Genomic DNA, 72,089 nt, shown 5'->3' on the forward strand with positions numbered 1-72,089 from the left:
ACGTTAGACTTAGACAGAAACGTTACTACATTCTAATTTGGCATTTTGTACAATTTTTCTAGCAATGCTTGTTATACTGATTGTTTGAACAGCGGTTAAAAACCTGTATATATAGTTTAGAGTATGAATGCCGAGTCGATTATAATCATTACGTTATCAGCCTATCAAAATCTCGCTGTAAAGAAATCTTCATTTCATTATCATTAAGTTGGCACCTCCTAAATCAAAGAAACATTAGATTGATCTTGGTGAATTCACATTTGCACAAACTCAGAAATTATTTCTATATAATTTGCCCATTGAGAAAAATGAAAGCAAGAGATTTGTCTTCTGAAATGTAATGCCAATTTAAGAACGAGCAATCATTAGTGAAATTTACGTGGCTTTTGAAATTCTGCAACCGAAAAGGGGATTTACATTAAAGACAATAATTGTCTTCTCTTTATACCTTAAATACGAAACACTACAGCATGATGACAAGAATCATGGTGAAAAGAAAAGGAAGGGAAAACCTTCGAAATGACCCAATACAACGTCTATCAAAATCAACACAAGAAACGAAAGAACTTTGTACGTTCTATCATCAACGGACGCGTATCTGTACAAGGCGAACATTCGCAACTCGAATGATTCTGCAGACATCGTTCAACAATTTCCCCTGCATGAAGTCGAGTTGGAGCACGTAGGCCTATACTTACCACCAGCATCTGTGGTCGCCGGTCTCTCTGTCTGGGTCTGCATTACACCTGTCATTGGAAAGAGCAAAAGGGAATATTCATGATTGATCATGTTTATTCTCAGAATACAAATTCCAATAGTAGACAGATATAGACCCCCCCCCCAAAAAAAAAAAAAAAAAAAATGTACGCGAAGTAGAGTAGATGGACAGATAAACAGATGCTTATAGATATAAACAGAAAACTAATAGATAATACGTCAGCTTTGAGAGATGTTAAGGGTGTTATATAGCGTTCTAGATTATAGATTGCAGTCGTACACGAAGCAGTCTCTGTTTTGTTGATGGCGGGAATATTAGATTAAGAAGGAAAAAAAAAAAATCTGCAACTATACCAGTCTCTAGGATACACTTGAAACAAGAGGAGCCAATATGACTACCACGTGGTTCTTGGACGTGGTAATTCTGACGCTATGTTGGCAGAAAATAATGTGTATGATTTTTTTTTTTTTTTTTTTTTTTGGGGGGGGGGGGGGAAGGGGGGGGGGGGATGGGGTGTTCATTTTTTTTCCCCAAAGTGAGTCACCATTTCTTCGCCGAAGCCCGAGTTGGATCACACAGTACCTATACCACTGCCTGTGGTCGACGGTTTCGCAGTTCCCTTCACAAACAGTTAATTTGTGTTTATATAACTCTCATGGATCCAGCTTTAGGGAGACATTGTGTAGATAAGTATAATGTCAGCAGTAAAGCTTGCATGTGATTATATGGGATATGATATTTTTCAAAACGCTATAAGGGGACACAAATTGTTTTCTTAAAGTCTTGTGTCTTTCCTTGATAAAGCCAATTCTGAGCATACGGTGAAATAAAATATCTCCCCTAAGCTTGATCCATATAGTTATATCATAATTTGTAATTTCTGTTTTATTTCATGACATTGTGCACTGCGTATACATTAATCCCAGTGATCTGGTGATGACTCGATGTGTGTCGAACTCGTGGAACTTGTTTGCCTGCAATAGTATCGGACACATGACTCTGTTTTGAGTATATAGTGTGGGACACGCGGGCCTTGTTTACCTAGTTAGTTTTGTCCATAGCTCAAGGGCTGTATGACTCGCGGGCTGTATGATCGTATGATTCGTATAGGTATCTAACTCGTGATCGTGACGTGCACCCGAAACTATACCCATCCTCCAAAGATATAGCCCCTAGACCACTCTCTGTTTCTCTTTTTAAACCCCTGCATTTGACGTGAAAGACAGCCGATACATATGATATCAATGGACGTGGTCATTCTTACGATATGTCACCAGAAAATGCTACACAGTATCATTGTCTATTGTTTGTTTGTTTATTTCTTTTTTTGGAAAAGCGTGTCACGATTTCGTCTGAGTGAAGCCGAGTTGTACGATGACAGAGTACCCACCACTCTCTGTGGTCGACGGTTTCGCTGTCTGAGTCTGTGTTATATCTGTCACTGCATGGATCATAGGAAAAGAGAGAGTCTTCGTAACTATTCGTTGAAAACAAAACTATGCTATGATGGATAGCCGTCCAGTTATAGGAAACATGTAGAAGATTGGATGGACCGACAAAAAATTATATGTATTGATAGAAACATGGAACTTTGGTGGTATGAAAGCATCAAAAGATGAATTTGTGAAAATGTGTCTATAGGGCTTTTTACACTTGTGTTTCTTAACCCCGGACTTTCTCTGACCCAGGACTATCGTTAGTCCCGTACCAATTTTTTCAGCTTTTTACACTCGCCAATTAGTCCCGTACTATCTCTTGTCCGGGGCTAAGGAGAAAACTGACCTTTTTACACTCGTATTTCTTAGCCCCGGACTTTCCAAACCACATGAATATTCATAATTACGCTGTGTACTGTACACGTACACGCACGCACCGGCAGCACTTGATTACCTCGTTTCTGATTGGTCAGTGAGGGTCGGACTTCGTCTCCGTCGCTTAGCCCAGGATTATTTTTTCGTTCTGTTTACACTCACTTGCTTGGCACCGCAATTGCGGTGCTAGCACCGCAATTACGGTGCTAACCCCTGCTATTTTGCAGGGCCAGATAGTACCGTACTATCGGTGGGGCTAGCCCACTTTGGCAAAAACGAGTGTAAACAGAAAGTGGGCTAAGGATAGTCCCGTACCAACGGTGGGGCTAAGGCCCCCCCCTTAGCCCCACCGTTGGTCCGGGGCTAAGCAAAAATTTACAAGTGTAAAAAGCCCTTATCAGGGATTGCAGATAATCAGTTCATGGTATGATCAAAACAAAACAAAACAAAAACAATTGTGACAGCAAGAAATATAGCAATAACAACAGCAATCCCTGAACCTAGGGCTACAAGGAATGACAATTGGTCACTTCTCATTGTCTGTGTAGATAGACACTAACCATCCTCCTCCTCTGTTGTCCTATTTAGACTGACACAAAGAATGACAATAATTTTGTCTCGTTTCATTATTTACATATAGACACTAACCATTACCCGAAGGCATCGTTGCCATACTCTATCATACACTATATCTTATAGACCACTCAACGATTTTGTTTATTTCTTTGTTTTGTTGCTGTTGTTGGTGTTGTTGACATAGGAAAACGGTCAATACTATAATGTACGGACGTGGTATTAACCCTATAGCCCATAAGAGGGGGGGGGGGGGTACATTGTGCCCCCTACCAGATTTTCCTTTACCACTCCTTCGCCCTTAATCCAATTTCAACCAAATTTGGTGACTTTTCCTAGAATCTTATTGCAAACATTTTGATATATAGTTTAGTTATATTTGATGTTGCTGGTTGCCATGGCAACCACAAACTGACAAACATGTCAGTCAGATTTTGCATCTTTTTTCTGTTCCCGTTTCATTTAACAGCATTACAGTGTATGAAATGGGTATTTCTTGGCTGAAATTTGCTGAAGGAGCAAAATTATAAGTAATTATGGTCCTGGAAAGTTTTTCTTATTATTTCCTTTGTTTTTATGTGACAAAAGCATAAAACAATAGATATAATAGAGATAATTGAAAACAATAATATTTTCTAAAGATTGCCCTTCTATTTCGTGTTATTTTGATTCCTTCACCCAAGTTATGCCTCTAATATCATTAGTTTATCATATTATCAATTTGCAATCTCAAAGTTCCACTATTATGCAAATATGAAATGTCATAACTATACGCGTACCAATCCCAAACATTTCATCTCAGGTCTCATTATGTATTTCTTTATGTTGATATGAATAGCGCCCCCACGTGGTGACCTTGAGAAATTTCAATCATAACAAATAAAAAGATTCCACTTGCTTATCATTTGTGGCAAATATGAAAATGATTGATCTATAATAAGACATATATAATGGGGATAAAGAAATTATACAGAAAATCATGTTTTAAGCATATTTCCTATGTATTTCTTTATATTTTGGTAAATAGCGCCCTCCATGGGTGACCTTGAGAAAATTCAAATGTACGGTCATGTAGAGTATGAGTTAATCTACCCATGTGCCAAATATGACGATGATATATCAAATAATTAAAAAAAGTTATATGGGGGGCACAATGTGCCCACCCCCCTCCCAACCTTGGGCTTGCCAGGGGTCAAAATAGCTTGGGCTTAATAGGGTTAATATTATCATGATGGCATGTCGCCAGAAAATACTACACAGTATAACTGCTAATTGTTTGGTTCTTTAAATTTTTGGCACGTGTGTCGCGATTTCGACTGAGCAAAGCCAAGAATGACAGAGTACCCACCACTATCTGTGGTCGACGGTGATGTTGCTGTCTGAGTCTGAATCATATCTGCCAGTGGATCATATAAGAAAAGGGGAAGTCCTTATCATTATTCGATTATATCCAGTTAGACGCAAAGATTCTATAGATGACATCATCCGATGGTATGTAGATGGACATGCAGATATTGACAGAATGATGTACAGTTCGACCTCGATTATCCGGCCTCCTTTTATCCAGAAATCTCTATTATCCGGACGCGTTCACGCAGTGAAGAACTTTTTTTTTTTCATCCAAAAATTGAGAAAAAAACACTGACTTTAACATCGTTTCATGGATCTATTTCACTAATTTCATAAGATGTGTATGATAGGTTCTCAATGAGGTAAAACATGTATATGATTTTCTCGGATAAAGATATACTTTATTTTTGTGAAGAAGGGACTACAATTTTGCGCAGGCTAGCATGGATTACACCACCATTGCGGGGTACGCTATATACCTGCCTAGCAGCTGCCAGTGCACTGGGACGGCAGCTTGGACGGCAGCTATATATACATTGTACATTAACATTGTGTCTCCAATATCCGGCCAATTCGCTTATCCGGATGAGCGCCGGTCCCGACATGGCCAGATAATCGAGGTCCAACTGTGACTTTGGTGTGTGTATATAGGTACAGAGCGTCGGAAGGTAACTGCGTGTCTATTATGTCTATCGATGATCGCGGAACATCAGATTATGGTATGGTAAAAAAAAAAAAAACAATAGTTATAGCAAGAAAAAGAGTAATAACAACAGCAATAACCCCTAGCTGCTTACATATGATGACAAAGAGCGACAATTTCTTTCTTTTCATTGTCTGTAACAATGATATAGATACGATAGCCATCCTCCTCGTGATCCGCCATTCATGCACTCACATCTAGACTACTTTATGGCTGTTTGTTTGTTTTTGTTTTCTTTTCTTTTCTTTTGGGGGGATATGGATACGACTGACTCGTGATATACTCAGTGAAACAAACCCCAATACCCTGGCGGAGATTCCCGTCAAGTTTTGTTAAAAAGAAATGTACAGTATACGCTTGTATAATTTCAAGAAGGACAGAGAGAACATTATGCCTTTCTCATTAAACCTTTTGGTTCCATTCTTTTGAAACTTCTGAGAATCAAGCTGTCGTTGTTGTTGTTGTTGTTGTTATTATTATTATTGTTTTTGGCATCAGTAGTTATATCCTCCACCAGTGCCCTACTATAGACTATATCATTCAAATTATGTATAATCGAAGAGGTATTCTGAAAGGGCTAATTGTTTTGATATTGTTTATGTTATTATTATTATCATTATCATTATTATTATTATTATTATTATTATTATTATTATCATTGTTATTACCATTGTTGTTATTATAAATTATCATAATTATTATTATTATTATTATCATTATTATTATTATTATTATTACCATTGTTGTTATTATACATTATCATAATTATTATTATATTGATGATGTGATGATGATGATGATGATGATGATTATGATTATGAAGTTCCTCGGTCTTTATACATTCAATTTGATTAAGATTATATCTGTTTTCATAAATGTATACAGTCTGTATTATCATCACTTCACAATAGTCTTTTACGTAATCATCACGGAGAAGGTTTCTGATGTAACGTATCTTTGATAACATTTCCTTGATTGATAACATTTCCAATGAAATAATTTTGAGAATTTTCATAGGGATATATAATATATTATATAATATATAAATTTCCCACAACCTGGTGTGTCTCTATAAAACGCAACAGCAAGTGTGATAGTGCAACCACTTATGGACTGTACTGTTGCCATGGAAACGATTAAGTCAGTAATTATTTCCAAATCATGTCGCATTAAAAGGCAACACATAAGCGATCGACAACCATGGTGCACTCAAAGTTTATTGACCATAAAGACAGTACAGTGAAGCCTTGGGTAGAATAATATCTTTTTAGGCCTATATTATAGGGCTTGCTTCTGCCGTCTGCGTTGTTCAGGTATAGTTAATCCACACCGATATATGGCAGTTTTTTGTTTGCACTATCATCCGTGACCGGCTATTAAGAGAAGTAGCAATTTAGTAGCTACTTGAGACAGGCATTAATAAAGTTATCTTTCTTCCTTTTTGCAAGTAAGTGCTACAGGCGAAGACTCGGCAGTTAGTTCAAAAGTTCATCTTGGGATAAAATCACTATACTCTGATGGATGTTAATAACACACATGAGACCATGGGAACTGTTTGAGTATAAAGCGAGCGCATGAAGAATATACTCTACCATGAAGGAAAGAGAAGAGAGGATAGAAAGGGGAAAATGAGATACGGAAGAGAAAGAGATAAAGAGAGAGAAAGAAAGAGAGAGAAATGATTATAAAGAAGGTGAAAAGAAGGTTACATAGCGGTGATGTGGGAGAAAATGAATATGAACATGCATGTGTGTCATCAAAATCATTCTTTGGACAGCTTTGCAGGGCACTGATTTTTGTCAGGTTTTGTTTTCCCCTTTTTCTTCTTTCGCTGGTTTTCTATTTGTCAAATTGAAATCATCAACTCTCAAGGCATATTATATCATGATGGAAATAGGTTTTTCTACAAATGCCAAAATCATCACAGAATTCAATAAAACCAGAATTTGGGAATGGACAATTTCACCAGCAAGACCACGACAATTGACATAATGTGGCGAATAACTCTGTATGGGGCTGGTGTCATACAATACATCAATGAAACAATAAACTGCTCTAATCATTCACATTACACTCTCCACAGTGCAATGTGCACAAGAAATTTGTCTGTCCATAATCACGAATATTTCGTCTATGATTCTCCTTTGCGAATGCTTTCTCTTATTGTGTTTAACAATGATTGTACTGCTGCATACAGTTATCTCGATAATGTCGGAGCTATCGTCGGGCAGCAAATTAATAGAGAAAACTTGATGACCATGACAGCAGGTAACTTGCACCTTACTTCAACGAGTTATGAGTATCAGGATGATCCTTTTCAACGGTACAGAAAAGCCATGATAACAAACTCTTAAAGGGTACGTAAACCCAAACAGCAATGTGGATTGAGTGAAAGCAGCAACATCAGTAGAACACGCCGGTGAAAGTTTGAGGAAAATCGGACGATCGATGCAAAAGTTATGAATTTTTGACATTTTGGTGTTGGAACAGCTGGATGAGGAGACTACTAGAGGTTATAACGTATGAGCGGACAACAACAAAAAGAAAATATAAAGAAAATTCAACAAAAATTCACTTTTCTAGCATTATGAAAGAGCACTTGACTAACCGCTTTTAAAAAGCAATGGGGATAATTGCTACCATTCAAGTTGATGGAATTTGTAATTTTCATGAAAAATGAATTTTTGTGGAATTTGTTTTTATATTTTCTTTATGTTGTTGTCCACTCATACGTCATAACCTCTAGTAGTCTCCTCATCTAGCGGTTCCAACATCAAAACTTAAAAATTCATAACTTCTGCATCGATTGTCCGATTTTCCTCAAACTTCACTGAAATGTTCTACTAATGTTGCTGCTTTCACTCAATCCACATTGCTCTTTAGTCGTTCCCTTTAATGCTCAAATCCAGCCTATGTCCCATTAATACGATACATATATTACCTGTTGTGTTACCACCCGCGGAGCCGGATGAAATCTCATCGGAATAGAGATCTGTCCAGTATTTGTCGCTACTTGGCCCTTGTACTATCGTAGCTCTAAAGAAAACAAGGAAAAGTAGAAATTACGCGGTGCGTAAAATATGTCCCCGCCGGAAGTAGCATTTAGTAGCAAAATGTACAATATCGGTAAATAATCAAGGTCAAAGGTCAAAGAAGTCAAAGGTCAAAATTCTGTGTAGAAGTTTTGAAGCCCTCACCTAGAGCCATCACATAAAGAAAACGGAATCAAAATCGGGTTAGAAATGGCGAAGGAGTAGCATTTTGTAGCCAATGTACAATATAAGGTCAAAAATCAAGGTCAAAGGTCAAAGAAGTCAAGGGTCAAAATTCTGCGTAAAAGTTTTGAAGCCCTCACCTAGTGCCATCACATAAAGCAATCGGAAGTGAAATCGGGTTAGAAATGGCGAAGGAGTAGCATTTTGTAGCAAAATGTACAATGCAGGTCAAAAATCAAGGTCAAAGGTCAAAGAAGTCAAAAGTCAAAATTCTGTGTAGAAGTTTTGAAGCCCTCACCTAGTGCCATCACATAAAGCAAACGGAATCGAAATCGGGTTAGAAATGGCGAAGGAGTAGCATTTTGTAGCAAAATGTACAATATAGGTAAAAAATTAAGGTCAAAGGTCAAAAAAGTCAAAGGTCAAAATTCTGTGTAGAAGTTTTGAAGCCCTCACCTAGTGCCATCACATAAAGCAAACGGAATCGAAATCGGGTTAGAAATGGCGAAGGAGTAGCATTTTGTAGCCAATGTACAATATAGGTCAAAAATCAATGTCAAAGGTCAAAGAAGTCAAAGGTCAAAATTCTGTGTAGAAGTTTTGAAGCCCTCACCTAGTGCCATCACATAAAGCAAACGGAATCGAAATCGGGTTAGAAATGGCGAAGGAGTAGCATTTTGAAGCAAAATGTACAATATAGGTCAAAGGTCAAGGTCAAAGGTCACAACTGAAATTCTGTGTAGAAGTTTCAAAGCTCCCATGTAGTGCTATCATATAAAGCAAACAGAATCAAAATTGGCTCATAAATGACAGAGAAGTAGCAAATTGAACATTTTGATCACACACGGACGCACAGACAGACGGACGGACGGACAGACGGACAGACGGACACACACACGTACGGAGCCCGTTTCATAGTCCCCTGCTCGAACTCGTTCGGCGGGGACAAAAAAAAAAAACATGAAAGAAGGACATAATCATGTAACAATTTGGACAATGGTTTTATAATAAAACAAACTATGATACATTTACAAAATAATGCATTAGTGTACAACGCATTCATTACGCTTATGATCTTAAACACAGACTGACAGATGAAGTAGGCCTATACTGTATATAACAGCCGTTTGTTTCATTTCTCAACCTCATTATCCGTTAGAAGTCTCCGGCTGAAATTACTAAAACTATACCAGCTGTTTATTTTAATCCATGCTGCTTTTATTTTATTTTGCCTATATATACGTGCCAGTGTTATTTTGAATTTGTTTCATTCTCAACTGCTTGATGGATGTTGAACTATTTTATTGTTAAAAATGGTCCGTGCAAAATCTACATAACAAAAGCATGAAGATGAAACACAGAAACCAAAATGTACAATGATCGCTGGAAACGTCGGTATGAAGACCGGTGTAAACTTCCGCCATGATATCGCATTATTTTCCCAATAAGGCTTTGCAGCAGAATACATCCCGGGCCTCTTGACACTGTAAGGCGACAGTTTCATGACTGGAGAGAAATTGAAATGACATATTTGAAAGTTTGATAGCACATCCCCGAATGTGCTGAGTGTAAGTGCAATCCTTGATCCAATTTTCATATGGATGGTTGAATCGTATTGTTTCAGAGAGCAAATATTCGGGAATTTCAGCATTTTTTACTTGACTTTTGACGCGTGCCCTTTGACCCCATTGCCACAACTTTCTTCAAATTATCTCTAACTGGCATACATCCAATATTCACAACAATACTTTGAGCTATTTCCAAACTATGGGAAAATAGTGACACTTTAAAGGGACTGTACAGTACTGGTTTAGGTGGGGATTCATGTTTTGAACATTTCTGAGTGAGATAATGAGAAACTTCTTATGAAATATGAAAGAGCATGTAATTCTTGAATTAGGATTCAATGTTTATTTAATGAAAATTGGTTTTCAAATGACTGAGATATCCCCCCAAAAAAGTGATAATAATAAAAGACTATACAGGCCACGCCTTTAATGAGGATCTTTTTGTTTCACCTTGTTTTTGGATATCTCAGCCATTTCAAAACCGATTTTCATCAAATAAACTTTTGATGCCCCTTAGAATTGCATGCTCTTTGACATCTCAAAAATAGAGTGGTTTCTGAATATCTCGCAAAACGTTAAAAGCTAAATCCTCATCTTGACCAGAACTGTACACACCCTTTAACATCATCACTTGAACTTTGAACCCATGACATAAAAATTATCAAGAGAATAATTGTCAGGCAGTGCATACCTAATAATAGAAAGATTATTGGAGCCATTTCCGAGATATTGAGAAAGTAGCTTGACACTTAAAGCATTTTTACTTGACCTCATGGCCCAAAACCCTCCCCTAGAGAATCTTTACATGGAAATACATGTCAGGTAAAAGTAGAAAGCAACTGAGTTTCATGAAAATAACTTGGTAATAATAATGCTAATTTCAGAATTTGACCTTGACCTTTGACCCTGATTGGGTGCACCCAAATTTGATAGCCACAACTTCGTTCACACACATACAATATGCCAAGTTTCATTTTTGGATACCTGAAACCGGTTCTTAGGTTACGCTGTCCACGAAATCGACGACGGACGGAACGAAGGACGGACAAGCCGAAAATGTATGCCTCAGTTAGTCTGGCGACACTTCGTCGTGGAGGCATATAAAAAAAGATAAAAATAAATATAGGCAACAAGAACAGTATAGGCCCCCAACAGTACTATTCGTACCTGAAAGCAATGGTGCCCTCATCGTCAGGAGTTGTCCAGGTTGCTGTAACGCTGGATTTTAAGGCGTTGCTCCTGTGTGACCACGCGCTCTGTCAAATCGAAAAAAAAAATCATCCAAGACAAACGACCGAATATCATTTTGTAACAGTATTATAACTTTACACCAGAGTGATCAGTCGTGACTAATATGAAATGATAATGTATGTTATATTCTTCTCATAGTTTGCTTCTTGATTTTGTTGTCTTCAATAATCCCGTCATTTCAGTATAGATCTTCAAACATTAGTACTGTTTGAATATCTACGGAAATTTGTAAATTGTACAAATACTGTGAAAGGATTAAACAGTCAGCATCACTTTTTGTTTCGTGATCCTAAATCTCACTTCTTAATCCTAAGATTAAACGTAGAGTTCTCTTCCTTAAAAGTCATGTTTCCAAAACTTGAAGACGCAAGTTTACAAGCTGAACTATTTTTCGATTTCTTCCTAAAAGCGTCCATCAGTATGGGGAGCTTTTTTTTTTGGGGGGGGGGGGTGGGGTTGCTGCTTATATATTTTCGTAAATAATGTTCTGTGTAATAATTCAAAGATTCGAAATATTATAAAAGGAAATCAACCTTTCGAATCTCATTAGGCCAGGATAAGATTAAAGCAGAGAAGAAATCTACAAAAAAACATGCACACAAATCACACATCACACACACACACACACACGCGCGCGCGCGCGCGTACACACATACACACAAACACACACCGGAAACAATACAACAAATTTAATAGGTGTTTTTTAAATGAACGAATTTATAAAACACATGTCTCACCGCCGCGTTTCCACCACAGGCGATCACTTTGGTTCTGGTGGTGTCTATTGAGCTAAATGAGCCCACCGCTGTGGAGCTGTCGGCGCCGCTGTCCCTCCGGCGTGCTTGCAAGAAGAATCCGATGAAGTTCCCTCCAGAGATGGTGACTGTGGTGATGGAAAGACAAGTACAAGAAAAATAACACTTATGTAGCTGTATATCAGTCTTTGATTTCAACGTCTTTCCTTTGTGCAGAGCCATTTATTATGGCACTTTTTTATGATCATTATAGATGCATGGTTTCTCCTGAAACATTTTCGAGCACACACAAACTTACACCTACGTTATTATGTACTATGATTACACTATTATAAGGGCAAACAAAAAGTCTGCGGTTATTATTATGTTTCATATGTTGTGTGTATAATGTGTGTGTGTATGTGTGTGTGTGTGTGTGTGTGTGTGTGTGTAATAAGACAGTTTTCACTCATATCATATTCAACAGCATATTCAACATCTGCATTACAAGCACTGACAGTATATAGCAATGATTGGGTTTCTTTAAAAAAGAAAGAAAATGTATACGATATGAATTGTGTATAATGGAACGAATGGTTGATGGTTTAGTGTTCTGAAACACATAATCACATCACATGCATATGATATACATAATTTTAAACATAAATATACATTTATGTATCTATAATGTATTATATAATACATATACAAGTGTTTTGTTTACTTCGTTACAAAGTAGGCCTACACGGTAGAGTGTTTTTTTTTTTAATATCGTGCTTGATTCTAATAGCGAAAGTCTCAATTTCTGACAGCGATTGCGAGACAAATTGAGCTTGTTATTCGTACACTCTAAAAATTGCGGGGTTGGATTTTGCGGGGTCAAAATAATTTGACCCCTTTCGGGGTTGTTTCGTCTGATAAATTTTCGATCGATTCACTGGTGACCAGAAAAGACGGGGTTATTGCGACCCCGCAAATTCTCTGGTCGAATATTCGGATATTAATAAACAGGGTCACAATGCTTGCGAATCTAATTGCAATTAGAAAGTAACAAGATAATAAAAAGTACAAAATAAAGCGATTGTTTCATTCAGTAATTCAGAGAAGCAATATGTGAAAATTATGATTTTTCTTGGGACTATTTAATTTCGCGTTAGTCATGGAATTCTATATGCAGCGCGCGGTGATACATAATGTATGTGTGCTGCACGCACAGCCGGCCTACAGTACATCAACTGCGCGATGCGCGTCGAGGCCCCTGATGACGTATTTGTGGTTGGCCGGCCGGGTAGATGGGGCGCCGGGCACGGACAGCTTTTGGGCGGGCCATGGGGATGAGGCCTCGAGGATGTGTGATAAGAAGTGCAAAGCGAAAGCCTGGAGCGAATCTTTCGGTTTTTTAATGACTACTATGTGTTTAGAAAAGCAATTATCGGTACTATTTTCCTCTTATATCTCTTTCTATGTCGTTCATTCACATTAACTGGCGTATAATGCATAGACCCCCTGTCTACATTATCATTTTTGCAACGTTGGTAATTCCAGGCTATTAAGACTCTATAAGAGTATGAAACCGTAATATCATTAATACAATGGTCGGTAGGGCCTAATGTTAGACCCTACTCAAGCATATCTCGTGACCGAATTCTGATCGCGGTGACCGTATTCTGGGGGATTTTCAAAATGATATCTTTTGGGATTGAGATATTAACAATATGAAAATTGAGATTAAAGAAATTTGATATATTTCACATACGTTGCTGTAGATATGATGTATGTATGTATTATTTTAGTTCATAAAATATTGCAGAAAAGCTTAAGGTTTAAGGACTGTAGGACCTTGTTGTTGCCAATACAGTGGCCCTATGGCTATGTTACTGGTCGAGGTGGGGATTCACGTTTATAAGATTCATATTCATAAAGTGAGATAATGAGAAACCGCTTATGAAATATGAAACAGCACGTAATTTTAAGAAGGATTCAACGTTTATTTGATGAAAATTGGTTTTCAAACGGCTGAGATATCCAAAAAAAGTGATGACAAGAAAAACGAAGGCCACGCCTTTTTTTAATCTCTTTGTTTCTCCTTGTTTTTGGAAATCTCGGCCATTTCAAAACCGATTATCTTCAAATAAACTTTTGATAGGGGCCTACTCCTTACAATTGCATGCTCTTTGACATCTCATAGAAGCGCTAGTCTATAGAGTGGTCTCTGTAAATATCTCGCAAAACGTTAAAAGCTAAATTCTCTCCTCAATCTAGCCCGACCAGACGCTGTAAGTACTGTACGCTGTGCAGTCGCTACCTACAGCGACTGGGCTTTGTATAGTTAACCTCAATCAGAACTGTTAAGACACACCCTTTAATAAATGACCGAATACTGGGGGTATTACCCCCCTAATGTGACTGACTCTAACATGTTATTGTTAGAGAACCCTGAATTTGAGATAGAACAATGACCTTTGTTATTTGTTCCATGTAGCCTACATAAATGACTTGTAATATGCAAGTAGGTCCTAATGTAGTTAGGCCTATACTACGTAGGATCAAGCTGTCTAACGTTAGGCCGAACATGTTAAAGTTAGATAAACAGTTTCGTGATCTAGCCCACTAGAAAAAACGGAATGCAGATCTCAAATTTTAGTCTTAATAAATAATAACTCATGTGAAAGTTCGGATGTTTATTGTTACAAATGTATTTTGTCTCCTAAGATTTTATTTCATTGTTTCACTACGGACGATACGGTACCTTAACAATAACAAATTACCGGTAGGCCTATGCCCCGGCAAATAAGCAGACAGTGGTGCTTTCTATATTTTGTTTGTATTCATTTTTGGTCCCAGCCAGTCAGACCAACACTGCAAAAGTTCAGATGTAGAATAAATCTAACATGTTAGGCCTACGAGAAGAAATAAAAATTAGAAACTCTCTAACTAGGTGGGCCTAGAAACTATCTATACACAACGTAGCAAAAATTCCCTCCGTTTTATAGCCAGGCAGGGCCTAGGGGCCTACATTCGCATTGCGCTGTGGAATGCGCATTTCTAATTCTATTAGTGCCTAGGCCTACTAGTAGTTCCAGTGCTGGAATCCGTGAATGAGAATGGGTGCTTAAAAAAAGAATGAGAGTTCTAACATTAACGTTACATCTTTCTAGATACTAGAAAATCATGACACAGATCTATTTACAATAGTAGAACAGATAAGCCGAAAAATAGTGCAAAATTTGACTAAAGTATGAAACTTTCACCAGTGTTAGTAGTAGTACATGTTATAAGATTCATTTTAAGATCGGGAGGTAAGTCTGAATTGACCTCTGATGACCTCCAAAGGTCAATGACCTCAAAATTTGATAAAAATTGATATTTTGCGTCATTGATTAATGTTAAATATGGTAATGATGTACTAAAAACTCATTTTTGTTACAGTGGAATTGTATTCATGTTCCATAGAACCCTGACAGGTTTCTACAATTGTACCTTTGACCTCTGATGACCTCCAGAGGTCAATGACCTCAAAATTTGATAAAAATTGATATTTTGCATCATTGATTAATGTTAAATATGGTAATGATGTACTAAAAACTAATTTTTGTTACAGTGGAATTGTCTTCATGTTCCATAGATCCTTGACAGGTTTCTACCTTTGACTTCTAATGATCTCCAGAGGTCAATGACCTCAAATAATCAGAATTTTGATATTTGGTGCAATTTGTTGATGATAAACATAACGATGTCCTAAAAATTCATTTGTGTTACAACTGAATCGTTTTCCTATTCCTCAGATCAAGGGAAATTATTTACACGTCTCTGCCTTTGACCTCTGAGGACTGTGACAGGTCAATGACCTCAAAATATCAAAATATTGATATTTGATGTATATTCAGTGGTTAACTGTATACCTGGTGTGCAATCATGCATTATGCTATTATACTAATGATGCACAGGATAGAGTGTGTTAGTGAAGGTGCGGCGCGCTCGAGAGTATTGACAATGGTGCGACATGCACGAGGCGCAGCCGAGTGCATGTTTGCAACCGTTGTCAATACTCGAGAGTGAGCCGCACCTTCACTAACGCCACGAAATAATCCTGTGCATCATTAGTTTTATAAAATGGGTCGAAAACTAACAGCATTATTCAGGTACCTTTGTGGGTCAATACCAGTCAGCTACATGTAGCACTCGCTCAAAAGTCAAGATGTCCGAAGATGTTCGTCCCAAACATTTACGCACGTCGCACTCGGAAATCCCGCACACTATAAGTACTGTACGTACGTATAAGAGTATACATACGCCACGTACTGTTATGCACAAGAAAGGCCGCCGGCTGTTAAATCTTGTGGCAGCCCGCGGCCCGAACTAGAAGTTGTTTACAGGATTGACAGCGCGTATAGTAGCGCGTGACGCACTTGTAACAACTGATTGAGTGCGCACTGCTAGTGTAAAACATTGTGACGTACGTCAGGCCAGGGAGGTGGAAGAGAGACTCTTCTTAGTGCTTACCTGAAGAAAATAATGCACGCACACGTGACTCATTCCAGCGCTTCCAATTGGCTACATTCTTGAACCCATTTTATAATAGCATTTATACTACAAGAAGTGTCTTCTCATTCCACAGAACATTGGTCATTACCCTGTGTATATCCAACTTTGACCTCTAAGGACAATGTGAGGTCAGACTTTTAGAATATCACTAAAAATTTGTGTAGGATTGCAAATATTGATGTTTGGCTTCAATGGTTTAATCCTAAATGTTTAATCATGTAGAAATCACGCCTTGACGTTATAATCAAAGTATGTATCCACATTCCACAAAGCATTGGTTCATAGTAACAAGTCTCAGGAATGTGAGCGGTCAATTACTTCAGAAATGAAGCTTACGTGTCTTCAGTGATGGCAGTGACCTCAGATATAATATTTATGTTTGGGTTAGTTATGCAGACTAGCTTGCATGAAATTATGTGCAACATTATCCAATTTGCACTGGACAAAATTTGTACGCTTAAACATGGAAGGTGGGGAGGGGAGTACCATATTTTGGGTTGATGCTTAATAGTTTGTGAACAGGCATATGGCAAAGTCCCTTGAACTGGATGAAAGGGTGACAGATGCTAACCAGAAAACAACAGGCCCACCTCATCAGATCAGATGTACGTCACGAGTCAAACAACCCGAGTCGTACAGCCCATGAGTTACGCAGCCCACGAGTCATACATCCCGTGACCTAAACACTAGATGAACAAGGTCAATGAGCTCGACATCAAATATAATAGGCCCACAAGCTGTGCGGTCCGCGAGCTCGACACTCGAGGAAAACAAGGCCCACGAGATTAATATATGTATTACATCAGAAAGCTTAATCCATTCAGTTGAGGTCTTTGTGGACCTCCCCCTCCCCCCATGTGTCGGACTCTTATGGGCCTGGTTTGCCTAAGTGTCAAGCTCATGGGCAATGCTACCTAGTTTCGAGCTGGCGGGCCTGTGTTGGTCAGTGTCAAGCTCGTGGGCTGTATGGTTCCGGTGAATGACTCATGGTCCTGAAGCATACAGTGACGTCATGGACCATCTGGAAAGCGACATACTGTGAGGCATAACATGCATTCCACATGAAGCAACCCTGTGTCTTGCAACTTGCTATTGTCATCCAATTAAGTTTGGGTCATTACGTCAGGCAATTTTGGGCATTTTTTCAATGACCTGTTTAGGAACCTCAATTCCAAATAGGAGTGGAACTACTATTTACTCTAATTGTCTTCTTTATGCTCGATACTCCTTAACACTTGGGCCTGGCCAAGAGTTGTGCCCCCATGCCCAAATATTGGTTGTTTCCACTAATGGCCGCCATCCGGTTTGCATCCAATGTGTGAATCAGTGTACGCTGGCAGCGGGTAATATCACCTGCATGATCCGGTTAAGACTCTCTGCCAGCAAGTGATGATTTAGTGTAACCTGCTGAAATTGGTCTAGATCTATACCCTCGATCTCTTTCAAGACAGGGCAGCATCTGCGTCTTCAGTGAAGCACGCGATTGAGCCTACGTACATTGCACAGATCGGCACACAAATCTCCTCCACGACTAAACTGGATAGACATCCTGAGGTCAGACCAGCGTTCTTATAGGTGCACAGCCACTGTATGCGATCATCAGAATCTTCCAATGACAATATCTAAACAGTTTGGGTGAAGGCAAGCTTGTCTCTATGACGAGTGCATTGCACATAGAGTACAGGGTGCACGAGATGATAAGAAAGCTTCTTTTTGACTCGCGGGATAGGCTACAATCCTTTCTCAGGCAGAGGTTCTGAATTATCGGGTCGTGCTCAGTCTGCACACAGTGAGCTGAACACCAAGTATACGTGTGTAATGATTGTGTGTAATGATATGGGAAAAATGCATGGAAAAAATCAAAGTACATGTTTATTATTTTACGTGGAATCAGTTCCTGTCTGTTGTCTTGGAAGAAATGCATTAATCTTGCAATGTTGTTGTTTATTATTTTCCATCTCCATCACGAGTAGTGTTGATCAAAGTTTTTGTGATGTCGGAAAATGCGAGGCTGTACTGCAGGTGGCCTATTGCAGGTGGCCTTCAATTTGTTTTTCACAGTATATTGGCATGTTTAACAGACTGTAACTCACCAAGATGCCTCTTGAAATGTTTTGAAAAACTTCTGCTTGATTTTACATGAGCGGATGATTATCAGTTGTTTTTCTACTTTTTCATCTTGTGTGAAACAAAGTATTGTTTCTCTTCAAAAGATAGCGTGCCAATTAATCTGCACTTACTGTTGGTGCTCTATCGGCCCTATAAGACATTCAAACCCACCTTCAGCCTAGACATCCGTAGGCGTTGTGGTGTCTAGCGGGATCTGAACATCTCTCATGAAGCTTGACTTCTTTTTTCTTTTCTTTTCGCCACAAACAATTTGAAACAAAGATATCCGTAGGCGTTGTGGTATGTAGACGTGGTAGAGCCAGACTTCTCTTCTCTTTTCTTTTCTTTTCCCCACTAACAAACAAGTTTAGCAGGAAACACAGAAGCATTCGCACATACTGTTTACATTTCCCATCACATGCTTTTAACATCGGAATTTTCATGTACACATTTTGCCTGGAAAAGAATTACCATGAACTTTTCAACACAATACATGTTCAATAGAAGCCATTTGGTTCGTTACTCGACAGAGTGATTTATAGGGGCCTGCAAACAGTAGAATGATTTGCCCCTTAACATATCAGACTACTACATCTCTTGAAATGTCTTCAAACGTAAATTAAAGTCATTCCTCTTAAATGATTACTCTCGGTCGACGAATGAGGTCCTCGTCTGCATGTCATTGTCGATCTCTTCAGTGTGACTGGGCCGTCCGTTGAGCGGTCTGCCGTCACGCTGTCAGTATTCTCTTCGTCACCATCACTCTCCACTTTGTATCAGTCTGACAGGGCGCTTCAACATCTCCGATGACACCAGTTGACTGTTTGGAGTTTGTAATTGCACTCCAAATTGGCGTAAACCAAAGTTTTGTCTTATCGTGACTCATAGTTTTTCCTAATGTCCTGCTGCTCGCCGGTTCAGTCATGACAGTCAGATCCTCATCACATTCACAGCGTAGGTCTATGGTGCATTCAGCGTCGTTAAGATTAGTTGGTTGACTTGGAGGGGGGGGGGGGGCATGATGTACCAAGAAAGGGGAACTCCTGACTTTATCTCTGTAGTCTCCAACTATTCTCAAAGTTCCTCAAAATTCCAAAATACTCTGCTGCCTTTGCTTCACTACATAGACTTAGTGTGAAGCCGCTCCCACTGTGCTTGCCACTCTAACTTATTTCTCGGCTGAGACATGTTTTTTTATAACTAATTTACTAACAAACTTCCTTTCCCTAAAGCATTTCATTGGCTCAATCTTATAATGGGGTGTGGCGTTCACTAGAAATTAATTCCTAACTGGTCAAATGTTCAATTTGCTCCTCCTATTCGTTTCTGTGAAAACTCAATTTTCTATGATTCATCTCTAATTCTGATTAACTCGCCCACTCTCTTTTAGTTTCTTCATTCACTTGTTCTCTGTAACCACTGGTAAAGACTTTATTGTTTCTTGGATATCAAAATGATAAACCAAATGAATATTAGTGTCCTTAGGCTATGGCAACCAACGTCATCGTTGTTCTGGGTCATTACCCCTGAATTTGTCTATGGAGTTCCTGTTTGACCCACTCCACTAAACAATAAATGCTAAAATAGAGGGATAAATTCTGGCAGGAGGGCCACCTTCCAGCTCAGAGGGTCATTTATGTTTGGGGATCAGAGGGCAAAAACATGTCATCACGTCATTCCCCGTAATTTGGCGCGGGGCTTTGGGATGGAGAGTGCTGACCACTAGCGCGGAAAGTAGCCAACATCAAACTCATAAATTCCTATGACCATAGAATTTTCTTGGAAGAGGTGGTTTTGACCAAAAAAAGAAAAGAAAAAAAAAAAGAAAGGAAATAGCTGGAAGGAAGATAAACGGTTTCGTAAACTCCAAGAAGGAGAAAAGACTGAGCATATATTGACCTCACAGGGTGTCTAGGAAAACGACCGCAGTGTTCTGTTTTCTTTTACTCTCTATCCTATTCTATTCTATTCTATTTTATTCTTTATCATAAACACGTGCTAGTAGCCATCTGGGCTACAATTGTGTTTGTTTTGTACATCCTCTAAAGGTCACTAGAGGTCAAAGGTAGAGCCCTATCTGTGCTCTTTGAATGTAAAGACAATTTCTTGTAAAACAGGTATATGCTTGTTTTGTACATCTTAACCATGTTTATCATTAACTAATGACACTACAGATTAATATTATGATATTTTGAGGTCATTGACCTCTAAAAAGTCACCAGAGGTCAGAGTTAGAAACCTGTCTTTGCTCTTTGGAATCTGAAGACAGTTTCATTGCAAAACAGATATGCTTGTTTTGCACATCTTAACCATGTTTATCATTAACTAATAACATCACAGATCAATATTATGGTATTTTGAGGTCACTGACCTCTAAAGGTCATCAGAGGTCAAAGGTAGAAACTGTCAATACCCTGTGGAATCAGAAGATTTGTAGTACAAATGCATATTTAGTGCAGCGTAACCAAGATCTAAGCCTATCATTCACAAATGCCTCCAAACATCAATATTCTGATATTTAAAGTTCATTGACCTCTGGAGGTCATCAGAGGTCAAATCAGACTTACCTCCTGATCTTAAAATGAATCTTATGGTATGTACTAACACTGGTGAACGTTTCATACTTTAGTCAAATTTTGCACAATTCTCATGATTTTGAGGGTTTAACCGCTCTACTACAACGTGCAGATAACTCAACTTTGTTTTTACGGAACTATTGGGCTCCTATTCTGATTTTGAATCCTACACCTACGTAAACCATACACTGTTCTCATTTCAGAAGAAAGTGTACAGATACGGAAGCTACTGTATAGTTGGAGCCGCCCCCGGTTTTCCACTTCAAGCACGGTTACTGTTTATCGACATCGACATCGTCAGCTTCAACTAAAGTAAAGAGAGTTCTACTTCTAGATTTGTTGCAACAGAAGGTGTATTCTAATCATCGTGCTCTTGTAGGTGTTTCTTCGTCGCGAGATCGAACTTTGCTGAGATGTTTGTCATTGCGCCTGAAATTTGAATTACATGTAGGTCATCGTCGAGGTAGGGCTGGACACATCTTGTCATCATCGTCGTCGTAAACAGGTAGGCCCAGGGAAATCAGGAACATGTAAATCTAGTCTAGCCGCCGATCGAGCTCTTCACTGAGCCAAGCTGGAAAGAATTCACTGACATCGTGGCACCTTTCCAGGCCATCATCCTTCTGATCAACGCCACCAACTTGGAATATGGAATAAATCAAAATTTCTATAAATGTAGGCTATATCGAACGGATCATCTTCTCATCTATGTACTTTTTAAACCTATCGCAGACGCAGCTTAACTCTCCTAATCACGTAAGTGAGTTTCAGTTACTTAGTATTGGACGTCCTGGCTCTATCATTCTCGAATCAAAGTCTAAGGACTAGCAGACTTTCAGACTAACTCTCTAGTTTTATCACACATCGGCGGTCTCTCGCTATAGAAATAGACAACTCTGGCCCCGGGCACTATAGAACCCTATTATTGAACGGTTTGCTTTGATTTTCGTCCAATTGTAAATTGGTTAGCTTTATTTTTTAAATCCAACTGTAAACAAACGCATGCTTGTAACAAAGAATAAAATGAAATGATCACGATCAAATGTTGAATTTCTTCTGATAGAATTGTAGTGCTAAATAAATTGGGAGAGAAACGAATACTTTGCAGTGATTTGTGTGCTTTTGTGTTAGTTGTATAAAACTGAAATTATTTTTACATTTTACACTAAGTTAAAATCGTTATTCTAATCCCAGGAAAACTGATGTACTTATCTATTCATAATCATTATCTACAATTACAAGTCATATCTAGAATCATAACATCTTTTGACACACGCCCACTTTCTCCAAAATCTGCATAAGCAGGAGGGAATCATTGCAGAGCTGATTCTTATATTTTGGTATTGATCACTACAAAGCATACAAATTACGCCAGTGATCGATGATTCTTCAAGACTGCTTGCTAGACTCTAAATGTACGCTTTCGTTTTCTATTCTTTCTTTTCAATGATCATGGAATGCCGTATCATGTTGATATGTACTTTACATTTTGCTCTGGGTAGAAAAAACAAATAAGCTTCATGTAAATCTGTTTATCAAATTTGATGTGAAAATTTGACATTTGTGAAAATAATTCGTCATTTTTGGCTTCCCATAAAAGGTCGGATTAATGACCCCGCAAGTCATGCGGGGTTATTTTTTAAATGACCCCGCAATCATGCGGGGTCATCCAGAAATGACCCCGCGACGGGGTTGAATTCTAACCCCGCCGGGGTTAGATTTTAACCCCGCTGCCGGGTCATTTTAAGTGACCCCGCAATGCGGGGTTAAAGTGACCCCGCACGGGGTTAGTGCATAGTTGACCAAGTATGCGGGGTCATTTTCAACCCCGTTCGGGGTCACTTTTAACCCCGCATTTTTTAGAGTGTAGGTTGTGACCAGAAATTGCACCTCTTTCCTTGACCTGATTCATACTGATATAAGAAGACAATATACACAGACGTGAAAAAAAAACCCCAAACATACAAACACAAAGAATTGTTTTTGAAAGAGCCTTGAAGAAGTCTCGAGAGGGAGCATTCAGTTAATAATAATAATAATAATAATAATTGATATGATTTATATAGCGCCAAATCCACTCTGCAGAGTGCTCTAGGCGCGGAAGGAAGAGAAAGTGACGAAGTAAAAGACATACAAATATCAAGTACATGTAATGAGTAAGCAACCATTCAAAGGGGAAAAGACGAAAAGGATTAACAACATTGTGTGTTGCCGGAACCGGAGACGTGCAGGGACAATAACTTCCGGTAGCAAGGTTTTAAATGGAATGTGTCACTGACTTTCGAGACAATCATTAACTTGCGGCGGGGCAATGTTCACACTGCACAACGCACGGATTTCATTCATATTATGTAAGCAAGCTATATAAGATATATCTAGGGAAAGATACTGCCTTGCAATATGTACAATGCGGTTTGACCCGATAAAATGTAAAGGAAGACTTTGAGATTGAGTCCTCCTCCTTTTTCTTCCTCATCAGACACACAAAAGTGGCACCGTAAAGCTTTGCTTATACGAGGGCGGAAACCATTAATTTTGATGAGATTACACAAGTGTATAGTTGGGGGCATCAATGAAGCATGCCAGAGCTATTAGACAAAAAATAAAACAGAGCAAAACAACAACAAAACCTATTATAGTTTGAGAGTGAGCGCTAAAAGGTACAAAAATCAAGACATTTTGAGTTCTATATCCAGATATGAACATATCTATAGCTATGAACATTATCCTGAATGTTTATTGTCATCAGCATAATGGTATCTGAATCAATGCACATACTTACTGAAAAGAAACAAATGAGGTATTTAGGCTGATAGGCCCTTATATGTGTTGGGTAAACTGCATGGTTTTGTCATTATTTGTTCATGGGGTCTAAAAGGTTGCATTCCTTTTGAAAAATTATCTAGTTTTTGTATACATGAGGGTTTAATTTGCAAGTATTACATCATCAGGATAACATTTTAAAATAAGCTGTGACATCCTGGCTTTTTCTATCTCACCAACTATAATACGCAATATCTGTGCTCATATACCCCTGATGGAATGGTATAACATAGCCTAAGGGTGATATACGTAAACTTTGAAAGTCTGTTATAACTACTTATCCAAGTGAAAATAATGTCGGTATCCTCAAGAGAAATTTGCAGAATACGACGATAATCTGTCTATGACGTGAATTTGAAAATGCAAACGGATTCTCTCTCTGGGAAAGGGCGGAAAGGGGCGGGGAGGAAGATCTGAAGAAGACCGCAAGAAGAGAAGCTTAGAATGATCGCGTATGGTTTCAACCGTGCACATAATTATTATCTCTTTTCTGAGGATAACGCTCGTTCCAAATAGTGCATCTCTATGAGCGATCGCGTTACTTTGGCAACGAAGGTAACGTTGTCTGTCGTATACCTACACATGGCCGGCGGAACCGTGGGGGCCGTGGGGGCTCGGGCCCCCACAGTTTTTGTGCACCATACAAAGGAATACATAAGGTGTCATCACTTTGGGCCCCCACACTTTTTTTAACCCGGAAGTACAGTACGTAAGTGGCACTAAATAGAAATAGATAGAGATCTTGAAGTGTGAGCGCGGTAAGGTTATGTTTTTTTCACTGAGGACCTTTTTTTTTTTTTTTTTGCTTGTCAGCTGAAAAAACCCGGAATATGGATGGGGAGAGAGGAGCTGAGGACTTTTTTTTTTGTCAGCTTAAGAAACGCGGAAATGGAAGGGGAAAGAGCTGAGGACCATTTTTTGTTTGTTTGTTTGTTTGTTAGCCCATGAAACCCGGAAGTGGGCCCCCCACACTTTTCAAAACGCTCCGCCGGCCCTGCTATAGTACACTTTGCGTATGAACGTGTTTACATGCTTGAGAAAGAGTTGTATGTCAGTATGTATCAGATCCGCAGTTTTCTTTTTTCAATGAACAATGAAAGACTACGAAAATAGCTTATCCAAGCTATCAACAAAATAACACACTATAAACGCAATCTCGATATGTATATTGATATCGTACTTCATATAAGACTTACATGATAGGACAATACTGCATGGGCATTGGATACTTCACAACAGAAATTAAGAAAGTGTTTTATACATATTTCAAAAACGTACATTTGAAAGTCATTTCTTTTTTTTAATAAACAATTCAAATAGACAAGCTATAGTCTACATTCATTTTGTTCTATGCCCTGTATCCCAATTATTGTTCGTCACCACTTTATTGAATTTATTTGCATTGTGAAACATTGTTCACTTATATTTTCTAACTTTTGTATAAATACCGTATACCTATCTATGTGCAGTTCTTGTCTTATATTTTAAATACATTTCAATATTACTCTTAACTTGTTTGCGTTCGGATTACCTTTTATCTATTGTAACTTCCTTTGTGAATACCGCCGCTTTTCTATAAACTAAAGTTCACGGTCTTGATGGAAATCAGCTAAGCTGAAATCATGCGGGCTTTTATTCGCGACTGAACCCAACAAACAAACAAACAAACAAACAAAATATAAACAAAGAAATGACAAATTACAATGACTATAAAGGGTGAAGTTGAGTCTCTTCTGGTCTACCATGCACTATTTTCACTTGCAAAGAATGTCAAGAAAGACAAAAACAAAAAATAAAAATAAAGCGGAAGTGATCTTATTGAGAAAAGTATAAACCTTTGAAGGGTATGATAGGCCCTAATGAAAAAAAGAGCCTATCAGCGAGATGGGATGGCGTTAACCCTGAGTATGTTATCATCATTGCAGCACACAGATATGAGATCAGTGGCGGATTGGGGGGGGGGGGGGGGGGTCGCACGGGGCGCGCCCCCTTTATCATTTTTTTTTTGTGTGTGTTAAAACAAAATAAACAAAACGAAAAATGGAGGGGGGCGAGGGGGAGGGGCGTGCCCCCCCCCCCCTTAATTTTATAAAGGCGACCCCCTCCTGAGATGAAATGTATGGTAGTGTATATGGGAACTATATTTACTTAACCGTCTTTTGTATGTCTAGATATAAGAAGGGAGTGGGGTCTTTAAACTCGACATCTGACCCAACAATAATTGGTGTAATTTCAGCATATCCGATGGGGCGCGTGGGGGGCGCCCCCATGCAGAGCCCACAGGCACAGACTCCACGGTGAGCATTTCAACAGATGACAGTTCAGAAAACGGAAGAGAAGGAACAGTTGCGGAACGAGGAATTCTATTCGTCTGTTTCCTTCGCCTGACACAATGAACTGTTTGTCAAACACTAGTCATGAACGTCCCGTCATTTTCATGGCAGCAGACAAGGTGAATACACTAAACTTCAGGGTAATATATTACGTTGTGCCTCATAAGGCACTTAGATGGATGCAAAGGGCAAAAAGTTAGTGAAGTTTCGTGTGTAACTGACAAGATAATCATTGACGAACTTCGCAGGTATATCCTACTGAATGGAAGACGATTATATTTTTGAATAATTGTTTTGGATATAAACTCCAAATTTTATTGTCCAAGAATGGAAATTCATTTTGCCCAATCATGATCGTGGGCCCGGCAGCCACTGAGCAGCGCCAGATCGACGTTGCTCTAACCTTTTCAACTGTTGAACGGCAAACAAGGTAGCAGCAACTCCATCTTTTATCGTCTTTTGGTATGACGCGGCCGGGGTTTGAACCCACGACCTCCCGATTGTGAGGGCAGCCGCTCTACTCACTGAGCCAACACATCGGTAGCCATATCAAGAAAACATTATCAACATTGATCTTTTGTCTCCGCAGTGAAATGCAGATTTTTTTCAATAGCGAAGAGAAGAACTACATCACAGATAATAATGTACCAGATAATAATAATCATGGGAGATGTAGTTGTAATGCTACATTGTAAACACTGCGACTTGTACTACAACTATGATGGCAGTACCGCTACTAATACTCAGAACAAACATAAAGTGATACTAACTGTAGACACTGATATACCCCCTCTTCTACGCTTATCATGAGGTAAATACAAATCACGGGCGTGAAATTGAATGGATTGTGCTGGCCCCTTTTATTGCATAAGAGAGAAATAAAGAATGATGATGGTTCTCATAGTAAAATGACAATTTATCATTAGGTTAGTGCTATCTGAAATGTCATTTATTCCGATCGTCAGCATGGTTCCTGTAAAGTAAAGTACTGATATCAAAAGCTTGCACATTTAATTTTACTCTCATCGCGGCCAATTAGTGATCAAAATATTTCCTCTGCTCAATGTATATACTATTCATGGTTTTCATAGGAAAATTAATCGAACTCGAAAATTGGATCTGTTCAACAATCGGTGATTGGCACTCTCATTCATCTGAAAAAAGGGACAATGGTATTGATAGATGCTGCATCTTCAGATGCTGATTCTGTGCTCCTGCAAGCATACCACTCTAAATAAGCATCATGAAACCTTCATGTAAGGGGAGTAACCATGGCAACATACAAGTGTACATGGGGATGCTAGTGTGTCGAGTGCAGAGAAATTGATTTCGTTCAAGTTAATCGTTTTGTTTTGATGACATATACCGAGCACCATGACCGCAGTCAGACCATGACAAACTAGTTATGATTAAGTTGTCATCGTTCATATTCTAAATTATTGATATGAATATACGAGAATAATGTTGGCAACATGCATGAACATTACTCCTAGAGTCATTATCAGATGTAATCTTGGCAACATGCATGAACATATACTCCTAGAGTCATTATCAGATATAATCTCTGATTCCTCATGCAGTTCAAACGAATGGAACACAGATGTATTCCACAACAACGAATTACATTATTTGTGTATTTTTTTACTTGTTACTAATAGTATAGAACTTCGTGTACATAATTTCTATATCAGGAAGAGCAGTAACAAGATTTCCATCCCACTCGAGCAATAGCACACTTTATCGCAGGACTACTCAATCACTATTCTGGGGAAAGGGGGGACAATCCAATAAACATCATTCTCCCCCCCCCCCCCCCCCATCTCTCCCTCTCTCTACATCTTTCTCTCACTCATACGTGGCATGCATATATTATTTAATGTGATACTGATCAGTATTTTGTATATGATTATCATGGATGCGCACATACAAAATGGACATGACGATTTTGATAAAAGGTTGACGTTCGAGTTTAAAGGGATCGTATAATTTTAGTCATGACCTAACGCCAGGTTTCTAAAATTTTTCTGGTGAGATAATGAAAAACCTCCTTTGAAATAAAAAGGAGCAAGTTTTATTTCAAGAGGAATTCAGCATTTATTTAATGAAAATTGGTTTGAAATGGCCGAGATATCCAAAATAGAGTGATCCGAATAAAAGGTGGGACCTATACCTTTTATTAAGATCGCTTTGTTACACTTTGTTTTTGGATGTCTATCAGCAACTCCAAAGCCGATTTTCATCGGATGGACATCCTCTGTACTATGTTTCATAGATGGTTTCCTGTATCTCGCAAAAAGTTAACAGCCCAATCCTCATAGACCATCCCTTTAATAACGAGATTATGTGAACTGTAAAATTCGGACTGCAGAAGTCAAAATTAATGGAGCGTTTCATGGTGGTCACGTGCATCTCTTTCCGCAGGATATAGGCCTACATGCTTACCCTCGATCTCGTCGCCAGCAACGTAGGAGGACTTGCTGGTCGTGATGGTGTACGGGGCGCTACCGGTCACCGTGCTCGTGCCATGTCCAGTGGGTCGCATGCTGCTACAACTCGTGAGCGGTGGGCCGGAGGAGTAAGCGTCGACAACGACCAAGACCGCAGCCACTGTCATCAACACCGTCATCGACAAGGCACTCGTCCTCGACGACATCACTGTGCCGTGGTTACCTGGATGGAGCATCATTATGAATCAGACTGTCTTATCTGTATTGCGTGAGGTGAGTCTCCTTGTCGTCGAATTCTTGTTCGCAGGGGTTCTGAGTGTATGCGCAGGGTTCTCACTCTGGCGCGTGCCCGTCGTTCAGTCCCAAGTAGGCTGAGGAACAGCGAGGACACCGCAGATTACAGCAGCTGGCTGAGAAAAAAATAAGATGATCTAATTCGGCACAATCATATTATGGGAGGCAAGAACTCGTCTCATTCCAGCTCGACGCGCTAGATCACGTCGTGTAATGAGGGATGACACCCGAAATGCCTTCAAACAGCGGCGATCAACCGCGCTGTTTTCATATTACGTGTTCAGTTAGAAAGCACCTCCCTGGCTTAGTCAACAGCAGCGGCGTAGGTTCTATATTATGCACGATGTCAACACACTATAATGGACACTCACATGTGGACTGTTATTGTTTGGGTAGAGCGGAGCTATTGAAAGGGAATTTGCCTGAGTGAACAACGGTATTGTGATACAAACTTTCACAAAGGGGGAACCGAAATCTTTTGTAACGAGATGTCAATGGATGGTGAATTATCTCCCAACCTTCCTTATCATTCTTGACGAGCAGGCAGTTGGTCCGAGCAACGTATAGTTTGTGAATGCTCTCCTCCGAAGCATAACAAAAAGAGAGAAATACCTTGTAGGCGCTGTTGCAAAAAGTGAAGAGATGGGAAGAAGAAAGAGAAGAATTTTGAGATGAAGATGAAGGCGAAAAGGATGAGGAAGAAGAAAACAAAAAGATAAGGGGATATGTGAAAGACGAGAAATAGACAGATAAGAGCAGAACGAAGAAGGAGACTATACAATAATCAAGATAGGAAGTGACAAAGTAAAGCAGACTACTAGTAGGCCTATATTTGTCCTTTTGTCATTTATTTATGCATGCACTTTCCACACAAAATGACCTGCTTGCATCATCGATGCACAATAATAGGGTCTAGGATTTTACAGACTGATGGATTATACAGGCCTACCTTGATTAAGCCAGTATAGTCACTATAATGCCCGAAACTGCCCCTCTGTTTTTTTTTTTTTATAGTTTTGTGCGTTATCATTTTTTTTATGATGTATAATAATATGTAATTTTACAAAAGTCAAAGGTCAACAAAAGTATGCCATAGAATTACTTCTGTGACACACCATTCTCTTGTTAAAGTCTTGATAGGCTTCCAAGCAAACATAATTATTATGATAGACAAAAAAAAAAAAACATGCAGTGAGCTATTTCACATCATTTAGAACGTTGTCGAAATGAGAGCAATATTGCTGTACCTTCCCAGAGAACCATAGGCCATTATGCACAGAATCTTCAGTGGCTAATAAAGGTTTAAATGGGAAGGCTAGTAACTGATCAGTGGGAATCAGTGGAAATGCTGGGAGATGATTGTTCCAATCCTTATGGGATTCATTCAAGAGTTCATTGTATATCTATTGTTGTGTGAAAATGATTTGCTTCAGAACGGTCTCATATTCAAGTAATGTGCAGATTAATGCTCCGTCACTGACCAGGGACGCTAACCTGGAAGCATTAAACTGCACATTACTTGAATATGAGACCATTCTGAAGCAAATCATTTTCACACAACAATAGATATACAATGAACTCTTGAATGAATCCCATAAGGATTGGAACAATCATCTCCCAGCATTTCCACTGATTCCCACTGATCAGTTACTAGCCTTCCCCTTTAAGGGGTGATGTCGAGCTCAATTCGCAATCACGCTATTTATACACACAGTTTTTGGCAATGATGCCTTCTAGACAACAATGTAAAAGAATTCGAAGTAAAATATCGGTACTATTTTGGCAGAACGTTAGGGTATCAGAAAAAAAAAAGTGCAGAAACTGAAAGACATTACGAAGATGCAGGCCTACTTGCACATTGCTAAGGGCATGGGTTGGTGAGGTGCCTATTATACAGACTATTAGAAGTCCTGGTAACCCTTTTTTGTCTTTATAGGTTGTTTTTTTAGTATTTTTTTCATACTTAAATTTGATTCAATCCAATCATTCAATCTCCCACCTGTTTCATTCAACAAGATACAGCAGACATGCACACAATATTCAAGTTCATGTTCGATTTCACATATTTGCTAATATTATCCTCCATCACGTCAAGAAAAGCTCACTCAAATATTCTTTAAAACTTATTCTGAAAAGAAATTATAATACTGTTAACACAATAACGATACTCCTTGGATGCAATGTGTTCACACCCACGTTGCCATACACTTTACGTATTTCCCATATAAAATATCTCAGGGAGAAGTGTGGTAAAAACGTATAAAATCAACCCAAGAAAAGTCAATGGATCTTTAAAGCACCATCGATTACGGTGCCCTAGTACCACAGTCGGATGAAGCTTTGTACGTATGGACGCAGCATCAGATCAGATCAGATCAAATCAAATCAAATCAAATTACCTCACACCAGTATACTGAATATGCGATTGAGACGCAAACGTCAAATATAAATCATCAGAAAATTAGAAACATCATAGAGATCCAGTGGCAGATTCAGGCACCCCGCCCCCTTTATTCATTTTTTTAATTTTTTTTTAAACAAAAGAACCATTAAAAAAAAAAGAAAAATGGGGGCTTTTCAGAATTCCTGTATCCATCCCTGGAGATCAGTGGTCGCCACCATGTTAGTCTCCAAACCAAGTCACTCTCAAAGTCTGGCTTCCAGACCATCATTCTCTCTGTACTATTTTGCTTCATAGAAGGACGAAAGGTACAGCAGGATGAGCTAGATGGAGACCCTGTCCACACGGCCAATCTGTCGTCGGAGGGACAGACGGGTGTTCCCTAAATCTCCGGTAAAGGGTTACTTTTCTTAGCGACAAAGTCCTGCCCGATAATTTATTTACTGTAAAAAAAGAAAAAAAAGATAAGGATAATAAAGTAACCAAAAAAGATCCTTTTTTTTTTCTTTTAACCTGAGACTTCTTTGAATAATAGGACTAACAATGATAATGTCTAGAAAAACAGAGCAATGTTGATCAAACATTAATGTCATCAGAATATTCTATCTTTATCTAATTTCGGGGATCCCACAGTTAAAATTAAGAAATCTTAATAATGTAGGCCCTTCGATATACGGTCGTAACAGTTTGCCTGAGATAAAGGCTGGGGGGGGGGGGGGCGTGTCTGTTTGGACTTCCATTGAGCAGCGTTCCAGATTTAGGGGTATCCATGGTATAAAACCTTTGCAAAAAGCCAGCAAAGGGGTGTAGGGATGGTTTCAGACATTATGGGCAGACCTGAGAATTGGGGGGGGGGGGGGCTCTCTTTCTCTTTCTCGAGAGAGAGAGATAACGAGCGTATAATGCATATAGCTATCCTATACTCCTGCTTCCAGACCATCAGAAAACTGGCATATTCAACTGCTCGTACTAAGTATTGGCTCCCCCATCAACGCCCTCTAACGGCGAAAGTAGAAGTAGCAGATACTGCTAGTTGGTTCGGCCACGTGACTGATCTCAATGAGAGTTGTTTCAGAGATATTTGGGCTCAGAACCCAGAACTCTTTGTGTGCTGAGTAATAAAATGTAATTAAAGAGTTCTGTCAGTGTTTCAGTAAGGGCGGCAATAACTGGAATCGGGGCTTCGTTGCCGCAGAGGACCCGTTTTCTGGAGGCGAATAAAAGGTGGCAAAGGCCAAAGGGTATGGAAGCCAATACTTAAAGGGATCGTATAGTTTTGGTTGAGACCTAATTTCAGGTTTCAAACATTTTTTGATGAAATAATGAGAAACCTGTCACGAAATATGAAAGAGCATGTAATTTCATGAGGAATTCAATGTTAATTTGATGAAAATTGGTTTGGAAATGGATGAGATATCCAAAACAGAGCAATTCTAATAAGTGTGGGACCCACACTTTATTACGATAACTTTGTTTTACTTTGTTTTTGGATGTTTCAGCAATTTCAAACCCGATTTTCATCAAGTAAACTTTGAATTCCTCTTAAAATGGTATGCTCTGTACTATTTCAAAAGTGTTTTCTTGGTATCTTGCAAAAAGTCAAAAGCCCAATTCTCATCTCCACCAATACTGTATACTATCCCTTTAACCTATAATAACACGGCGGGGGGGGGGGGGGGCAGGACACATGCCAAAGAGCGAGTTAATAAGAAGAAAATAGATAAATTCAAAGGAGTAAGGTAAGTAAAATGAGCAAAGAAATGGCATTCCATCGGGATTCCGATCTGAGACCTGCGATTCCATATGTAATGTATATTCTAATGGGGCAACTGTAGCAAAACCAAATTGAATACAATTTTTCTTCTTCAGTAAAAGGCTCTTCGTATATGCACAAATTCAAATTTTTTGGCTCACACTGATCCCATATTTTATCGCCTAAAAACTCAGAAGGCCCATGATATACATTCATACCTAACTGCTATATTTATGTATAAACACATTCGAAATTTATTACCATTTTTCCATAATGCCCTAGTAACTAATGATCACATTCACTCATACCCTACCCGTCGTTCTCATGATTTTCATTTAAGTAATCCAAAGCTTTTACTTGCTCAAAAGTCGATTAGACATCACGGTCCGGATACATGGAACACTCTTCCTGAGGAGTTGAAACAGTGTGCCTCCTTGTTTTCATTCAAAGCAAACTTAAAGAAGCATATTTTATCACAGTATACTTCAAATACGAATTAAGCACGAATAATTTATTTGACTTATGTTGGTCTCCCGATAGTAGCAACATCGTAAGTCATTCCCTCTTCCAGCAAACCAATTTTATCATTCCAAATCCCAGCCTATCTGCCCCTGTGCACTCTCAAGCACTCGCACGCTCATTCACCACCATCACACATCAGAGTTTATTTTCCACTGCTATCTTCGCAGCAGAATTTGTATTGTTTACCAATTTACCTACCTACCTTTTCCTCGGGCCGGCCATCTTTTCAAGCAATGCTTACAATGGCGGCCCTCTGCATTATAACTTCTTAAATATAATATTGTTATTTTAATCCCAGCTGCACAGACATGCATACTGTAATATCATTAATTTCCTTTTATATCGTTGTTTATGCAAGTCAAACGACTCTGTTTCAAATATACTCTGTATGTTTCCCATGTTCACGATTATTCAATCTATGTATGTATTGATTTGCAGAAAATAAAGTATCTACCAAACAAACAATTCTTAGACCTAAGTGAAATAGACTGAGTCAGGCGAATGGCCGGCATACTATCCTGGTACACCGTTTTTTCCTGGATGAAATTCCTTTGTTTTCATTTATTTAATCACTATACTTTACTATATATACTCCTATACTTAACTTTACTTTTACGAAAGATAGAAATCAAGTTTTGCGAGCTATCACAGAAGAAATGAAAATGCAAAAGAAAGACAAGCATGTTCTTGAGAAGACGAGTTTGTGGGCGTGACGTGACTTCCGAGCAGCGTGCGTCACGAGCAAAACAGGGTTATCTTAATTGCAGTGAAACCATAAAGCAATGTTGTTGCCTTAATCACCAGTTCTCGTCAGCCATTATCCAGTTACTGTACTCCTCATCCATGCATATAAATTGCCTTGGAGGTGGTTGTACCCAGAGGGTTGCGTATAGCTTTTCTCATGAGAAGATCGACACGTTTGCCGCTGCGTGACTCTCGATATACCCCCGACAATATTCTGAGTTTTGTCTTTCTCTTCTCCGCTTCTATACCATTTCACGTGCAATGATAACACCGAGAGGGACTTTCTTTTCCAGGAAAAATAACGGCATTTGTTTCCGGACTCCAATATGACGCCTAACACAGGCAGCTGGGTATGTTTGAAAACCATGTCGTTTCGTGCAAACTATAGATTCCTAGATTTATTGCTAGTTAATATCGGCCTACTCGAGGTTTGATAGTGTGTCATAATACTATCCTGTATTATTATGTCGTCATTATTATATTACTATACATGATTATAGTAATTATGATATAATATAATAATTATCATGATATTATATAATGTTGTATTATATCACCATATCAAATCATGTTATATCATAATATTATTATTATCGTTATCCACATTTTTAAACAAGCCGCTTGATTTTGAGTATACTGTGGATATTCTTCACGCAATGTATATATTGCTGTGAGGCAAGTTCAGTATGATAATCGATATACCTATATACTGAAATGAATATACCTTAATGATTTCTTATAACTCTCACATGAGTTCGTTTTAGTACAGGCTACGTGTTTGTAGCGAGGAGGAAGGCAATATTGGCAAAATAGAATAGTATAGGCCTAACAATATTGAATGAGTGTCCTACGACTATAATGAAAGAATAATCCACATTCTTTTGATTTAGGAATTTTAGAATTTATGAGACAAATTCAGGACAAAAATTAAAAAAATGTCATTTTCAAAGTTCTTGATTTGAAATGACATTTGAACTTTCTGCCATTTTCCATAAGATTGCCTCTTCCATAAGATTGCCTTTTTTTCCGGATTGATGAGCTTATAGAAACATCAGTATTAAGCGCTATATATAAATGTTATTCATTATCACTATATGCCGTTTGAATTTGGATTTGATAGAAGATTCGTAGTTTTCTCTATTATTTATTTTTCACCTTTCTTTATCTTTGCGGGCTAACAAGGCATTACAGAGATCGTAGGGTGATTTTTGAAACTTGATTCGTATTTTTTATTTTATTCAATTGTCTTTTGTTGTCATTGTTACATGGAAGAGCACGTACGGATGTACGAAGGAATGTCAACTTGTCCAATTTTACTTTTGTGCTTGGAAGATAAAAACGAATGTGTTCGCTTATTGGTAAAGTTTGCCTTTTGATTGACCTGCCAGGTTGGTAGCCATATAAAACACTAATATTTAGCCACAAATTTTCTATGAAATATATGAACTTTAAAAAAAAAAACTTTCTTTTTTGCTGAGTGTATTTATTTTTTAAATGTGGTTGATTTGCAAAGGCATGAGGGGGAGAGAGACTGAGAAAAAATAAACCTTGATGACCCTGTATCTATTAACCGCATCTTTTACACGTCGTATCTGTGACATGATTGTTCAAAGATTACTTGCATGTAGACGAGACCCCATTATACACTTTAATGAACTCGAAAGTGAATATCATCTTCCAGTGCGTATTTATATTTTCCATGTGAAGGGAAATCACAACTTTTGATACATCCGCCGCATCAGCTGTAGCATTAAACAGTGTTAAGGTTGTTATACAAGAAAATGGCATGAATATGTCTTGACGTATAATTAAGAACAATGTAATCAACAATCTATTCATGTGTATTCATATGAGGCATATACATTATAATTACCAGTAGATGCTACATTGGTGTTTACCAGCATGATTAGATTGTTTGTTATCCAAACTGTTTTTCTTTTTTTTTCTTTCTTTTTTTTTTTTTGGTCAATAGAGTATGGATTCCAAGGACATCGAAAAATTTGGCCGTCGAGGAATTTGCCAGGACTGTACATCAACCATCAACGAAAGACATAACCGGGAAGAAATGAAGGCCGCGGGTCACGTACAGTTCCCCGTCATATCGTGTTCCCTGCCGAAGTACGTCGACGTGCCGGCTTGCCGCCGAGGCCTCATCGTCGACCAGCCGGTGATTGTCGTCCAGGACACGCAGACGAGGACCGCGCTCGAATCCGACTGCCCGTGGCTGCTGGAGTGCTATGTCAGAAATTTCTCGCTCTCCGGCGGGGGAAAAGCCAGCCACATCCAAGATATTGCGGAATCAGAGGCGACGCCATCAGTCCACAAACAGGCTGACGTCACCGTAGGAACGGATGACAATACGACTCGCGCGGCTGTCGAGGAGCGCACTCCGAAAAACTGTAAGAAATCTGATTCTTTGCCAAGACGCAAGGCAGGGGCATGGGATAGCAAGAGATCCAAACTCGCAAATGCCTTCAATTTTCCTCCAATCAAACAGTCTTACAGATCGGAGCTCTTGATGTCAAATCATGGAATTAAAGTTCAGCGGAAAAAGGCATGGGAGCTTCCAGTAATCTCCAATATCGACGTTTCTTTTACACCTCAGAACGATATAAGCCGCCACGCAGGTGGCGAATGGCCTAACAAACCTTCCCCAAAGTGTACAACCATGCCAAACATATCGTCTACAAGTAACTGCGGCATAAATTCTATCAGAAGCTCCCAAACTATCCAGGGTCGGAGATTTAGCAAGAAGTCAACACGTCTGTCGTTGGCGCCCTCTAGAATCGACCATCGCTACTCCAGTGATTCTAACCTGACTCACAGGCGGGGAGAGTGTGATACTAAGTATTTGCATGAAAACCACCTGTCGAAATCTCTGCCAGACGGGTTTCTTGAACAGTAGATGAATATAGGAGTCATCAAAGAATATGACACTACAACTTCACTATCATCCCTTCATTCTTGTTCATGGAATCGAATGCCCGTGACTGACTTGAGAAGAGAAAACTTGCATAATAATGGATCATCATATCGTACTATGATCCAAAGATAGTTCGTAATATCTTATTTTTCGTATGCTTTTTTGCTAAGTGTATGGGGGGGGGGGGGGGCTTTGTAAAGAAATTGCTTTGGCATTTCTTTCTTTGTCTATAGATTTTCGTTCAATGTTTTATTTCGTCTAAAGTTGCTCAGAACCGGGTCCCACTCACTAAAAGGCTTAAGCGCAGATGCGTATCGAGCCAACGAATGCCCAACGAATTAGAATACAATTATTAGTGAAGACGATGTTCGCATCCGTTGCTAACACTGAAATGGTTCGTAAGAACTTAAAGGGATCGTATAGTTTTGGTTGAGACCTAATTTCAGGTTTCTAACTTTTTTTGGTGAGATAATGAGAAACCTTTTATGAAAATGATATGAAAGAGCATGTGATTCCATGAGGAATTCAACGTTTATTTGACGAAAATTGGTTTTGAAATGGCTGAGATATTCAAAACAGAGCGATTCTAATAAGTGTGGGACCCACACTTCATTACGATCGCTTTGTTTTACTTTATTCTTGGATGTTTTAGTCATTCGAAACCCGATTTTCATCAAATAAACTTTGAATTCCTCTTAAAATGGTATGCTCTGTACTATTTCATAAGTGTTTTCTTAGTATCTCGCAAAAAGTTAAAAGCCCAATTCTCATCTCCACCAATACTGTACTATCCCTTTAACGTCCTTATAGCATTCATTACAGGGGCGTCACCAGCTTTTTTTCAAGGGGGGTGCGTTTTGACCCTAATGTAACGAGATTTTTTTTTTTTTTTTTTTTTGGACAGACATTCGGAATATAGGAAGCTCTCAATCCCTACACTTTTACTGGTTTTTTTTTTAAGGGAAACCAAGCGGGGAAAGGGCACCGGCGTAGCTAGGATTTCATCTGGGGGGGGGGGGGGGGGGTGGTGGTGTGTTAGTATGCGAGGGAGCGAGCAAGGTGGGGGGGGGTGTGGAAGTGCCTGTTGTCCCCCCCCCCCCCCTTCCACGATGAGAACTTTTTGCATTTTGATGTTGAACAATGTGCCTATAAACTATATCATTTCAATAAACTTCTTGTATTGATTCTTACACTGATGTCATGAACGCGACTGAGCCCGAGCAAGCGGAGAGAGCGAGGGGGGATTTGATGCATGTTTTGCTTGTTTTATCGACTTGAAACAGTCCCACTTGTTTAAAGTAAAGCAGTATATTTTGATGTAGATTAATATCGAACAATTTGCCTATAAAATAGTATCATCCAAATAAACTTCCTGTTTTAATATTTACACTGAATATCATGAACGCGGCCAAGCAAGATTTTCAGTCGCTTTTAAGAACTCTTGATACTGAATTGCCGAAATTATCTACATGGTTTAAGAGCAATAGATTGTCACTTATTTTAAAAAGACAAATTGTATCTATTTTCATAATAAGAAGCATAATAATGAAATGCACCTTTTGAATATTATGGTGGATGGTATATTATTGGAGCAAAAAGAAAGTGTCAAATTCCTTGGAATATTATATTAATGAAAATATGAAATGGAATGCTCATGTGCAATACATCTCAGATAAAGTATCTCGTAACGTTGGTATACTCTGTAAGCTTAAGTATTAATATGTCCCAAAGAATATTTTATTTATGCTTTATAATTCGTTGACATTGTCGAATATCTCATATTGTAACATTGTTTGGGCAACTGCGAAAAGTCACACTGACAGTATATTGCTTGTATATGTACCAATTCAGGTTATCGGGACCATTCAGATCCTTTGTTCGTAGAATTAAAAACACTAAAAATAAAAGGTAAATGACATTAATTTTTTTTTTTTGCAAAATTCACTTTTTATGTTTCGTTTGTATAAAGGTCAGTTGCCATCTTCTTTCTTCTCATTATTTCAGTTAAACAAGGATATACATTCCTATCCACAAGGCAATCTGATAAATTTCATCTACAAAATCCTAAAACGGTGATGGCCCTGAAATCTATCAGATACACTATGGACCTGATATTTGGAACTCTCTTCATAGTGCTCTTCCTTCAGAAATTCGAACTAAGAAAGAAAGCTGTAAAGACAATGCTGCTCTCTGGATATCAGTGATCTTATAATGTCATTGCAATTGTATTGTATATGAAATTCCCTCGTTGAATTATCGCCGTTCAGAATTTATTGCGTAATGTTATGTAACCGACCATGACCTGCTTACTGTTCACCTGTACCTCGCTGAGAAAATACTTTGCCATGTTTTATTATTCAGTGATCCAGGTGATCTAACTTTATGTATTAGCGAAAGCAGACAGACCTCTCTTCTCTCCTTTCTCCTATCCTATCTCTATGCAAATCATCCCTCCCCCCTATTTTCCTATGTTATGTACGAGGGCTGCATACAAATCAAGCCCTTCTGCGTTATTCATTGCATCGCTGATAATGTTCTGTTGTACATTGTAAAGGCAATGAAGAAACGGCATTGCTGTATATTCTAAAGGTAATGAAGAAACTTACCTTGTTAGCAATTATGTTTATGTATATCCATTTATATGTATGGTACCATCAATAAATATGATATATGTGTATGTATCTGCATGAGCAATGATATATAATGCAGGATTCAATAAAATAAAATAAAATAAAATAAAATAAAATGAAATAAAATTGGAATCAAATTTTACATCTTGATTTAATTTTCTTATGCTTTGGTACTAATAGTAAAACCTTGATTTTACATGCATGATAAATGCAAAGATTATTCGAGGTATGTTTCTCATTGTTTGTTTTGTATGTTTCTTTAGCTTGTTTTGCTTTGTTGTTGTTGTTGGGTTTTTTTCCATTTGAGAAGAAGTCATTATTACCTGCACTCGCTATGTGGTCTTCCAAGAGGTCCAGTTGGACGTGAGGGCGCCGGCGGGACCACTTCACTGGGTTTAATGCACCCTGCTCTTATAGCGATGAATATATCCGAAAGTGTGCTTGAGGTATTAGGAAACAATATGTCAACCTAACGAGGATGTTCAAGCAGCACAAGAACATACCCCACTTTCCCCCAGCCCCCCCCCCCCCCCCCGAAAAAAATGATAGGGAGAGGGAGAGGGAGAGAGAGAGAGAAACACTTTCATTTCACGCCATCGCACTGAGATAATGTTTACCTGAATTATTACTTTCCATAGTTGCTCTTTTATGATCCCTGATCAAAGTGTCAACGCAAGACACATAATATACAAAGAAGCCGTTGTCTTTAAAAATTGGGGAGTCGAGAGGGGACGGGGGGGGGGGGGGGACAAAGAATACGAGAGGGTGTGGAAGATGGAGAGAGAGGACATACGGGCCTATGTATTACTTGTAGGGGCATCTGTTGTAACCTGATTGTGAATCCTGATGTGAAGAAAACAAAGAAACGAAAGAAATTGCACCGACCGAATCTCATGCATATAATGTATTTTATTTTATTAATAAACACCGTGTTTGTTAATCCAATTTGTCCAAGATCAGCGTGACCTTGCATTAGACAGATCATAATTTTGTTGTTGTTGTTGTTGTTGTATCGGGTAAAAGAAACGACAGTTTACATGAACGAAAACACCATTCCCTGTTCAAGCACGTCTTCTAATAAAAAAAAACAAAACAAAACAAAGGCCATATCACACTTCAGGGTTTCGTTTTTTCTATGTGCCACTTGCAGAGTAAAAAAGAAAAAGAAAGAAAAAAGAAAAAAGAAGTGGAGGTGGGGGGGGGGGGGGTTTCACGAAGAATTTAAGTTGAACTTAAAGAGGAAATCCACCAGAAAAAGAATAAACTTCAAAAAAAAAGAGAAAAATATTCCCTACAAAATGATACAAAAAATGATAAAAGTCGGATAAGAAATAAGAAAGGTATGACATTTTTAAATTTCACATTTTTTCGAAAACATTTCTCCACCATTCCTTATGAATATCAATGAGTGAGTTTATGATGTCACCGCGTACCCACACAATTTCTTATGCATGTTATTAGAGGCCTATGAAATTTGGAAAAAAATAGTTTAAGCTAATACAAGTAAAATCATGTTCCCATACCAAGATGTATCAGAGTTATCATTTGTTCTTTTTTATTTTGGGTGGTTTTAAGACAAGTTTTATATTCATACAGCTGAAATATGAGATTTTTGTCATTCCTGTATATGAAATGAATAAGAAATTGTGGGAGCATGACATCGACAACTTGCTGATTTGAATATTTATATAATATTGACTGGCCCTGAGGGAGGTACCAGAAAATATTGCCCAAACTGAAAGCATATTGCCCGAGTCGAAGATGAGGGCAATATGTTTTCAGTGCGGGCAATATTTATCTGGTACCTCCCTCGGGGCCAGTCAATATCATAATTATTACCTATCCCCTAGGTAAATTAAGAAAATATGTGAATACGGCTATACACTATGATACAGATCAAGCCACATTTGACTACCTGTAGACTATCAACATGTTGAATAATGCAAAATTGTTCATCAATGTATATCATTCAACTCCAACTTCAAAGATACATGTAGTTGTAACAGGCAAACTTCAAACATCTGAACGCTCTTACACTTTATTTTTACTTCTCTGTTTAAAGTTGGAGAGTTGTAAAACTAATGGTCACTGTGCAATTACTGAGCACAAATCGACGCCTAGTGCTGCTGTAAGTGGTCGACCTTGTATGAGTTGATTTATCAGCGTTCTTCTGCGGTGCGTGTATAAACTGACACCCTGGACGTCCTGGAATGTTTTCTTTTTGTGGTCGATCGGAATGTTTACGTTTAAAACAGGGAGGTGGGGAGAGAGATTCCACTCTTTCTCTTCCCACCTCCCTGTTTTACAGTGCACTCCTATTATAACGACCACGGTTATAACAAAATTCTGGTTATAATGAAGTAAAAATTCCAGCTGCAATGTCATCCACTATATGTATTTCTATTGTTTATTTGTTCAGTTATAACAACATTCCGATCTAACGAAAGAAAACTGCCGGTCCCGAGGATTTCGTTATAACAGGAGTCCACTGTATATGTAAAACACCCAGATGCTCGTGATTTGCTCTAATGTCGCCTGCTGAACTCCCGACCCTGCAAAATACTAACTGTAATTGCCTCGCAAAACTACCTCGTATAGGTAATAATCATTCATAAGGACTGGTCAAGAAATGGTTGTCCCCAAAAATGTGAAATTTCAAAATGTCATATATCTTCCTTATTTCTCATCCGATTTTTGTAATTTTTGCATCTTTCTGTAGGGATTTTTTTTCTTTCTTTTGAAGATTATTCATTTTTTTTTTTTTTTTTTGGGGGGGGGGATTTCTTCTTTAAAATTGATTGACTAAAAATTATGGTAGGCCTATATATGCTGTGTGTGTCTTCAATGTTGCTCAACTTTCTAATGAAAGTGAAGAATTTGGAGACATTTTTTTTCATGTAGCCATTGATAATAGTATACTCTGTAGATAAAATACATAAATTGAATCATTCTGCAAACACTAATGATAATTGGAAGTGGGTGGTGATTAGGCTAATGACATTGAACAAGGAAACCACTGGCATACCATAACTTTCAGTCTTGACCCGTTCCATTTTAGAGTACAAATACAGCAACTGCAGCTACTCGCTGTGCTTCAGGAACCTCCGCCCGGGCTGGCGTCCCCAGGCCAGCACCGCCCGGCCGCGTTTTTTTTAAAGACGGCACAGATTGGGGCATGGCGCGTGTTAAACCTATGGGAAAAACGTTGGGTTAGGGTTTTTGGTTATGGTTAGGGTTAGGGTTAGGGTTAGGGTTAGGGTTAGGGTTTGATGGTTATGGTTAGGATTAGGATTAGGGTTAGGTTTAGGGATAGGGTCCCCGATAAATTTTTAGTTTCCCCAATCTGTGCCGTCTAAAAAAAACACGCCGCCCGGCCCGCGCGGCCGGCTAGGGTAATCGTGATCGGCGGCGCGTGCTCACCATCGATATCCACACATTGCACAGTTTTATCACCTGAAAGAATATTTCCTCGTTTCAGAGTAAGATTGGTAAGTGTTTCGGGTGTTTCTGTGTGATAAAGCAATTTCAGGCACTAAGCGCCCAATTACATGTTTTGTTATGATCTTGGGTGGTGGTATATTTATCATGCAATGTACCAGGGTACCACATGAAGGCCTCTGTACTAGACAAGTTATGCAATCGGCAGTAAATCCCCTAGTCCCACACGTTAAGTATTTTGTAGTATGCTGTTGTTTGCATTTAGATAGATTCTATCTCTATATATGGCTAACTAAAGTTAATATCTCGAGTTTTTGATCTACAGCAAGACGCATGAAACTTGTGCATGACCTTCTGCAACCATAGGTGCTGGTGATGATGATGAAAGTAAGATTTTATTGTAATTCACACAAATTCAATTCAGTTGTTTTCACTGTCTGTGGACTGTGGACATTATTGGTCGTTAAAGAAAAAAATAAAGACCTGAACAGCTGAAGAGTGAAGTGAGTCTCAGTATATTTACAGACAATATTAAATGTTAATGATGATCAAATTGTATTTCACACGAATCTTTGTCATGGTGCTTGTTTTTAATGTGAGTCTCATGAGTCATGCCTCATGGTATGTATGTAGGTAGGCCCTGCTATGCCTACCAGCAGTACACTTGTGCTGGTAATATTGCATATTGTAAAATGGGTTCAAGAATGTAGCCAATTGGAAGCGCTGAAATGAGTCACGTGTGCTTGTATTAATTTCTCACTAACATCCACGGCTGACGTCACAATGTTTGCACTAGCAGTGCGCACTCAATCAGTTGTTACAAGTGCGTCGCGCGCTACTATACGCGCTAGTCAATCCTGTAAACAACTTCTAGTTTGGGCTGCCGGCCGGCCTTTCGTGTGTGCATAACGTAATGTGTGGCGTACGTATACTCTTAAACGTACAGTACTTGAGTGCAGGATTTCCGAGTGCGATGTGCGTAAATGTTTGGGTCGAACATCTTCGGACATCTTGATCCACAAAGGTACGTGAAAAATGCTGTTAGTTTTCGACCCATTTTATAAAACAAATGATGCACAGGATTATTTCGTGGCGTTAGTGGAGAACGCACTCTATCCTGTGCATCATTTGTATAACATCTACTCAGGGTCCACTACACTAGTAGTACTATCCCCAGTCATTGGGCGTCCGGACAGGTTGTGGGACCAGACGCGTACTGTAAAGTGCGTCTGGTTTGACAGTGACACACCTACATAAACAGTTGTTTGTCACTGAGGAGCTGTGCGTAAATGCGTATACACAAAGTAAAATAAGCAAGTCAGTACACGAGAGTCTTAAGTGTCCGGACACCCAACCCCCCATCCTACTTTACCTGTCCTTGGCATACACACTTGTAGAAACCCCATTCATGTAAAACAAAAAAGTTGTGCACATATTGTTTTTGTTTTTGTATTGTATTGTTAATTTTGTTGCATATTGTATAACTTTGCTGATTGCCCTCCTTAAATCTTTTATGTCCACTAAGGGTTGATGACATCTCCACTTGTGTGGCAACATGGCTGATGGAGGTTTTCTGGAGGCGATGTCTCTGGTGATGGTGGCAATTCTCTGGGGTGCAACCAACCCTCTACTGAAGAGAGAGGGCGCCGGTATCGAAAGGATCAAACGCAGGAATGCCCTGCTCCAGTTTCTTGATGAAATAAAGCACCTGTTTCTAAACTGGAAGGTTAGGGACAAAAACTATATTTATTGTATGTTTGGTAGCTTGCATGTCTTTTGTTTGATGTTACTAGGAAAAATATTTAATCTATAGTATGAGCAAGTTTGTATTCTGTTTGAGACTATGTGATGTCATTATTCCATGTCTCGAAGGACATGCTATAGGAGGGCTTGACAGGATTGCGTGTTGGGATGTAGTTTGTCATGCTTTTATATCAGTGAACTTGATGAACTATACCAGGAGATACTAATTTTTCCTAGTTGATTGAATATAGTGTTTGATTTTTCTTAAAATTGTTTATGATAACAAAAAATAAGATAGTGACATTCTGTCAGTCTTCATTTGTTTTGTTTCATCTAACGTTGTTTTTTTTTTTTTGGTCCATTTCTAAAGTGCTATAAGAAGGTAAAGATTCTCTGACTTTGAAACTCAGTGAATTTGCTCCTGTAGATCCCACATTATGTTTGAACCTTTTTCCCACATTTTTTAAATGCCTCCGCCACGAAGTGATGTCGCTGGAGGCATTATGATTTCGGGTTGTCTATCGGTCCGTCTGCCCTTCCGTCTGTAATCAATATTGTGGACAGCATAACTAAAAAAATGTTTGAGGTATCCTAATGAAACTTGGCATGTACATGTATGAGTAGGTGAAGTTGTGCCTATCAACTTTTGGGCACACATGCTCAAGGTCAAAGGTCAAAAGGTCGAGGGCAAATGCACAAAATTTCACTTTTCCCCCCATATCTATGCAATGCCTGAAGGTATTTTCTGGAAACTTAATAGTGTATACATGAACTACCAAATCAACGGTCTCCAGAGAGAGTTTCGTGTCTTGAGTAAGTAGGCATTATGCTAAAATTTCACTTTTTTCTCCATATCTCACAAATGGTTCAAGGTATCTTCATGGAAATTAGTGCATGCATGCATGCACTGACTGGCAGTAATTATGTAGGGAATGTAAGGGTCATGGGGTCAAAGGTCAAGGTCAACTCCTAAAAATTTCACTATTTTCCTCTTATGCAATGCCAGCAGGATTTTTCTTGAAACTTAGTGTGTGCAAGTATTACAGTACCGTACCCAATAGAGAGTCTCTTGGAAGTACCTTGCCATAAGGTCAAAGGTCAAGTGAAAGTGCTAGATTTCTTATGAAAGGGTCAAAAGTGAAGTAAAAATCATCAAATACCTGCACTCTTAGACAATGTAGCCATTCATCCAATCAAACCTACAGTGTAGTTCAAGGAAAGTGAATATTCAGTACATTTGTGACAAACCTGTCATGTTGATATTTTGCCGATAGGTATTATGTGGAAATGTCATCACACATCGTCAAGACATTGTACTATAGACCTATTAGGAGAACCATGCATTATGGTAGAGGCATACCAGCGACATATCTAGTTTAAATTCAAATAGCTGCACATTTAACCCTAAAAAGGCTGGGGAGGGGTTGAATCAACCACCCCCCCCCCCCTCGACATTTTCCGCGACTACGCCGCGCGAAATTTTTTGACCGCACTGTTCACTGACTTTTTACTTTCAAGTCTCGCGCATCTTTTGACACCATTTTGGCGAAAATCGTGCATACTGTTACGACACTGCATGACCTTTTATACATTGTACATGCCTGTCAGACCGAAAATGACTCAAAAACGTGATTTTGTGTACAAAGTCTATGCAAATGGAGTTTTCTCTTCTTATTCATAAAGATATGATTATTTTCACTTTCATAGGCTGAAACTAATTAATTTTAGAATAAATATGCTTGAAATAGGTTCTGTCATAAATATTGCGAAAAAAAAATGATAAAACAAAAGGTCGACAAAACAAAGAAATACGTAAGAAATTCATAAAACAATAAAATATATAAGAAATTGATTTTCATACCAAATTTTTTTTTCAAGTAGATTGTTAGGAATGCTACAAAGAATGTTATCACCAAAAATTAGGATGCTAGGAGCTTTAATTTCTGACTTAGAGCAAAAAGTATAATTTTATGCATATATTAGCATAATTAATCATTGTGAAAAAAATTTCCATTTTCTTTTGTATGGTTTGGTAGATTACGCCACAGGTAATGTATGTGCTAATTTTTATGGCGATTGCGCGAGCGACAGCCGAGATCTCAAGGGGGGGTTGAATCAACCCCTCCCCGGCCACAGAACACCCAAAAAAGCCCGGCCTGGTTAGGGTTAAAGGACAAGTTCACCTTCATAAACATAAGGATTGAGAGAATGTAGCAATATTAGTAGAACACATCATTGAAAGTTTGAGGAAAATCAGACAATCCGTTCAAAAGTTATGAATTTTTGAAGTTTTTGTGCGGTACTCGCTGGATGAGAAGACTACTGCAGTGTATGAATAACTTAGCTGTCACATGCGTACAACAATATAAGGAAAATATAAAGAGAATTTCACAAAATTCCATCTTTTGAAAAAAATACACATTCCTCTGACTCGTTACCGACAAATGTTATGGGTAATATTATTCCCCCTGCCTTAAGAAAGAGGCAAGTCAAGTGCTCTTTTATTATGCGAAAAAAGTGAAAATATGTTGAATTTTCTTTTACATTTTCTTTATACTGTTGTACGCATATAACTCACAAGCTGTAGTAGTCTCCTCATCCAGCGGTTCCAACACAAAAAATTAAAAAATTCATAACTTTTGCATCGATTGTGCAATTTTCCTCAAACTTTCACTGATGTGTTCTACTAATATTGTTGCATTTTCTCAATCCTTATGTTTATGAAGGTGAACTTGTCCTTTAAAGGGATGGTACAGTATTGGTGGAGATGAGAATTGGGCTTTTAACTTTTTGTGAGTTACCAAGAAATGACTTATGATATAGTACAGAGCATACCATTTTAAGAGGAATTCAAAGTTTATTTGATGGAAATCGGGTTTGGAATGACTGAAACATCCAAAAACAAAGTAAAACAAAGCGATCGTAATAAAGTGTGGGTCCCACACTTTATGAGAACTGCTCTTTTTTGGATATCTCAGCCATTTCAAAATCATTTTTCATCAAATAAATGTTAAATTCCTCATAGAATTACATGCTCTTTCATATTTCATACAAGGTTCTCATTATCTCACAACAAATGTTAGAAACCTGAAATTAGGTCTCAACCAAAACTATACAATCCTTTTAAAAGTGTGATGGTATCAGATAGTATATACATGTACAGTGCACTCCTGTTAAAATGAAGTTATCGGGACCGACAGTTTTCTCGTGTTATACATGTTGTATGGACATTTTGTAATAACCGACCAGTCAAGTACCGGTACAGTGTATGGAAAAATAAGATGATACAAATTTGGGGACCTGGAATTTTACTTCGTTGTAACGAGAATTTCGTTCTAACCGTTTTTGTTGTTATGGGAGTGCACTGTATTATGATACATGACGTATCCAATTCCATAACACAAACTTACAATCTAACAAACAAAGATACAAACAGGTAGTCTTATACAAATGTATTGACACTTGTCAAAAGACTGTTATCCTCTCATTCACTTATATGCAGTGGAAATTGATGTGCCACCAAAAAGTCATTTTAATGTAAAATGCTTCTCTACTTTCCTTTTTTTTCAAGCTGTACATTGTATATTGCAGAATTTGGGCACAAGTTGTGAATATTAAAGTGAACAGCAGTGTCACTTCATTTCATTCAAAAAGTCAAAAATGCTTTAATACAGAAGAGTAGGCCAGATAAAGTTATGTTGTTGTACTAAATTCACTAGCAATTCCCATTAAATTGTATTGAAATCTGGGTTTGGGCACATGAATTGCTTCTATGCTGTGCGACACTTGTAGGTTGAGTATGCGTCTTGTTTGCCATTGTTGTTTGTCATTCTACATGTATCTGTGTGAATCCAGGCAATGAGTGTCATGTAGATTACCTGGTATTGCTTCAATCTCATTTTGTCCTCCAGTACTTGTTGGCATTTCTCATCAACCAAAGTGGGTCAGTCATTTTCTACCTCACGCTCGCGTCTGCAGGTAGGTCGGTCAATACCAGGCACACTGTTACGTTGGAGATGTTCTGCCGATGTAAGTTTGTGCGTACAATGTAGTATGTGATTGTGAAGCATTGTCATGACTTGGAGATTAAATTTACTTCCATTTTATAAATTATACATATTATTGTTTTTCTCTGATTTTCCCTTGCTCAATCGTGACTGGCACATTTTTTTTTTTTTTTCATGTTAATAATTTTGCAGGAGCAGCAGTAAAATGAATTTTAATGGACAATTGAAAGCATGCTTTATGAATTGTTTGTAACTGGCTTGTTCTATAATCCCGTGATATCAAAGTGGATAATTACATAACGTTGCGACTATTTGTTACTTTTTTGAACAAGTAAAGTTTGACTGTACAGCTATCCCCATATTTAATTCAGTCATGAACATCATCTCTAGAATGCTGTGGTCTCTGCATACAAATGGTCACCCTTACAGTGAGAGAGCTAACAATCACTTAGCTTTGCTTTTAAAAACTGATTGGCACCAGGCTGAATTGCTTTGTTCCTATCTGGCACAGATGCCTGGAAACTATTGTCCAGGAATAGAGATTACCTAATTCCCCTAATCCCTATTGTGTCACCTTGGCCTTCCTATTATCTAGACTGAGTCACATTGCTACACATGAGTGGGCATGCTACCTTTGCACCTTGGTCAAGCTTGGATAGATTTACTGAATGCTCATGAAAAAGTTTGGCAAGTTAATCCACGTGTCTGGGCACATAAAGGGTCCAAGGAGGTCATGTTTGTGATGATATAGTTGGAATAGGTTTAAAGGACCTGTTTACCTTTTGGAACAGTGATTAAAAAATTTTCAAGAAATGACATTTAATGCATATGTGTAGGTCTGTTGTACCACAAAACATCCTCTCATATAAAATTTTCGCGATAAAACCTAACATATAAGGAGATATCTGTGTTTTTCTCAATAAACCATAACTGTCGGCAGTTTAGTCTAGAAATATTTTTATTATAACTATTGTTCACATTTTGTATTAGCAATACTTAATATTAATTTTACCGATTCAAATTATTTATACAGAGGTTGTTTCTATCCCTAACTCACATTTCGTCGGTTGAGAATGATAAGAGCGTTAAGTTGCCACTAAAGCCATAGTGTTCAAGACAACTTTAATGCCCTTGTCATTCTCAACGCCCTTCTCATTCTAAATAGACGAATTTAGAACTATTTTAAGGTATCAATGCTGGGTTTTTGTTTCATCTGCAAATGGTAAATCATACCTTTAATGCAGTGATCATTATTTTTCTGCCTTTGTGTTCATTTTTTCCCCCTGCACACATTTGTAGGTTTTCATGTTTTTCCTGATATCTTGCTTTCTTGTTTTTTTTTTCCTTCTATTTTTTTTTCCCGTCTGATACAGAGCTATCTTTAGTAGTTCCAATCACCAACTCTTTGACATTCATCTTCACTACACTGTCGGGGAAACTGCTCGGAGAAAAAGTAGGGGGTACAGGTGGGTGATATATCAAACTACTGGTTGTCTTTTGATCCATTCACTGTTTTATCTGTTTACGGCCTGTTCATGTATGTTATGTATGTATAATGTATGTATGTGTGTATGTGTGTGTGTGTGTGTTTGTGTTTATGTGTGGTTGGGTGGGTGGGGTCAAGGGGCAATGTACAATGTACAATGTACCTCAAAAAATCTGTTTTCTACATTTAAATATTAGTACCAGTACTGTCCGCCAGATACAATGAAAACTTGGTATAACGCGATCCCTGGTACCAAGACAATTCGTTTCTTCTTTTTATGTATAATTTTTTGTTAAATCAGTAGTCAAACAATACAAAAGAAAGGAAATTAATTGATTGGGACCAGAGAAATTAGTTTGTTAATTTCATGTCAGGTACGGTATTTTGTTATATCAGATCTCTGTATCGAGTTTCCACTGTAGTGCAGAATTTGCAACCATTACATGATATTCAGAAGTGTGGCATGAAACTGTTGCATGGTTTCTGCCAGAATTGGATAAACAGAAAACTATAACCTTGATTGTCCAGTGTTTTGCTCAAATTATGATAGAGCATGGTTATGTGTGGACTGCTTATCAGCTGAATGCTGAGAATATTTAGTACAACTTTAATGAAACATTTTCAGTCCTAGAATGCAGGCAAACGCGGAGGAGAAATGAACAAAACAAAACAACAACAACAACAACAACTACAACAAACAAACAAACCAAACATACATACGGTTATGCTGCTGATAGTGGCAGCCAATGGTTTGAGTTCACAATTAAAGCATTCATGCAATGGCACTCATTAGATTTTTGCTTGTTTGTTCCTGAAACCATAATTGAAATTAGTGTACAGCAGGAAAAGTCAATGATCATGACAGGGTGGAAAAAATGAAGGAAAAGTAAACCATGTTTTGCTGGCCTTGTTGAATTCAAGATTCAACCACCTCCTTGACATTTTAATCACCCACAACATTTCATTGATTACAGACATCTACGTGGGTATGGTGTTTGTCATCGCGGGAGTGACGTTATGTGTGCTGGAGAAAACCTGATTTGCGATTTGATTGGGGTCACTCGAATCCTAATTGGGATCATTAGAAGCAGTGAAGAAGCAATGAACCAGGATTCACTCTTCGTTTCAGGGAGGCTGCATGAGCATCCGGGGACGGTCTTCAAAGCCATCTGAGCGGGGTCAGAGAGAATTGGCTGAACAGTCAGAGAGTATAAAGAAGAATGGAAGCACTTTTAAATATACATGTATATGTCTTCCTTTTTAATACTCTGCGACCTGTTTACCATTCACCCGACTGGCCAAATCTTGCCATAAACCTACCTGCCCATTCCTATGAAATGGTCTACAAGCTTGTACTTGATGGGTCACAATGAAAGCAAGGCTGAACCTTCTCGGCAAAATTATCATGTCCTTTCTTCTGATAACATCTATTGTCATTCAAAATTTTATGTTAACCTCTATTGATAATGATATTTTACCTTAGCTGCAGGCTGAAATTGCTTTTAAAAGCTGGATGGCTGTGATTGTATACAGTATTTTATGGCAGATATGACAATGTAATAGCATGCATGTCATGCAACAAAATCCAAGGGATCCTGACACCTCATTCTCTCTTAAAAAGAAATGTGACAGCCAATCAGTAAGTAAGCCCAGGCTTTGACTCTGTCAGAAGACATATCAGGTAGCTTGCGATCACCATGAATGATAATCTAATGGCGCAGCATTATTGTTCAAATTTCTGTCAATCTGTGTTCAACAACTGCTCATACAGATTGTATGTAGCACTTGATTAGAAAGTGAAGGTTTTAGCGTGAAAGGTCCTAATTGTCTTTTCATATTTTTCCATTATGCAAATATGCATAAATTATCATTGATCAAAACATACGGCAAAGGTTCAGCACTACAGGCCATTGTAAATTTTTGATACACAATATGTTTTCATGATGCAAATCGTCGCTGGGGCGACAAGACCTCGTATCTACAAAATGTCAAATGTTCAGGAGAGCCAAAAAACATGGCTGCCAAAACACTGTGGCGAATGGGATAGCCTTTCCTTTGACATGCCCTGGTGGCTTCATTTTTGGAGTAAAACAGTTGGGATTTGGACAGGACATCACATAACCCATTATTTGACCATTAATCCAAAAAGGCCATTTTCACCAAAATTGCAGATACAAGGTCTTGTCACCCCAACGACGAAATGTGAAATGTATCTGGACCATGTTTATTTGTCATAATAATGCTACTTTGCAATATACAAAGTACTCATTAGATGTTGGGGGAAAAATAGGATGAAGGGTGGAGAGGATGTAATACCTCTGGACCTGTAAATCAGACAGTCTGGTGAAAGCATTTGGATCTTGCATTTGTTTTATTTTGTTCATTCAGTGGGCAGTAGGGGGAAAACTGATATGTCCAAACGCAGGGAAACCCTATTGTAACAAGGCCCCAGAAACTGAGCGATGTAAGTTGTCCATGAGTGAAGTCATAAAATGTTGTTGCTTTCTTACTGTAGCAGTGATGGCACCAAAACTTTGAAAGTTTGTATAAATGTTTGAATGGATCATCCGATTTCCTCCTCAAACTTCACAGATGCATTCTTCTATTATTGCAGTCTTCCAATCCACTAGTATACATTTATACATGTACAATGTACAATGTATAATATACAGTGCACTCCCATTATGTGTATAACGAACATGGTTCATTTTAACAAAATTACGGTTACAACAAAGTGAAAATTCAGGTCGCAGCATTATCAACTCTATGTATTTTTATTGTTTATTAATTTTGTTTGCTTATAACGAAATTTCGATATAACCAAAAGAAAACTGCTGGTCCTGAGGACTTTGTTATAACGGGAGTCCATTGTATAATTTGGGTTGCATTCTCCTTTGGAGAGTTACAGCTACTTTATTACATGACCGTAGGGTTCAAGACAGTAAGTTGGAAAAACTGCTATAATGATGGCAATGTAGATCATTAAATAAAACCTGAAAAACAACAAAACAATGCATTTTTTTTAAAATGGGTCTACAACCCATATTCTTGAAGGTGGTTCAAATAAAAACAGAGATCTGAATTGAGTCCAGGGACTGAAATAAGCATGAACTAGGCATACATTACACATGCAAGTATCAACATGTGGTTATTTTTGGATGTCTTTTTGTGAGTGCGTTTTGTTACATGCCTAAGTTACGCAGAAGAAATTTGCATGAACCATGGACTAAATTTAAACCACCTTTGTGAATATGGGCCGATGTGTCTTATCTCGGCGTACATGTACAGAGACTCCAAGTCTCTTGCTTTCAATGGGAGATCTCCCGCCAAGAGCCCATTTTTGCAAAATCTCCCGTCCTCCCGCTTGAGATTTACGCTCAGGCTCTGTGTATCCTGCTTAAAATGATCTCTTACTTTGCGTGTCATCGTATGTTCATGTAGAAAAATAAGCTTGAGATAACACAAGAGAGCATCTACATGTAGAACACTAAATCTTGGCCCCCGGCCGCAAGAACTTTGCGCCCATCAAGTTGGGAGTTGCAAGGGATTTCAAGCGAGAGAATCTTCAGATCAGAAGGTGCTTTGGGTTGGAGTCTCTGCATGTACCTCTACTTGTGAATAATGGTGGTGTTCTGACAAGTCACTGCACGTTTCCTGTATGTGTGTTGAGCAGTGAAATGCCTAAATTTGACCAAAGAATGCAAACGATGATGCATGAAAGAAGAAATATAGAGTCAATTAGTTGATTTTATTACGAAAAAAGAAATCAATATTTTTATTCATGTCTGTTGCATCATGTATGAAACAGAAGAATGTGACAGAAATAGTTCTTTGTGTGACAGTCCAAATGCAATCTAGTCTTACAAAAATACAGCTAGTACAGTACCTCACAGATATATCATTTCCACGATTCATGTACATTGTACTGATAAAAAATAATTGGCTTTAAAATCTTCCCACTGTCTCTGGTAAAAAAAAACACCCACAAAGTGTGATCCAAAGTAGCATGCATCCATGTTCAGCATTAATATAACAGGCACAGTGGGTTTGTCAAACAGAATATAACCAAACTGAAATGCATCACATTGAAATATCACACCAGGGTTTGATAATTAGTGACCAGTGATATAAAACTGATAGCTTTAGACCCATCTTCCACTACTTCTTCATCCATGAGCACAATGGAGGGCATTCTAAACCTTCGCATCATCCCAAACACAACAGTCTGTGTGGAAGAAAGAGTTGCATAAAAGTTGCCATGGTTACCGAAGACACACTTTACAAAAAGATCAGAGGTTGACCTTGTAATAGAGTGTGCATTATCTTTTTCTTCCTTTTGTTTTTGTACAAAACTAGCTTGATTCTGACACATCTGAACGCGGGACAATCAAAGAAACACAGAGACATATATAGAGCATCATTTATTATCTTTGCAAATCCCTGGTGGCTATAAGAAGTATCAATCATGTTGGGTTGAACCAAATATTTCCCACTGTTTACCAAGTTTCTTTTGACCATTCACACAAGACCGCTCATGCCATGGCTTCCGTATTGTCAAGACAGACAGCATACATGTACAAAAGCTGACATCGATAAAGCAAAAATCCATACGAGAATTGCAGAATTGTAAGCTATTAAAAAACTGTCTCTGAAAGGAAATAAAAACAAAAGACGAGTTTGCAGTGGGCTAACATAGAGTCATTTACAATATCCCACATACTGTACACGTATCTAATGTATTGCCAAGGCCAAGTGCATATTGGTGGTAAGAGTCGAGGTGAGTTGCAGCAATGTCAACCTACAAATGTACTCTCTGGTCAAATACACGTACATGTATATGTCACAGAATGAAATTTACATTGTGGAATTGCGGCCAAAATCACACAGCCAGCTTCTGATAGGATGGAGACCGAATTGGAACTCAACGTGACCCTGCAATTTCTAGTCGTGACCTCCGACCTCCAACAAAACTTACAGAACACTGGGGGCACAACAACTTCAGCTTTTCATAATGCAACTATTATAGGAAACGAACAAAGCAGAATACGCGTATGTGACTTTTTTTGTTTTGTTCCCTTTCTCTTTTTAAGACACATCAGTGCAATGTTGACATATATACACACTGTAGTTCGATTATCAGATACAGCGTACTGGTAATTCTTACCAGGACGAGCCCATAGGGTGGGAATGTTTGCCTATTTTTTTTATTTTTTTTATTATTTTCTTTTATAATAGATGACAGTAAAGGTTTAGTTGACACTAATAGGAAAAGGCTTTCCTCTTTTTTTTTTTTTTTTACCAGCGCTGTACAACTATCATATGTATGAAACTGTGCTACTATACATGCATAAAATATTTGCCATTTATGTACAAAATCATACTGCTCACAATATAAGAAATTCTTACCATGATAAATCCACTTAAAATACCTCATATTTCTATAAAAAGTAGTACATAACCCAGAAACGTGGGCACTGCGTAATAGACAATGAAACTTGTTTAATAATAATATAGACCAAGCTGGTCTTAGGTAAACTGATGGTTCATCAAGACACTGCTAGTACATGTAAAAATTTGATCAATAATAGGCCTGCAAATTGTAATTCTGCTACATACATGATTCCAGCTTCACTTGCACATGATGCAAAAATTTAAAAAAGAAAAAGATGTGATTATCATCTAATTGCAAGCAAGCTGTAACCTGACCTGCTTTGTTTACATTATGATTATCACTGCTTTAGTGTACTCAAATTGATTCAATTTCACAGAACAGCAAATATCTTTGTGTGTCTTTTATGATATTTTCTCAAAATATATCACCACAATGCCTCAACTTTTCATGATTAATTTATTATAAAAACTACTTTCCGAATACAAAAGCAGCAGTTGGAAAAAAAACAAACAGAAATCCCATCATAAGACTGCAACATGTACAAAATAAGAAATTACACTTCACTTTACGATACTGGCTATTAAATTACGTATTCAACTAATTTCTCATTTCTTGACATCAATTTCATCAGCCACCTTTCACTATCTGCACACTGGCAATTTTGAATATTTTGGCAAGTTTACATGGTACATCATGTTGTAACATTCATTAAAAATAACAAAAGCAAAAACCAAAGGGAAAACAAAATGAAATGTGAAAACAAAGTGGGGTGGGGTGGGGAATACATCACTATAAACTATGTTTTGTATCAGATGTTAAAGTTTGCTTGAAAATAGTCTCTGACCCCAAGTTTCCATTTCCACTGTGTCCCCTGTGCAATATCTATTTTTCATCTTCGAGTCAGCTTTGAAAGGCAGCAATGCTTCTTCTTTTTCTTTTCAAAAACTGTAGGAAAAAAGATATGACTCCCTTCCACAGAGACCTTATTTTAGAGAAACTATTGAAATAAAAGTCAGTCTATGCAAAATGATACCATATTTTAGTGATTTGTGATCATGGTGTAAACCAGTTTGATGTAATCCATCGGCCTGTCAAGTTTCATGCTGCTTCTACCAAACATTTTGAGTCCCTTGTGCTTGTACTTTTGCCCTCCACAAAAGTATGTTACTGTATACGCCATATATTTCGCGAGTCTAAATTTTCGTGAATCGAGACTTCCCGACTATATCGCGAGTGGTTAAATTTGCGATCGTGGAGTCCTGTACTGAACGGAGAAATGTGTACGCATACGTCACATTCATATCAGGATCAATATTTTCGTGCGTTTTTAATTTCGCGAATAGCACCTGACTCGCAAAATTCACGAAAATAAAAACCTCGCGAAATATTCGGCGTATACAGTATTACGTTTGTTGATTTCCACTATAAACAGTACTAACTTTGCAGCTACACATACAAGATAGCTACCCAAATCCAATCGCCCCATACTGCTGACTATGGCTCCCTACAAACTCTTTTTCTCCTTTTGTTGGGAATCAGTTAAGGAATCAAGACCACATACTAACATTGGCACAAAAAAATCCCCTAGGCAGCACTACATGTTTGGCATCATATTACAAGCACTCCATCCCTATATGCAAACCCTTTGATTCAACTAGGCACTACAATGCACACAACATGACCCCATTACACTTATTGTCAACAGCAACAACATCAAAAGTCTTACCCAATGTGCAAAGACACAGGAGCTTTGAGATAACAACGACCTATTAAACACCATGACAATTACCTTGTTATATCAGGTTTCTTACTACATTTGCACATCAGGGTGCAAAACCAATGAAATACAAAGAGTTCGGACCTTCAAAATCACCTTGTCATGAAAGAGGATAATGTTACACACTACCTCTTTTTATAACGACAGTTCTTATTGTACACATACACAACCATTCTTCCATCTGTGGCTGTGCCCATTCTTTCAAAATTCAGAGTCATTGAAATTCATCATGGCCGGCGCAGCCGTGGGGGCCCGGGCCCCCACACTTTTTTTAACCTGGAAGTACGTAAGTGGCACTAAAATAGAAATAGATAGGGACCTTTTTTTTTCTTTTTTTTTGCTGGTCAGCTGAAGAAACCCGGAAACCCGGAAGTGGACAGGGAGAGATGAGCTGAGGACCTTTTTTTTTTTTTTTTTTTTTTTCTTTTGCTTGTCAGCCGAAGAAACCTGGAAGTGGACGGGGAAAAGAGATGAGCTTTTTTTTTTTTTTTTCTTCTTTCTTTTTTTTTGTTAGCTCATGAAACCTGGAAGAGGGCCCCCACACTTTTGAAAACACTGCGCCGGCCCTGCTCATCTCACAATTCTGTACAATCAGGACAAATTGTCAGGATTCAGCTGAAATTAACAAGTTGAGAGAAACATGCATACTCCAAACCTGACCTGCAGCAGGCATTTAACTTTTCCCACCAACAGAAATTTTGTGAGAAATATCAATTCATTTGCCTTTCTGCCCGAGAGAAGAAAAAAAAAATCCAATCTACTTGAAAATTCATGAAATAAGGGTTTCATTGCATCAATGTACAAAAAGCGAGAGTTGTGCAGTTTCAACAGACAATGGTCAGATTAAGCTCGAGCACTATCCGATATTAAACATGTATTACAGTATTAATAAAAAGCATTCTGCAAATGTCTTGTACAAGCACATCTACTATTGCCAGCTATGGTGGTCTGGGTCTACGGAGCAGAATTTCTACAAAGAAAATGTTTTATTGATCAGATCTGTTGATAAGACAAAGTCTTTGGCAATGGACATATCAATTCTCTATAAACAGCAATCCACATATTTATATCATATTGAAAAATAAAAAATTACACAATGCCATATCCTGCACAATGTACTGCATGCTTATAAAAGTACTGAATTTCAATAACTCTGTCATGTGCATGACACTGGTGGAAACAAGGACGCAGTCATGCAGTGTGCATTTGTGGGTGTGTTCCAAGTGTACAAAAACAAGCGTCTAGATATAACGAGGTTAATTACCTGGACCTGATGACCTCATTCAACATTCTTGTACAAATGTAACAGAATTTCCCCTAATACCACATGAGAGTAAGACAGAAGCTTAACTGATGTCGGAACCACTGAGTTTTAAGGAATATACAGTATAATGCACACTGTTTTTCACAGTATGATAACAAAAGTATGATGGCACCGGCTTGGAAGCTGGCTGACTTGATTTTGACCACACACTCTCTCATTTGAAATACAGTGGGAAGGTGCAAACAATGCGATCGAGACTGGCACAAACGCTCACATTTAATAGTGAAGAACAAAGTCGGTTCAAAATCTTTGTACTAAAAGTGTGCTGACATATGTTAAAACCTGCAGCCAGATCAAAACCCTTAACCACATTTCACAAAGATTTATACTTTGGTCAAAGTTCAAATTTGCATAATTACAAAAATGTAGAATGTAATCTTTTGCCTACTTTTTTTTTTCATATTGCAGAATAGTGAGACAAAGTCAAATCTCAGAACAGAAAATATTGCTTTAATACATTGTACTACGTTCTAAATGTCTATTTTCACCGAAGCCCACTTCCCATATAGAAATGATTGAAATATGTACACAATTGTGCACTGCTGACATGCTTCGTCAGATGACTGTATGTACACATCATCCATGTACTGTCCAGGCAAGATCATCCCGGCTGAAGATGTGATAGTTGCTGATGATGTGAAACACTTCCAAGAAATGTATACATACAATATTTCCTAAGAATGCATCACCATGTCTGGTCACAAAGAATGTCAGAACAACAACAACGACAAAATAAAAATCCCACCAAGATTTTAAAAAAAAAAGAGAATTAGGTTATTAAGGGCAAAATTGATTGACCCAAGTCATACAAAATAACGGAATGTGATGTATCAAAATCCTCAATATTTACAGTGGCACAGTACACACAATCATTAAAAAATATATTGCATGTTACGACAGTGCAAAAAGATTATGCAATATTCAAAATCTCCTGATTACCGATTCGTAGTGAGGTTCAATTGTTACGCGTACATGATCAACAACTGATAGGATCAGCTTCACTTCACAAAAATATTCTTTACTTTTTTTCTTATTTCATAGGCCAATATGACCTAGTCTCCCTAACAAACGCGCATTCTTTTCTGATCTCAGTAAGAATTTGGTAAAAATATATGAACGGCAACAGGCTCACATTTCCAGACAATTCTTGCAACTGAAAGTACAACACGAAACTCATTTGGCGGCTCACACTAATATCTAGATTTAAAAGTAAACAAGTAATTACTGTATGCTGATGGCCCTGGCGTCTTGAGCAAATACAAAAAAATATGCAAAGAGCTCCAATCAACAGTTGCATTAATGCTAGGTAATTAACACACCTTAAAAATGACTTTTTGGTATCAATTTGAGAGCAGCTTTAAAGCCTTTAAAATGCATAATACTGTATGCATTTGTATACTGCATGACTTTTGGTCATTGATACAAAGCATGCAGTCAGTCAAATTACCATGTCATGTGCACAGGAGCAGTTGTACCGGTATTCAATGTGGTGTGTGTAATATACAATGCCTCTCATCAAGTTGCAATGAAAGGGAGATCTAGCACAGTGCGCATTTAGCATAATGCACGCAGGCCCACCTGGAGGCTACTCGAGACTGGTGGACTGTGACTGAAGCTTGGTACAGTGTATTAGGCACATTCACATGTACACAGGAAAAGTGTGATTCGAATCGCTATTTAAATTGCGCTTTTGTTGTGCACTTGTTCGCAAGAAAAAAAAAAAAAAACGCCATCCACATTGCACCAGTTCGAGCGAAGCCAAACTGCTTGATATGACTTTCATCCGACTATCCCACGCGTGCCTTGCATTTTGCGATATAAAAAAAACAATACCATTTTGCACAGCATTCATACACACTTTGTAATGCAAATAACTGAATCTATTTTGAAAAAAACGCAACTAATTCGGAAACATTGCTCTTTGAATAGTGTGTGAATTGTGATTTGAATCTCACTAATACAGGTGTAGTTGCAATTATTATGTCCACACACATTAAAAAAATGGTTTTATGTCGCAGTCAAATTCTGATGCAAATAATCGCAACTTTGTATTACTGGCTGTGTAAATAGGCCTATCGTGGAGCACTCCAACAGTGCGGTTGCAGCGTAGGAAGCGCGTTCCAATATACGACGGCCATGACTACATGTATAAAGTGCTGTGTGGGAGGGATTGGGAAGGGGTACAAAAAATACAGCAATTCTCTACACGCTTCACCCAATGCTTACCAGTACTTGGCCGGCATCTTATAGTTGAAGCCTTCAGGTAAAGCCGACGCGGGACACTTTCACATTGGACCCTGCCAATTTGACCGGAGACTTTCCTCCTTAAATTATTTGCATCAAATACCAAACGTAGCACAGGTCTATTATCTCACTCTTTGTCAATTATCACTGAAAATATCTATGGTGTAAAAAACAGAAGCATACATGTATTTGGTCCTTGTGAAAAAGATCAAACTTGCAAGTACACTGAAGTGATTAGAGCCAGATAATTGCACATTCTTCTTTAATTAAGATTATATTATATTATTTGGCGTTACAAATCTGTTAAGTGTTAAAATATCAATGGCTGAGTGGGCCATTCTTGCATCATTAATTCAGTTTTTTTCTTTGAAAGTTTGCAACTTAGTGCATATTAAAAAGGAATGCTGACAAGTCTTTAAACACCAATTAACATGACCAAACATAGTCACCGGTAATGAATGTCTACAATGAGTGTGAACACAAAAGTCCTGTCCCCTAATGTTTGCACGTACACTGTAGGCCCTACACTATAGTAGTGACTGACCAATAAACATGATTGTGCAAAATATTTGCTGTTTGTACAGTGAGCAAATAATATAATGTTCTCAAATTCAGAGTAAGGGCAGACTAGGCACTCAAGCTAATGCTTTTGCATGTACTCAAAAGTTTTCACAGATTGGACAATGAAAGGCCGAAGATTGGTCATTGCAAAACTATACAAAAGAACGACGTCAAATTTTGCACTTAACCTTGCATAAATATTTGTATATACATTACGTCGTCAGTATGCCTTTTATAATCCTAGAATAAGATAAAATGTTCTTCTGCAATCAAAACCATTTCTGCTTGTATACGTTCCCTATTTCATTTGTTTGCTTTTGTTTCATAAGCCACTTTTCCGGTGGAGTTTCTTTGTAATTGTACAAATTGATTTGATATAATATTGTTAACTCCAGCAAATGAAAGAACAGAAGTAATCTCATTTCCCTCATCATTCCATCGCAAAATCATTTCATTCCTCGTCATTTCAGTGGCAAGTCACACTCTTACTTCTCCCTCTCTTTTTCATTCGTTCGCTCGACGCCAATCATCCTAACCACTGTCCATTTGGCAATAATTTTTTTGCCTCATGAGGGCTCCCTTCACAGTCTTTCCTTCTTCAGAAGGCCAGGGAGAAGGGGAGGGGTGGGGTGGGATCCTCTCCCCTAGTCTGCCTCCTTGTAGTTGGGCTCTGTCGACACAAAGTAGTCATCAAGGCAGAAGTGGAGGAACTCGAAGGTGGGTCGCTGCTGGGGGTCCTTGTGCCAGCACTTCAGCATGATCTCATAGAGGGAGTCGGGACAATGGTGCATCTTGGGCATGCGGTAGCCCAGCTCCACTTGGTCCAAGACCTCTCGGTTCGTCATTCCTAGGAGTGAAAAGGGGAAAAGACACTTGCTCAGAGAACGGTTGAGGTCCGCGTGCAATTGTACCATGGAGCAATTCAATTCCGATGAGAGGAAATGTACAAAAACACTGGAAAACCAGAAATTTTCGAGTGCATGAAACCTTTTGCGAATTTTGCAAGGAGCAAATTTCTGGCTGCACAAAATTTCCACTTCTCCAGTATGTACACCTATCTTTGAGCATCTTGATTGTAGCTTGTTTCTTGTTAGACAAAGTCTACCCTGTACAGGAATACATTCTGCTGCATCAGTGATTACGATCAAATATTAACAACTGCATTATCAAAGGGAGGCACACATATGTGTACAAAGATACCAACTGTTACTTTTTTGCCACATTTTGTACATTTTGCCCAAAATATGGCACATTTCATGGAAAACACCAAAGCTATGCCTTTTCAGCCCTCAGAATACTGCGATGCTGCTTACAAGATTGGCATCCCTGCATATGACTGAAAATCTGAATGATAATCTAGACAGGTGTAAAATGTAACAAAAGCAAACAGAAGAAAGCTGATTACAAATCAATATCATTCATTAGTGGAAAAATGACGGTCCAGCTCAAAACCCCAAAAAAGGTGCAGACCATGATACTCTGTAGAATTGTGACCCTGCACCTCAAAACATACAAAAAGTCACCAGACATGAATTTTTAGTTAAGACCATATTCTGAAAGAGCACACTTTAAGCTTTAAAATGATGTATAACTCAAATCATATGGACTCTCCTAACCTATCTAAATATTGGAAAGAAAGCACAAACTCGGGAAAAGTGTGAACTGAGAAAAGAGGCTCTGAAGTACAGTGTCTATTTAAGAGCTTAATCTTTACCAAACCGCGCTGGCTGTGCGATGAATGGGACAAAAAACAGGAAGTAAACCAGAGTAACAACAATGAAGGGATTATCAGATTAAACTGAAATTAAGCATGCCTCATTAATACATTCTGTCCATAATTAATGCCAACTTTCAAAGCAGTAGCACTATCCTTTCAAAAGTTATTACAGTTGAAAGTGAAGAGTGTGGACAAGGTTTTTCAAAAATGAAAAAGGGATTCTAAAGACACACCTAATCACACTATTCCACCAAAAATGTTCGAAATAAACTGCTAAAAAACACACTTTCCTGCCCGTTTTATGATACCAAATTTTAGCACAATGTAAAAGAAGACCCATTCTTTCAGAAAATATGAAAAAGTCAAGTTCGGCTAGGTTGACCCATTTCACTTATTTTCAGTCCTCACGCAAAATCAGTGCACGTGCGACTTTATGTTCGTTTTGAGGTGCACGGTCACAATTTGTCTTTACTACCAGGCAGAGTACTCTTTTCTGTCAAAATTTGGTGGCTTAGTATAAAACAGGAATTGAAGTAGGAGCAGTTTTTCTGGACAATATTTTTTTTGGACAGGTCTGCTTTCATTGGGGAAACAGAACATGTTTTCATTGATACATCTGAACAGCATAATGGAGTGACAATAATCTTCCAATACTCTTTTCTCCCTTTTCTATGAAACTGCACATCCTTACTCTCTCTCATTTCTATCAGCTTTTGTATGGGTTAGGATGATCCAATTTTAAACCGTTGATGATGGGCTGATTTTGCTACAACATGCATTTCCCATAGACACTTGCCCATGTATACTGGAGACTCGACTTCAATGGGTTAAGTAATTACCTGTAGCATCTCATAGCTTTATGAGCTTAGGCCTACATTTGTATTCTTGTAAACTATGCAGCAAAGTGGAAATCCATGTAGGCCTACTTTTTGTGGGGTTTAGAGCTGGGCAGTCACATATGCTGTGTAACAATTAAATAAACAACAATCAGATGGATTTATAAAGAAATTACAAAATGATGATGATAAAACTTTCAGGACATCATCTGACGTACCAGGATACGGGATGCGGCCAAAGGTGACGATCTCCGTGAGGAGGATACCAAACGACCACACATCTGACTTGATGGTGAACCTGCCATGAAGCGCTGCCTCAGGAGCCGTCCACTTGATGGGGAACTTGGCTCCTGCAGGAATACAAATGAAAAATGTGCCCTTCTTCATATCACAGCCCATATGACAATCTTAGCATGGCAAAAAGAGCGTATTTTCTAAAAAGTGTTTAGGTTTAAAGTTGATGCTGGATTGTTGCTGCTGGTTTGTTTGTTTGTTTGTTTGTTTCTTTCTTTCTTTCTTTATTTGATTGTTTGTTTTTTGGTGTCTGAGGAAAAGCTAAACACTGTTTCAACATTTTATGTTTCTAAAATTACGCTATGGCATTTTGTAACAACATGCTTCAACCACATTTTATGCCATTCTGGGTGGCCTATTGTTTGTTTGAACAACATACAGAATAACTCTTTTAAACATGCTCAAGAATGCACAGATTAGTCGGCTAGACCATTCTTTCATTTCTGAAGAAAAAAAAGCTTTTGAAAAGAGGTTTATGTGATGCACATGTGCATGTACGCAGGGATCAACACTAATTTTTTGCTCTAGGTGCCTGTCTGGGCCTCTAAAATCTACATGGAACATCTGAAATATTGGTGGCCTGCAAAAGCAATGCAGATGCCCGAAATTCAAGGAAATGTAAAAATCCATTTTGAATCTTAGTTGCCTGGTAGGGCCACCAACAGATAACCTTTTTTTGGAAGTTTGGTGGCCCCATATTAACCGCTAGTGGCCCCAGGCTACTAGGCCACAGCTAATCTCGAGCCCAGATGTATGTATGCATGCTTGTATTCTGCCTTGCATGCACATACCAACTGCATGTTTAGATTGACAAGCTACAATTGTATTAGGGGTCTCTGAAATTCTGCCTGCACTAAATGCTGTTTGTGATTTGTAGTCTGTATGTGGACTCCTTCCAACACTGGAACAGCTGCAAGTCTAAATGCTACTATGAAATGTGTTTCACAAACACACCTGATTACCTTCAAAATTATTTTGACATCTGTAAACCATCACCATCTAATAGATTTCACTTCAAATTTAATGTTGGAATTTTTTTTTTCACAATTTTTGCTTCTGGGATTCCTGAAAAAACCAAAGTCGGCCTATAGCCTTAACCATTACATGGCATCCCCATGCTAACTGAGTTTTTTGTAATGTTCTTTAATATGCGAAATAATTTCCCGGAAAACTCACCGACTCTTGCCATGTACTCATCCTCCTCGATGAGTCGCGCCAACCCGAAATCTGCCACCTTGACAATGTTGTTCTCGCCGACCAGGACATTTCGAGCCGCCAGGTCACGATGGACAAAATTCATGGTCTCAAGGTACGCCATACCACTTGCAATCTGTGTTTGATTTATACAGAGCAAGTTGGGGTTAAAACATTTAATAATGCAATCTTTCTGTCATGTCACTTCCTTTAATTACATTGTTCCTCAAAAAAAACCTTTTACTACGCATCTGATGAAACTTATCCCATTGTAACCGAAGCAAGACACTCATTCTTCTCTTCTGGCCATGATTACAAAATGAACTAGAAAAGCACTCAGAGAGCACAGACCTCCACCAAGCCAGCAACTCATTTCCATCCTTACACGCACGCAATTTCCCCAAATAAAAGCCTTTTGTTTCATTTTAAACGTTATTGCGCGGCACCTTGCCCGAGCAGAGCGCACGCTTTATCAATAGTGTACGTACAGTATCTAAACCTCCAGTACGCATAGCTCCAACCCCAAGTTCGTTGACCCTACATATGCCAAAAGATGAAAAATCCTTCAAAAATCTATAAAAATTCCTGGATCACTATCAAAATTGAATGAGGTGTTCCTTGTGTCAATATCGACTTTTCCTGCAAGTTTCATTTTAATCTGTACTCAACTTTTTGAGTTATTTTGCAAACAGACAAACCAACGCTGATGATCACTTAAGCTCCTCCTTCCTTGGCGGAGGTAATAATACATTGACATATATGCCAAAGTGTAATACATCAAATTAATTGATTAACTAGAAAAGCACTCGGAGAGCACAAACCTCCGTCAAGCCAGCAACTCATTTCCAAAAATAGAAATATTTTGTTTACGTCATTGCACGGCGCCTCGCCCAAGCAGAGCACACACTTAAGTGCATGTATGTAAACCTCCAGTACGTGCAGCTTGAACCCCACATTTGTTGACCTTATATGCCAAAAGATGAAAAATCCTTCAAAAATCCATGAAAATTTCTGGATCACTACAAAACTGAATGAGGTGTTCCTTGTGTCAATATTGACTTTTTATGCAAGTTTCATTTACATTTTTCATATACAATTTTTTGAGTTATTTTGCAAAGAGACAAACCAACGCGATCACTTAATCTCCTTCCTTTGCGGAGGTAATTATGGTCAAATTTTTGTATTTGACCTTGACCTATGACCTCTGACATTGACCATGTGCACCCAAAGTTGATAGGCACAGCTTCATCCACTCATGCATACACATGCCACTTTTATTTGGATACCTCAAACAGTGCTGAAGTTATGCTGTTCACAAAATTGCTTACGGACAGACAGACGGAAGGACAGATAGAAATCCAAAAAAACATTTGAATGTCTCTGGTGACGCTTTGTGGCGGAGGCATAAAAATAAATCCAAACACAAAAACGAAGGGTTGCCTCATGAGGTAACTTTTCCCGTAAGTTCAAATCTTTTGCCCCTACCTGAGCACCCATGTCCACATGAGTTGTTAGCTTGGTGTCCTTTCCTGACCCGTCCTTCAGGTAATCCAACAAGCTGCCATTGGACATGAGTTCTGTGACAATGTAGATGGGCTCCTGCATGACAAGGGAAACCAAAGACAGGAAGACATGCAAAGCTTTACTGCTGTTTCGAGAATGCCCCTGAGAGCAAGGACAATGACAACACTAACAGTTAGCAAAGTAATTATCAAAACCTTCGCTTTTCTTCTTCTATCATGCAGACAGAGATTGCACACAAGATGTGTACATGTCACATTTCAGCAAGAAAATGCATTTTCTGACATCTACTTTTGATATGAAATTTCTGAAGTACCGGTGCTTCTCTTTTCTACACAAGCATGTTTATGCTTTTACAGATAATTACGGGAAAGAGAGAATCATATGAAGGATTCAGGATAAAATTTATCACTAATCTTTGGTCTAATGATCAGAATACAAGCAAATTGAGGGGAACCCTTCAGCAAAATACCACTGGCAGTGCAAAATTCCTATCAGGCCATGGTGGTAACGAGAGTTTATGAATTCATAACTTTTGAATGGTTTGTTTGATCTTCCTCAAATTTCACTGATGTGTCTTAATAACATTTTTGCATTCACTCAATTCGCACACAATCTGGTATATACCTTGTAATTGGGCTTAATTCCAGGATTTTGACCATTTTCACATTTAACACACATGTCATCATCTTCTTCCATCATGTCCATAAAGACCAGAAGTAGTGTGGGGATTCATGAAGTGGGTAGGTTGGTCTGGCTCGGAAATATGTGAGAATCCACAATAACAAATTTTGTACAGCTTTATCGACTGCACACACAGCCAAAGACTCTTGACTGGAGTTGACCATTACTAATGAGCATACACTTTGATGTATATTCACTGACAGGCGCTGTTCCCGTTTTTCGAATACACCGTACCACAGTGGGTAACGAATGAAGATCGCTTCAATCCTCAGTATCGCCAGTACCAAGGTGCCATGCGGTGAGCAGCATTTTTAGATGCATTATGGGATAGCCTCTGTTTTGGTTGCATATGTGCACTTGTTAAAAAAAGTCACGCTTCCGTCTTTATCCAGGGGTATTTTCCATTGAAGATTTCTTTGCTTTCCGTTATGTTACCAGTGCACTGAAGCCTTGCAGTGGTGAACCATGACTCTCGTGACCGCAAATGAGTATCAAATAATTAGGAGTTTTAAACTGTTTTTTAGCTTAATCCTAACCAAAGAAAAAAGCAGCAACAAAAGAAAAGCAGACAAAAGTTGCATTGAATCACAGGGGAACTGAGACACGCACAAACTGACTGGAAGTGACAATGCTCAGGAGGAATCCCACAGTGCATTAATTCTGTGACAGGCTCTGCAGTGTGCAGAGAAGCTTTTTGCACATTGGCAATACCGAGAATTGGACCAACCATATCTTCCCACGCCACAGGAAACTTAAACCCTTGGCTTTAGACAGGAAGCAAGTGAACACTGCAGAAACCCTATGAGACATTACAACAACTCAAAGTCAAAGGGTTTATTGTATGTATTCATTGCGCAAAATCTCAAGTTCAAACTTGCAGTAAAGCTGGCTCTGCTCTCATTGAATACTTTGGCTAAATTTGACTCGGAAAATGAACCAACACATAGAGAAATTGGTTCCATGACATACAGTATGCTCCTGCAACAATTGCTCCCATGAAATATCTGCACGCTACGCCGAGCATAAATTCTACCCACCAACATGACCCTATCCCTTATCCTAATCCTCACATCAAACTAAGCCCCAAACCCTGTCACAACCCTAATCCTATGTCCTTGGAGAGAATAAAAACAGAGGAATTGTTGCAGGAGCAAAATGTAGTGTCACCTGACAAATCAGGTACTGTAAAAGTGGATATTTTCCGTGACTAATTTTTCGCGCTCGGCGTGGTAAGAAGGGTTTCGCGTGTTTTTGATTCCGCGGAATCAAGACATTAACTACTGGAACATATGGCAAGCAAAAATATTCATGTGCTTTTATTTTCGCGCTAGTTTCGGGTTGCGCGAAATGCGCGAAAATTTCAACGCAGCGAAAATGTCCACTTTTACAGTACTGGTAATGTTATCATACATATCTGGTTTAACCTAGACTGCAGGAAAAATCTTCACTGTAAAAGAATCTACATGGTGTGTGAAACTACAATAAGTGCTAAGTTACCAAAATGTTCAATTTGAAGGTCATGCCTCTATCAATAAACAGTCTAACTGCCAGCACATTTTATGGAATCTGAGAAATTATGATGAATTCACTGTTCAATGAAATCCTATCTCAAACTGCAAATCAGCTGCCACAATCGAAAGATTGCAATGTAACAAATATGTCTGCCGCCTTGTCGAAACATCCACTTCAGACCGACATGAAACCAAAACCTCAGAGCTCTTTCCCCTAGAACCACTGTTCGGCTGATTGTACCATTGTCATTGACATGTCCCAGCCCAGTATGGATTGCCATACAAATTCTACATGTACACACATGGCACATACATAATGAGGCTCTGTGTATTCTCGTATGGGATGTTATAAAGCTGCCACAGATATGTGCATGTGTGCGTGTTCAATGTTCACAAGGCGCAGTCTGTACACGGGGCATTCTCACAACACGCATTACACTTGCGCTGGCTTACAGCATATGTAAACCTTCTAACACTGCTTTGCTGTGGTTGTGTTGTACGCGTACTTGTCAAGACCTGTATCAGGCCACCATACAGCAGCATTGTTGCAGAACATACCAGTACATGCAGTGGCATAAAACAGCCACAATGTGTAATCTCTTTTGGGATTGACAAGCCCCCCCCCCCCCCCCCCCCCCCTCCATCTGCACACTAAGGTCTTCCACTTAGCACTTTTTGAGTGAGTCATTTCTCAAAGACATAAATTAGACAATAAATGACAAAGGGAAAGACATCTACAGTAAAATGCATCAAACAAACTAAGAATGTTCTTCAAATGTATTCGTTGTCTTTTATCAAACAGTCAAGTTTTTTTCCCCCTTTTAATTATAACTGCTTTTCAACATGTAAACTGCAGTTGGTAGGTTGTAGATCATTGATTGTCACAAAAATGCATATATTAAAAAAAAGAGAAATGAAAGGCCATAAATTTGGCAAAAAGAGATTCAGAAAACAGTATGAGGACAGAGTAGCCTGGCTCATGAAGAATTATTTTGGCTCCATGGATTGAACCAAAGACTCTACATCCTGAGGTCCCTGGTTCAAGCTTCTTTGAAGCAGTCGCAATGCCTCTGGCCAAGGGACTTAATCCTCAGGTGCCGCGGTCTTTGGTGAGTACCTACAGTGTAATTCCATGAGTCCATGTTTATTTAATAGCAATAAATTGCTTCCTAGCTGGTCATAGATGTAATATAAATCTATCAAACACAAGATTAATGGCTCCCCGTTGTTTCATCATCCGTCATCCTGTCTGCCATTTATCTTTGGATACCAGTGGATGTAAGTATGGCACATCAGCTGATGACTAAAAGGGGAATTCCAGTTCAGCTACAATTTAGTTTGGGAAGAAAGAGTAACATGCTGCCTGCAAAACAGTAAAAAAAAATTGATCAAAATCGGATCAAAAGTATAAGGAAAGTATAAAATTTGAACGATTCACTAATCTTTGAAAAAACAGTTTTCAAACAGTTTATTTGAAGAAGCAAATGAGAGAGATTATAGTGCCATCATCTCATATCCACTGACTAATAGAAAAAACAAATGATGAAAATTCAATTTTCTGCCAGAAAAGTATAAAATAGTATATCATTCCTGGCTGAATAACTTCAAAATAGTGATCAGTCAGATATAATGGGATTGGAGAATGTGGCCTAATCATGTTTGAACAAAAAAAAAACCCTGAGAATTTCAAGATTTTGCACAAACTATATGGCAAGTTGTGAGGCAATGACAATTACTATTTGCATATTCATATTGACTGTTCAAGAACTGTTTTACGGAGGAAGAAAAAAAGGAACATTCACACTTCCATAACTTCCCTTATACTAAACTAATTTTGATCAAATCTTCACAATTGTGCCTGAAATTTTTTCTTTTTCTTTCAAATTAAATTTTGACTAGTCTGGGGTTCCCCTTTAAGCTTGCTGAACACGTTGATTCAGCGCAGCACAAGATTGCTGGATTAGTGACGTACCCTATCGGAGCAGATGGCGTAGAGTTGTACAAGCCGCTCATGCCGGACTTTCTTCATGATGTTGGCCTCAGCGAGGAAGGCTTGGGGTGACATCGTCCCCTCCTTCAGGGTCTTGATGGCCACCGGCGTGTTTCCATTCCAAACTCCTATTGGTCAGAAACAGATGGGAAATGGAAGCACTGACCAATCAGATCATAATATAGACCATGACATGATTTTCACAACAAAAGTCAACTCGAACCTGCTTGTACTATTAAACCTGACCTGATTTGAGATACCAATATGGAAGTGAAGAGGGATAGAAGAATGAAGTCAAAGTTCACCAGTCTGCTTCCTTGAGACTACACTGCCAATGCAAAGGGAGA

The 72,089-nt window shown here is 38.5% G+C and overlaps 3 protein-coding genes across 3 annotated transcripts in view; 1 reads left to right on the plus strand and 2 right to left on the minus strand.

The window, feature by feature from the left end:
- Window positions 1–2,058: 2,058 nt before the first annotated feature.
- Window positions 2,059–28,995, minus strand: LOC139736811 (putative defense protein 3). Its single transcript, XM_071647474.1, has 5 exons — window positions 28,752–28,995; window positions 11,927–12,072; window positions 11,106–11,194; window positions 8,097–8,191; window positions 2,059–2,159 (listed from the first exon to the last, which is right to left on the minus strand). Exons 1-5 carry the CDS (start codon window positions 28,993–28,995, stop codon window positions 2,059–2,061), a joined length of 675 nt encoding a protein of 224 aa, XP_071503575.1.
- Window positions 28,996–43,438: 14,443 nt separating this feature from the next.
- Window positions 43,439–51,736, plus strand: LOC139736828 (transmembrane protein 234-like). Its single transcript, XM_071647491.1, has 5 exons — window positions 43,439–43,511; window positions 44,987–45,187; window positions 49,116–49,182; window positions 50,585–50,677; window positions 51,672–51,736. Exons 2-5 carry the CDS (start codon window positions 45,017–45,019, stop codon window positions 51,734–51,736), a joined length of 396 nt encoding a protein of 131 aa, XP_071503592.1. The 5' UTR covers window positions 43,439–43,511; window positions 44,987–45,016.
- Window positions 51,737–62,090: 10,354 nt separating this feature from the next.
- Window positions 62,091–72,089, minus strand: part of LOC139736813 (tyrosine-protein kinase Fyn-like) — a gene marked incomplete at its 5' end in the record, with an annotated part of 16,552 nt that continues 6,553 nt past the window's right edge. The window contains 5 exons of the mRNA XM_071647475.1: window positions 62,091–62,842; window positions 64,767–64,898; window positions 66,019–66,172; window positions 67,522–67,635; window positions 71,725–71,870. Of these exons, the coding sequence (XP_071503576.1) occupies window positions 62,640–62,842; window positions 64,767–64,898; window positions 66,019–66,172; window positions 67,522–67,635; window positions 71,725–71,870 (749 nt within the window). The remainder of the gene's footprint in view (window positions 62,843–64,766; window positions 64,899–66,018; window positions 66,173–67,521; window positions 67,636–71,724; window positions 71,871–72,089) is intronic.

Source organism: Diadema antillarum, unplaced genomic scaffold (assembly GCF_040938485.1).
Source record: "Diadema antillarum isolate AM-2024a unplaced genomic scaffold, OU_Dant_1.0 seq00000663_RagTag, whole genome shotgun sequence".
NCBI lineage: Eukaryota > Metazoa > Echinodermata > Echinoidea > Diadematoida > Diadematidae > Diadema > Diadema antillarum.

What these genes read in the sequence shown, in the direction of transcription:
- LOC139736828 (XM_071647491.1), top strand. Translation starts at nt 45,017, where the DNA reads ATGGCTGATGGAGGTTTTCTGGAGGCGATGTCTCTGGTGATGGTGGCA. An exon ending in CCTCACGCTCGCGTCTGCAG is followed by an intron (nt 49,183 to 50,584) that starts GTAGGTCGGTCA and finishes CGTCTGATACAG; the next exon opens with AGCTATCTTTAGTAGTTCCA. An exon ending in AGAAAAAGTAGGGGGTACAG is followed by an intron (nt 50,678 to 51,671) that starts GTGGGTGATATA and finishes CATTGATTACAG; the next exon opens with ACATCTACGTGGGTATGGTG.
- LOC139736811 (XM_071647474.1), bottom strand. Translation starts at nt 28,995, where the DNA reads ATGATGCTCCATCCAGGTAACCACGGCACAGTGATGTCGTCGAGGACG. An exon ending in TGCTGGCGACGAGATCGAGG is followed by an intron (nt 12,073 to 28,751) that starts GTAAGCATGTAG and finishes CCATCACCACAG; the next exon opens with TCACCATCTCTGGAGGGAAC. An exon ending in CGCGGGTGGTAACACAACAG is followed by an intron (nt 2,160 to 8,096) that starts GTAATATATGTA and finishes TGATCCATGCAG; the next exon opens with TGACAGATATAACACAGACT.